Raw genomic sequence first — 72,089 nt, 5'->3', positions numbered from 1 at the left:
TATCGAAGCCTGGAAATCTGTATCTGCGGCAGGTTGAAGAGCTGCAGCTGAAGACCGTATCTTAACATCCTCACTTCTTACCTTTACACTCTCGCTCCCCACAATAATTACGATGAGGACAAGGTCTGAGCGTGCTCACTGCTCACTGCTCCCTTTCCCTTTGCTTAATTGTCAATCGAGTAGGGCATAATAAAGAGACTTGCAGGGAAAGATTACCTCCCTGACACATACTATTTACAGGGATAAATACCGGTTATCCTTATGTGGCCTTCGAAGGGCTGCTTTCAAAGGAATGCGGAACACCAAACAGGGGGAGTGAGTTTAAGCCTCCCTCGTGGGGCTACCTTGATCTTGATTCCAGAAAGCTGAAGAATTAGAAGTGATTACTAGAGAGTAATTCTGGGCTCACCCAGCCTCACACAAGTGCTGTAATTAACTGCTATCACCCTTTTTTTTTTCCCCTTTAATATATGCTTTCCCTGCCTTTTCCCCCTTTAATGTCCTTCTAATTGAGGCAAAGTGCTGATATCTTAAGTGCACAGTTGGATAGGCTTTGACAAATGCACACCCCAGAGAACCAGCCTTCCCTACTCTTGGTTTTCCTTTCACCATTTTCAAAAATCAGCATCATTCCACCCTCTGCTCTTAAAAGTCAATTCTTCGCTAAATTCCAGAAGGAATGTAGTCGCCACACATGTGAATTGGTGGTTCCTGAAGGAGCTAAATGCTATTTGAGACCAGCCTTTGTCTGCTTTAAACAAGGCAAGAAAAGAAAGGGGGCGGGGATCTTGACCAGCAGCCCAGGGGATGGGCATCATGGTCCAAACATCAGGTTAGACATATAGCAATTCCGTAAGACTGGACTTAAAATCCCAGCAGACCCCGGCAGCCTTTGAGCTTCTGAGATGGCTAAATTGAATGAAGCAAGGCCAATTCTGGGCCAGGCTGCTGGCTGAGATTGGGGGGGGGGGGGGAGCGGGCGGGGGGGGGGGGGAGTTGTTCCTCACTGTTCTGCATTGACATTAAAACATCAGTTACAGCAGACCCAGAAACTGTCCTTGTGCCCTTGACATTTCCTGCCTCCCCTTCAGCTCCTTTGTATGTGAGGCTGCTCTCTGTGCCCACAGCTCCCCACCCTTGGTTCACTGCACCTCAGGGGCGCTTCCTTCTGTGTCGGGATACCCCTGGATAAAAGCAGAATTATAAACACTCATCCTTAGAAGTGTTCAAGGGGATATATATACATCCCAAGGAGGGCAAAATGTTCTCCACTTCATTCAGCAGTCGATGTTCGAGATGCTAAGTACAAAACTAAACGGTGAAGGAATACAAAGAGTAGTGAAAAGGAGCTGGGTCCCGGGGAGTTCCTTTTATGCTGGCTGTTTTTAAAGCAAATAGTTTTGTACCAGCAAGTTCTCTGTTACATTATCATACCATAGTGGAGCTGTGGACCTAGACAGCCTGGTTGTTGGAGTTCAAGATAGATAGATAGATAGATAGATAGATAGATAGATAGATAGATATAGATATAGATATAGATATAGATATAGATATAGATATAGATATAGATATAGATATAGATATATACACACACACATATATATGTATGTATATGTATATATATGTGTGTGTGTATATGTGTGTATATGTGTGTATATATGTATGTGTATATATATACGTATATGTATATATGTGTGTATATATACATATACATATATATTTATTCCATTTGTTTACATCTCAAATGATATCCTACTTCCAAGTTACCCCTACACAAACCCCTCCATCCCACATCCACCCTCTCCCCCCTCCCCTTTGCCTCTATGAGGGTGCTTACCTCTCCCACCCCACTGCTCCAGCATCCCTTTATGCTCAGGCATCAAACCTCCAAAGGACCAAGGGGGTCCCCTCCCATTTCTGTCAGACAAGGCCATTAGGGTTCAAGTCTTAACTCTGCCACCTATCTAGTAAGAGATTCATAATAATTCAACTGCTGCTCTGTGCTTCCATACCTACCCACTGCAAAATGAAGGCAATGAGAGGACTTAGTTCAGCAGCACTTTCTAAAGAGTTAGATAGTAAAAACTATACACATAGGTGAGCCAGTAGACCTATGCTCTAAGCTGCCAGTTCCATGGCTACAGTGTAAAAACTGAACCAGACAACAAAATTAAAAGGTGTGACTATGCCCCAGTAACTCTCAATTACAAAGCACCACATCTATAATCCTGACTCTTGGGAGGCAGAAGCAGGAGGATGGAGAGTTGAGGCCAGCATGAGGTATATAATGAGACTCTGGTTCAAAAGGCAAAACCAAGGAGCTTGAGAGATGGCTTGGTGGTAAGAGTCCTGAGTTCAAATCCCCAGCACCCATGTAAGAAGCCAGGCATGCCAGTGGCCCCAGCACTGTGGAACAGAGACAGGAGGATCCTGGAACTTCTTGATCAACCATTAAAATTCTGAGCTTCTAGTTTAGTGAGAGACTCTGTCTTAGGACAATAAAGTGGAAAGGAAAAAAGGAAGATATCAGCTGTCATATCATGCTCTCTCTCTCTCTCCCTCTCTCTCTCTCTCTCTCTCTCTCTCTCTCTCTCTCTCTCTCTCTCTCTCTCTCTTAAAAAGAAGAAAGCAAACAGTGGTGGTTTGAATAGGAATGGCCTCATAGGCTCACGTATCTGTATGCTTGGTCATCAGAGAGTGGCAGGACTTGAGAAGGATTAGGAGGTGTGGTCTTGCTGGAGTAGGTGTGGTTTTGTTGAAAAATGTGTGTCACTGAGGGTGGGCTTTGGGGTTGTAAAAGCCCAAGCAGTCCTGGAGTCACTCCCTTCCCACTGCCTGTAGCTCTGGATGCAGAGCTCTCAGCTACTGCCCCAGCAACACGACTGCCTGCAGACGACCATGCTCCCCATCGTGATAACGGGCTAAACCTCTGAAGCTATAGGCAAGCCCCAATTAAATATTTTTTATAAGGGTCACGGTGGTCATGGTGTCTCTCCACAACAATAGAGCACTGACTAAGACACAAACTTAATTATAGGCCTATACGTTTGTATTTCTTATAACTTTCACAGATCAAAAAAAGACTGCTCTTTTGATCTTTTTCTTCTGCCTCTTACAAGTGTAAACAATTATTTCGGCTTTCAGGCTGTTTCAAACTGTAAACAACTGTTTCAGCTTTCAGTCTGTTTAAAAACAAACAGCAGTGAAATTTGGCCCTTGGGCCATGGCTTGTAAACTGAAAAGCTTTGAGTGTTAACGCAGGTAGAATTCTTAGGCCCTCATCCTGCATATCGTAAGCCCTACCTCTGAGCTATTGTACATCATTATTATTTAGTGGAAAGTGATGGGGGCCACTCTCTTGAGGGGTCTGATGACTGTTCTTCCCAGCAAGTCAGCCTTATGAGCGTCTAGTTTTGAGACTAACAGTCGGAGGTCCTCAGAGACTCAATGATCTCAGTGCCTTCCTCTAAGAAAGAGATAGTGAACACTCTCATCAGATATGGATCCGACATAGAGAGTGCCTGATTGTATAGATATGATCATTTGGGGAATGATTTTTTTTAAAGCCATCGCTGTCCATTTTTGCACATTAAATCCCACAAAGAGATTTATTTACAACATTAAATCATTTCTTTGTGCTGCCTGGCTACATTTTTAACTATTAAAATATTCATCACACACTCTAAGAACCTAATGCCAAGTGTTTTATGACCTTTTAAAGGATGGCTTCTTTAAAAGAAGAAAAAAAAAATCACCTTCAAATGTGGATGCCAGGTTCCAACTAGGGCGAAGGAAGAGCAGATATCAAGGGGATGAACAAGAGACCATTGCCCTGGAAGACAGCACCAGACATAGGCTGAATAAGCAGAAATATATGTAATCGGCAAAGACAAGCAGTGGGTTTTGGAAGTGGGGGGTGGGAAATTAGGGGAAATCTGCTCCTTAGCACGGGAAGCATTCTAGCACCTGCAGCAATGGATTTTAACAGTAACGTCTATGAATATTTTTAGTTGTCAGCAGCCTGGCAGAGATAAGGTTGCATTGGCCTCTAATGGGAGAAGTCAGAGTTTTTGACAAATTTCCTGTGATAGTGTGGCTTGTTACTCAATTGACGAGGAGACAAAATCTAAAGTCATCTTGGAGATGGCCCTCTCTGGGCAAGCCTCTGGAAAATTCTTTATCACGTTAGTTGATATGGGAAGACCAGTCGTGATTTTTTTGAGGGCCCTGAAATGTTTAAGTGGAGAAGGGCACTGAGTAGCAAGTGTGCACTCATGACTCTCTTCTAACTGTGCCTGTGATGTGGCCAGCTGCATCAACTCCTGTTGCCTCAGTTTCCCCCAACTCAATGGACCTGATGGTCCGGTGGATTAAGCCTAGAACTATGAGCTAAAATAAACTGTTTCCCCCTTAAATTGCTTTTGACAGTATATTTTATCACAAGAATGGGAAAAGAAACAAAGACAATACCCTACCAAATGCAGCACAGCCAGCCACCCCCTCCCCCCTAACCAAGAAGCACCTGGCTCAAAATGGTCAGTGAGAATGGCTAGGAAAACGCCCACCCATGTCTGTTTTCATTTTGCTTCTCCTTGAAATGAACTCTTTCCAGTTTGAGCGAAAGAAAAGCAACATGCAAGGAAGAATTTCAATACTTAAGTTTCTGCCAAGGACCACACCTCCTCTTGAACTCAGTGTCCACCCACTTTTTCAAAATCCTCTCAGTGGGAGAAAAAAAAAACCTGCAAGATTGGTGTTCATTTAAATTGCACAAACTAATTCAATTACCCTGAAGGAAACTGCCACCAGATCACCAGACTGCAGAGCAACAGATGCTAATTTTGTCACTCAATTTACTAACGAGGTAACTTGACAAATGGTTAAGATCTCCTCTACTGTGCTAAAAAAACCAAACCATTCAAGGGAGTACATACCTGCTGTCTGTCACTTTAGATATGATTCCTTCTTGTGCTCCACCAAAGGGAAGCTGCTCAATTTAGGCCAACAGAAGGTGGAAGAAAAGGAAAATGAATGGTCCTCCCTTTATGACGATGCACTAAACAAGCAGAGCAAGGCTTCCAGATCAACACATGGAGAGGCAAAGTGACTCTGATTCATCATAGGGTACCTGAAAATCATAACCACACTCATTAGCGTTGTATATTTAACACCATTTTAAATATTGATGTCAGTTTTAAGCTTCAATTTTAAAACCGAATTCTGTTTAAATGAAACCATATTTGTAGAGTGCTCTACAGCGCCATTTAGGCCCCGTCTATATTTGTAGAGAGCATTATAACTTATCAAGTGCATCTGCATCTATCATCTCTCTCAAGCCCTGAAATAATTCTGAGAAGAGATAGCCAGTATTGTTACTCTCCACTTATACACTTTCTTAGTGCAACATATGGGCCTTTGGAGCATCACAGAAGACACAGGCGATGATCAGATGTCTTCAAAAGCTGGACTAAAAGGGAATGGGACACCAACCACTGGCTCATTTTTTTCTATCACTTAATAAACATCCCAGTATTTGGCAACTTAAAGGAACAGACATTGTATGGATTCCCACCATTTGATGAGAATATGGGTGAACTCTCTGGAGCACTAACCCTGCTCTGGTGACATCTGTAGCCTAGGATCCCAGGGCGTGTTCTGTGGCCTTGTGGAAGTAGGTGGGTGGAAGTGTCAAGATAGGTCCATTTCAATCATCTGCTAATGACGTCAGTAGGACAGCTGTAGAGTCAGGGTCCCTGGGAATCCTTTGTTCTACCCTACATAGGGGCTTTTCCAGCAAGGTTTAAAACAATCTTACATTTATATTTGCATCTACATTTGGAAAACATGTTTTCTGTGTGCCATTGAACTCATGTGGAGGTGACAGGACAGCGTGTAAGAATCAGTTCATGCCTATCACCTGGATCCTGGGGATCAAACTCAGGTTGACAGGCTTAGTGGCCAGTCCCTTTACCCACTGAGCCATCTCGCTGGCCTCAGAGTTTCATAATGGCAACTCTGAGCACTAAAAGTAAATACTCCAGCAGACATGAGTGAGAGAGCATGACAGTCGTTCATGCCCAAGCCTGAACCCTGGTACAGGGCCAATCCCACCATACTACATTGGTGGCAGCAATCATAGAGCCCATTCAGGTTTAAGAGGTATAGCTACAACAAGAAAGATGTCAAAGAATTCATGGCCATCCTTAATCTGTCATGTCATTGTGAGAATCTCCACCATCTTAAATAGTTAAGATGACAGCCCAGTGACAGTGGATCCTTCTATGACATGGGAGCAATTCTCTCAAAGAAACTGTAGCAAGTTCTCTTATCTACAAGGGATTTATCCCAAGACCCCAGTAAATACCTAAAATTGTGGGTAGAACTGAACTACTTAGATATAATGGTTTTTCTTATATATCATATATATTGTGATGTAGATGTGAAATGGCCCCACTGTAAGTTCATGTGTTTGAATACTTGGTCCTCACCTCAGCTGCTGGTTCTATTTGGGAGAATTTATGGAATCTTTAGGGTATAGGGCTAAGTCAGAGGAAATGGGTAATAGGATATAAAATTTGAGGGTTACATACCATCCCTGCTTTTGGCTAGAGTTCTTTCTGCCTACTGTTAAAAGTCATGTAAAAGTCAGCTATCATAAACCTGTCTCCACACACATAGATCCTCCAGCCACCATGCTTTCCCAAACATAATGGACTATAATTCCTCTGAATCATGATCCCAAATAAATCTTTCCTCTCTAAAATTACTTCTGACAGGCATTTGGTCACATATATATAAATAACTAATACAGAAAAATGGTACCAGGAGTGGGGTTGTTGCTATGACCCACCTGACCATATGGTACATATGACTTTGGAATTTGTTTGCTTCTGGCTATTATAAATAAGGCTGCTATGAACATAGTGGAGCAAGGAATGTGGAAGATTTGGAGTTGTGAACAAAGAAAAATAAAATAATTGTTAAAAGTCCCAAACTGGGCTGGTGAGATGGCTCAGCGGGTAAGAGCACTGACTGCTCTTTCAAAGGTCCTGAGTTCAAATCCCAGCAATCACACTGTGGCTCACAACCACCTGTAATGAGATCTGACTCCCTCTTCTGGAGTGTCTGAAGACAGCTACAGTGTACTTACATATAATTATAAATAATTTTTAAAAATCTTTAAAAAAAAGTTTAAAAGAAAAAAAAAAGTCCCAAGCTGTTATAAATAGAGGTTAGTAGGCCATTCTGAAAAGTTGATCAAGGCTGGATTAAAAAATGATGGGCTGAATTGTTAGGTGACAGCAATTTCAAGACAGCATAATATTCAGCCCGTGACATGCTTGTTGCTCACTGAAATTTAAGCAGATTAGTAGTGAGAAACTGAGCAGAAAAAAATATAGAAGTATACACAGAAAGGAGCATGGGCAAGTCTGAATCTATGGACAAGGCTTGTCTAGACAAACAGTGTTACTTTGCACTGGGACATTAGGAAAAATGTCTCGAAAGCAAGATCCTCCCAACATGGATTAGGATCAAAAAATGCAAACCTATCTGGAAAATTGCCATTTAAATGAAGAGTGTGTGATAAAAGAGTCATTAGAGTGGACGAGGAAGTTCTAGAGTGGGACTGCCTAAGGAAATGTTTTCCCAGGTTCAAGTGCATAGCTACTCAAAAGAAGGCTGTTGTAACCATGGCCCATTGACCCAAGGTTACCTCTTGAACTGATAGAACTTGGTAGCATCATCTACATAGTGCTGGCTTCCCAGGCATGTATAATGCAATTGATAGGTTCCTGTAAGCTTGCACATTTGCTTTAGAAAAAAAATCAACAAGGCTGGACAGTGTATAGGAAGAAAGGCCCCAGAGATATCACCTGAGAAGTCAGTATGAGAAACTATGAGGATGAAACCTAAGTCACAATGGAGAATTTTGGAGATACCAAGAATGTGGTGCATCTACCAAGGAAAACAACAGGCCACAAGGCTATAGAGGTAGGGATAGTCAAGCTCATCAGACACTGGGTGATATCATTGTGATGCCTAGATGTCACACATGGAGCTGCAGAGTTGGATTTTTTGCTTTCCTAATTTTCAGCCTTGCTTTGGTCCAATCTTTTCCTTACTATCCTGCTGTCCCTATTTGGATCTGATATGCTTACTCTGTGTCTTAAATATAGAAAGTATGTAACTTGGATTTTTATTTTAAAGAAACTCAGAGTTAAGAGATCATGTTGAAGCTCAGAAAGAACTTTCAGACTTTTGAGAAGTGTAGCTGGGGACTTTCAAGTTGGACTAAATTCATTTTAGATTATGAAACTGTAGGGACCAAGGGCAAAATCTTATGATTTGAGTATGATATGTCACCATAGGCTCCTGTGGCTTGAAGAGTTGATCCCCACCTGGTGACACTGTTTTAAGGGTTTGTGGGACCATTAGGAAATGGAGCCTTGCTATAGAAATTGGGTCTCTATGGTGCAGACCATAAGGGCTACAGCCTAGCCTGACTTTCATCCCGAGCTCTCTGCATCCTTGTTGGTACCAAGTAAAAACAAGCCATTGCATGCTCAGTGGCTATAGACCAAGCTGCTCCCGCCACCATGCTTTCCCCACATACTGTTCTTCCTGAACTGTGAGTCAAAATAAGTTCTCCCTCCCCCCCCTTAAGTTGCTTCTGTTTGTTACTTGGCCCACATCAACATAAGAATCACTAAAACAACATACCTCCTACAAAGTTTATTAGTAGAAGATTAATAACAATGAATAATACTGAAATACAACAATATACTATAACAGAAAATGTGTAAATATTTTACGTATCAAATTTCCCATTTAATATTTTCAGTTAAGGGTAGGTAGGGAAACCATGGACAGAAAAACAAAAGGTAAGGGGGATACTGTAATTATGTAAAGGAAACTACAAACCAGAAAGTGTCCACACAGGTTTCAGAACCAGTGTGTGCACCTATTTTCTCTTATTTTACTACTATCTCCAATTCTGTTCATTCCTTGGCTTCAAATTCTATTCCATTCCATTGAGATCTATTCTCCTAGTCACAAAGTCTAAAGATCCACTTTGTACCTTCAGTAGAGAGCCCACCTCACAGGAACTTCAGAGTCAACAGATCTAAGATGGAGTTTGCCATTCTTCCCTCCAACCTTGCCTCTCTCCTCATCTCTGTTACTAAACAAGTGACATAGTCAACTACTGTTTTTCCAGTCAGCACCCATCTGAGCACCATCCTTGCTTTCTGTACCTTCACCATCTACATTAAATTGACAACCATGTTTGATGGATTGCCATGGCTAACCTCCCACCCATTTCAGCGCACCCTCACCGACCTTGTCCACTCTTAGACTTCAACCCTCGCCTTCCTTTTTCTCCTACCTCCTATCTCACTTCCCCATAATCCAGAATGACCTTTCTAAAACCCAGATAAGATTATGTCACTTATCATTTTATTTGGAAGACATGCTGTTGAGGATAAAATCTGAACTCTTCAGGCAGATTTATAAATTGTGTTCTTGTGTGATTTGATTTGAAAACACCAAATGCTCTCTCACCACCCCCCATGTTTCTCTCACAGCCCTTCCAATATAATGTCCACTTTATTTATTCTTCCAGTTAAGATTGCTAAGGCTCTTGCTAATTACGAATGTTATCTAAGAAAAGTCAACCCAATTAACATCTTATCAGCCATTAACTTTTTTCCTCGGCAACATTCATCATAGCATCTTTGTGGCTATTTGATTCTTCGGGGATGAGTCATAGGAAATAAGTTTTGAAAAAAAAGGATGCATATGTCACTGTCTGGAGCCATTTCCAATGCATGGTAATCAAAGTAATTTATAGATGAATGTGAAATAGGCAAATACAGGGAGAGAATTCATATTTTGAAATTCCTTGCCCCATTTTTGTTATCATTAATGGAGTCAGGAAACTAATGATACCAGTCAAAAATAAATAAATAAAGGAAGTGCCCAGTGGGCAGAACAGTTAAAACCAAACATCAGAATCACCTGACCATCTTCACTTGTTAGGCTCAGATAGCTAAAAAGCTCATCAAATCTCCCCCTTAAAAAAATAAATAAATTCTGGGGGATGACATAAATAAACTGATAGTGGTGATTTAAATGGCCACCATAGGCTCATATGTTTGAACCTATATGTTTGGACCTGGTCCCCAGTTGGTGGAACTGTTTGGGAGGGATTAGGAGTGTGATCTTGTTGGAGGAGATACATCATTGGGTAAGCTTTGATATTTAAAAAAGGCTCCCGCCATTCCCAGTGTGTCTTTCTACCTCCAGTTTGTAGAAGAAGATGTGAGCTTTCAACTGTTCCTGTCATCATGGACTCTAACCCTATGAAACCAGAAGTTCAATCAAAGATGTTCCTTTATAAGTTGTCCTGGTCATTGTGTTTTGTCTCAGCAATAGAAACATAACTAAGACAATAGGTATCAGTAAATAGAACAGTTTAAGCCAAAATGTCAAAATCATCTCACCACCTTCATTTGATAAGATCAGATAGCTGGGAAAACAACCAATTGTCTTCCCCAAAAAATAAATTCTAAGGGATTGCATAAATGAATTGATCACATATAAATCTGCAGTTCCCATCATCTCTGGAAATAAAGGAGTCATCAGGAAAGACTTGAAAATTGTCTCTATTTATAGCTCAGCTTCTCCAATGTAATATTATTTATCACTGTGGTAGGATTTGACCTTTAATAGAACTTAACATTTGAAACTCAAGTTCTCTGTCTATGCCTCATCTGTCTTCCATTCATTTACCCAAGTTTCTATCATGTTGCTTAGTAGTTAGGCACTGACATGTGGGCAGGACCATCGGAAAACCTACGTCTCAGCCTGTGCCTGTGCTACTGGCTACAAAAGCTTCTAGATCATATCTCTTACTAACATGCCTGCAACATTTTCCATTTTCTCTCCTAGATATTTCTTACATCCCTACATCTTAACTTTCATGTTCATATTGCTTCTATAGGTCAAGTCATATACTTACAAAGTCTAGATTTGGTAATGATAATTACTGAAATTTTTCATCACTTTGATATTATACTCTCTGGAACTATAATCCCCAAAATGTTACTATCAGTCTAGGTACCTCTTTTACAGGATAGGAAACTGAGGCTTCAAGTCAAATAATTTGTGAAAGCTTCATAATTAACCACTATTTTTTTGAAGATCTCATGCACAATCAGAAAATTAAGGTGATTGGGACCAATCAGTCATAATTACCTTGCACACTAATAATATACTGACGAATAAAACAATACAATGCTGAAGCTCTGCTTCAAAGACGATGCAGTGAAGAAATGAACAGACTGTAGACATAACAAGAGTGCCCAAGGACTGGCATCTGCTGTAAAGTGGAGACAGGTACCTGAATACTGGCTAGATTATTCATTGCACCTTTGTAATATGTCTGAAACTTACTATATGAAAAGCATGGTAGTGTCGTCTTTTTGTACCATAACAACCTGATGAGCACTGCTAATCAGCATTTGGAGATCATTCTGAAAATGTTTTATTATACATCCAGGTTTATGCAGGCACGACACGAGAAGGACAGACCTTCCAGCTTTAAATACAAAGGTCTCACTTTTGTCACCCACGTGTATGTTTTTTTCTAACATCGCACACTTATCTTCGTGGAGAAACAATTACCCAGGCACTGTATTCCACTGTATGGTGTTATCTTTTAATTAACCCCTGTAGCCTCTCTCACTTAACCTAGTTTGAGAAGTGACAGCCACTTGAGTTTTCTAAATAATGTATGCCACTGCTCTTTTATTGGGTTTATTCAGTCAAGAACAATAGTTCGTGCTGTGGGGTGCAGCCCTCCAAAGATGGTTAGACCTTGGATCAGTGGTGATACTTGTCCAGGCCATTGATGCTGCAGCTAACTGTCCCTCCGTGACCTGAGCACTTAGCATTGTTCCCTGTATAAAACACAGACTCCGCCAACACATGCTCTGCTCAGGATATTTCTGGGTGGAAGACATTTTGCATTTGCATTGTAAAACCTCCCATCAGCTTGCAGCAATCAGGGGTTGCAACGTGGAGAGGAGTTGGATGCTTACATCTCTGCCGAAGGTTGAGATGTGCCATATTCTACTTAGAATTTTATCAGGATGCAATCAAAGCTCTCTAAGCATGCATGTCCTGAGACCCGGCAGTGCCAGACCTCAGAATCCATCATAAGGACATGACTGGAAAGATACACAAAAACATTTTATATAGTATGCAAGGATACTCAAGGCAGTGGGATTTAAAAACACTCTTTGGTAGTTGCAGCCTAACTTCAGATGATATTGGCTCAACAAAATCATCAGACACATATATATACGTGTGTGTGTGTGTGTGTGTGTGTGTGTGTGTGTACCTACATACATACATACACACACACACACACATAATGAAATACCACTGAATACAGTAGCCACATAAAGATTCTTGAAAGAAAATAACACCTAAAGCCTACTCTGTCTAAATGTGTTTCAAGAGTTCAGAGAAAAGGCAAGTGAAATAACCTTAGGGGAGCACCATTCTAATAAAGAAAAGCCTTTCAGTATTAATTATTGAGCAGACAGAATGGAGAAAGTATCAGGAAAGAAGTGAAGGCAAGAGCAAAGAGTTATTCTGCCGGTGTCTGCAATAGCCCATCTGGAGTCTGGGAGTGACGGGTGAGATGGTCCCCTAAACCAGGGAAAGGTGATAGCACATTTGTCACCCATCTTTTCATTGTGCCAGCTACTTGAGCTATGTGTGTCAGGTATTATGTACCCTTCAAGTTGGTCTTCCTACACAATAACCTTGGGGAGTTCAATGTCACACCAGAGTCACACAGCTGGCAGCCTACAGACTGAGATGCCTGTTAGCACTGGCTTTAGCAATTCTCCATTACAAAGAGGGACCAAGAAGGAAGAAAGAAAAGAAAGAAAGAAAGAAAGAAAGAAAGAAAGGAAGGAAGGAAGGAAGGAAGGAAGGAAGGAAGGAAGGAAGGAAGGAAGGAAGAAAGAAAGAAAGAAAGAAAGAAAGAAAGAAAGAAAGAAAGAAAGAAAGAAAGAAAGAAAGAAAGAAAGGAAGGAAGGAAGAAAGGAAGAAAGGAAGAAAGGAAGAAAGGAAGAAAGGAAGAAAGGAAGGAAGAAAGGAAGAAAGGAAGAAAGGAAGAAAGGAAGAAAGGAAGAAAGGAAGAAAGGAAGAAAGGAAGGAAGAAAGGAAGAAAGGAAGAAAGGAAGAAAGGAAGAAAGAAAGAAAGAAAGAAAGAAAGAAAGAAAGAAAGAAAGAAAGAAAGAAAGAAAGAAAGAAAGGAAGGAAGGAAGGAAGAAAGGAAGAAAGGAAGAAAGGAAGAAAGGAAGAAAGGAAGAAAGGAAGAAAGGAAGAAAGGAAGAAAGGAAGAAAGGAAGAAAGGAAGAAAGGAAGAAAGGAAGAAAGGAAGAAAGGAAGAAAGGAAGAAAGGAAGAAAGGAAGAAAGGAAGAAAGAAAGAAAGAAAGAAAGAAAGAAAGAAAGAAAGAAAGAAAGAAAGAAAGAAAGGAAGAGGTAGTATTGCTTCTGTGTTATTGACCTAGCATAGACCTTAGCAGTGTCGGGGCAAAGTTCTTGGAAGAAGGAGGTAAAGCCAAGCTGTGTAGGCCACACTGAGGGGACATCTTTAGGAAGTGTGAACAGTGTGATAGTGAATGATTCAGGCTAGATGTTTATAATGAGCAGTTCAGCTCCAGGCCGATCTTAGCTTCCGTTCCTGCTGCTATCAGATTAATTGCACTTTGTTGCTTTTTCTAAATACACTTCAAATCAGGAAACCTGCAGCTTAGCAGTCAGTCATTAAAGGAAGCCCAGGATCTACAACTGAGTTCTCCGAAGCTCATCTTCCAAGTGAAACAAAAGCCTAGAGCCTCCTTTATCTGTATAATAAACAGAGCATTAATAAGAAGCAACTAAGATATTGTTTTAGGGCAAAAAATGTGCCTATATTGAAATTTTCAAATAAATTAAGGCAAAGAGACAAAAATGACTTCAAGAGCTTGGATAAATGTGCATTTTTAAATAATGCACTTACAGAATCATGATAAATATAGATGCAGATTTTATTTAAAGAGAAGTCAGAATTAAAGAAAAGTTTATATTACCTGATACATTTAAAATGCTGAACTGCTAAAAACTCATACTATGTCCCCACATACCACAGAAGCTCTGTATGAATGTGAGTATGTGTATCTAGTCTACATTTTCCATTGTTCCCTATGACCTCATACCATTACATGCAGCTAATATCAAATATGGTTTCACAGCTAATCAATAAAGCACAGTTTACATCAAATGACCAGAGAGTTGTCAATTTTTAAAAATCCCAGCCTCTCTTGTGGCTTGCTGACTTCAAAGACACGCATTAAGATTATTAAGCAAGTAATGATTGATTTATTACATAACATTAAGAAATGTTTTCTTTGAAGCTCAAATTAAAAGGTCATGCACGCCCAGATTTTTCTTCAGGTTGATAGTTAAAAATGTAGACTAGCTAATACTGCTGGCTGTGAAGGACACATAAAGGGGATTTGAAATGATGCTCCTTTCTGGGCAATATTTTTAATGAAATGTTTAACATTCTAGTGTGAATTAATAAGGCAGTTTTCACTACTTTCAAACAATGGGTGAACAATTAAGAGCCAATCCTGAGAACAAATTAGTGTTGCTGGTATTTCAAATGGCCACTGCTCTAACAGGGAGACGTTATTTAACAGCAATGAAAATAACCATTTCCATCAAGCAATGGGATGCGGCAGACACATTCAGGGGACGGAACGTGGCAGCTGCTATTCCTAGAGATAAAGTTGACATTTTATGACGAAAGCAACGGGACCAGCTGTACCCTGGATATGCTTCACGCCATGTCAAGAAGCCACCCAAAACACAAGCCAGGGTGCTGAACGGTCGGTCCCCATAAAGCCAGTGAGCAGTGTATTTTCTCATGCTGCTTTCAAAACATGGCAGAAGAAGTTGGTGTGTTGTTTCTAAAGAGTCAGAGTCTGATGGAAGGAATGAACTCGCCTCCTGAAGGTGAGAAAACCATGCATTAAGCACCTGGCCACCAGCCTCCATTTGGAGCTTCAAGTCCAAGCCAGCACTGCCCAAACGCCTGTGTGCCCTAAAGGATCAGGGCCTCTATCCTCCACTAAGCTGGCCCAACAAACAGTACTAAATTGCCTCAAAAGTTCCTGTGCCAAAATGCAGATGTAAGTACTACAAGTGGCCAATGGGAATACACTTTATTTCAGTCCCCAAGAGTCATAGAAAGTGAAGATTGTTGCTTATATGTTGTCGGTTTTATGTTTCTTTCAATGCCTTCTCCGAGGTCATTGCTTTTCATGCAATGTCTTAGGATTATTATCGCTGTGATGAAACACTATGACCAAAAGCAATTTGGGGAAGAAAGGGTTTATTTGTCTTCCATACCCTGAAGCACAGTCCACTGATGAAGGCTGAGGCAGGAACTGATGCAGAGACCATGAGGGGGATGCTTACTGGCTTGCTCATCAAGGCTTGCTCAGCCTGCTTTCTTTTACAACCCAGGACCACCAGCCTAGGGATGCCCCACCTACAATGGGCCGGACCCTCCCCCATCAATCACTAATTAAGAAAATGCCCCACAGCCTGATCTTACAGGGGCATCTTCTTAATTGAGATTCCCTCCTCTCAGGTGACTTTAGCTTATGTCAAGTTGACAAAACTAGCAAGCACAGCCAGCTTCTCTGTGCTCTCATCTTTCCTTCCCAGGTCGCAAAGTTGTTTTGCTTGCTATTTGAGAAAACTTCTGTAATTTAATCCTCTACCTTCCAGCTCCCCCATAGAACAGTCTATATGGCCAAATTGATGCGATGAAATGATAGGTTCAAAGAATAATTCATTATACTATCAAGATCTTGGCATGCCAATTGCTGCAAAGACTATTTTGAGCTGTCAGTTCTAAAGCACATATTTTTTCATTGACGGACATGCCAAGCGCTTGATGGAATAATGAATTGTTCCCATTGACATCACTGTCGCATACAACCCTTGGGCTCGGGACAGCATTTTTCAGGCTTGATGAATAACAGGGCTGCTCTTTCCTCTGTGAGCGAAGGATAAAGTCAGGCTCAGGGAGTTGCTGAAGAAGACAGTGGGGGTGGGGAGAAGAATGGGAAGTGCCTCGGAGACCATCCAAGGTCAGACTCCACTGTGCTACATTGTGTAACATGTCATCGTTTAAAATATCCAGATACATACTTAGATATGGACTGTCCAAAACAATTCCATCCAAGCATTCTGCCTTCTGGCTTGGAAATGTGGTGGGTTTGAGTGGTTTTTTTGTTTATTTGTCTGCTTGTTTGTTTGTTTGTTTGTTTGGGGGGGATATTTTTGCTTTGTTTCTCTGACTTGGAAGATATTTGCTAAACCTTAGGAGTCTAAGTGTTCTGGCTCAGAAAAAAGAGAAGCCACCCAAACCAAAGCCTGGGGAGCATTGTTCTCACAACTCCCACAAAACTGCATCCAAGCTGCACTCTGCTCCCAAGACATCATCATCACCCATGCATCCCCGGAAGAGTACATCTCTATCATATCAGGCTAAGCAATGGCCTGTGAGGACTCGACGTTCCCACAAAGCCAACTCATCGGGACCATCAATAGCATCCATGGCAATGACAAAAGTCACAGTTCACAGAGACAGGCATTGATGCACATGGGAACTCAGCATTTGAGTGAAGAACATTCCCCTTGCGTTTCTAAGGTAGACTGTCATGTTGATGGGTTGCCAGCTTCTACTTAAGACAGCAGTTTTCATGCCGGGCAGTGGTGGTGCACGCCTTTAATCCCAGCACTTGGGAGGCAGAGGCAGGTAGATTTCTGAGTTTGAGGCCAGCCTGGTCTACAGAGTGAGTTCCAGGACAGCCAGGGCTATACAGAGAAATCCTGTCTTGAAAAACCAAGAAAATAAAAATTAAAAAAAAGACAGCAGTTTTCAATCTGTGGGTCATGATCCCTTTGGGGTCCCATATCAGATATCCTGCATATCAGATATATGCAATTCATAACCATAGCAAATATAGTTATGAAGTAACAAGGAAATAGTTTTATGCTTTAGGGGACATCACAAGATGAGGAACTGCATTAAAGGCTTAGCACTCTTAAGGGCTTTCTTTGCCAATGTACCTGAGTCACTAAAACCACACTATTAAGACGCCAAAGCTGTTTCAGAAGGTCTCACCATCACCCTCTATTTACTTCTGTTTACAAAAATAAGAATAAAAATGGAAAACAACAACAGCAGCAACAAAAAGTTTTGGCCTTCTCTTTCCCCTCTCTTGATGCTCATTCCTGCTTGCCGTTGAAAACTTTGGATTCTGCCAGGATTCCTTTACGTCTCACTTCACTTCTAAATATTCCAGTTGATCAATGATCCCTTCATTGCCCCCCAAGATTAAGAGTCTATGTCTACATGTCCTGTCTATATCTATGCCTATGTCTATGTGAGCTAGTGAGATGGCTCAGTGGTTAGGAGCATTTGCTGTTCTCGCATAGGACCAGAGTTTGCCTCCTGGCACTCACAATGCCAGTTCACAACCATTCGTAACTCTAGTTCAGGCATCTGATGTCCTCTTCTGGCCTCCAAGGGTTGCTTCTTGATGCTCAAAACTTGGGCAAGCACACAAACAAACGCATGAAAATAAATAATTAAAAAAAAATAAAGTATACATTTTATTTAAAGTTTTTGGGATCTTTCTCAGAAGAAAAATCCTCCCACCAGGGCTACCTGATGACTGTTTTAGATAACTGGGCTGTGAGTTTACATATATGTGGATTCCTTGCATATATTTACTACTTATTGCTTAATCATAAGCTCAATAATCCTAAGTATAGGGCCGGGCGTGGTGGCGCACGCCTTTAATCCCAGCACTTGGGAGGCAGAGGCAGGCGGATTTCTGAGTTCGAGGCCAGCCTGGTCTACAAAGTGAGTTCCAGCACAGCCAGGGCTACACAGAGAAACCCTGTCTCGAAAAAAAAAAAAAATAATAATCCTAAGTATAATCAAATACCTATTTTTACACTTTGCTTTTGTTTGTTTGGTTGGTTGGTTGGTTGGTTGGTTGGTAGATTGGTTGTTTGAGACTTTCATGTAGTAAAAGTTAGCCTTGAAGTCTTGATTTGAAATTCACAACTTTAGTTCCCAAATGCAGGCAGTCACCGTCTCAAGGCTCTATCCCCTACTCTCGAGTACTTTTCATGGACATGTTGGTTTCCTACTTCCAAGGCACTCAGTTTATCATTCCATAGCCTCACTTCCAGGACTATCTAATGTCTGTCTTCCTTAATCACTCACCATTGTCTTCCAAACAAAATGGTGCATGCTGAAAATGACCCAACCCATTCGGACAGCAACCCTGTGAGGTGACTCTCTTCACAGCACCCACACTCAGGTGAGAGCTTGAGGCCCTATGAGCCTGCGGGGTCCTAAGTAGGGACCAGCTATAAGCAACAGCACTGAGGTGAGTCTTGCACTGCCCCATTCTCTGTGGCTCCCCAAGCTCTACCAAGATCCTCAGATTTCTACCAAGTGTCACCATGTGTCCTCTACGGGCTACCCTGGGGGGATGTCTAGACACCTCAGTGAGTAGAAGAGGCATTAGCCACAGGCTCATTGGATTCTCTGAACTACAATCTAAAGTCTAAAATCTACTCCCATCTTTAGTAGTGAAGGGACAGAGAGACAGTTCCAGCTGTCACCCTTGGCAGTCTGAGGAGTTCTGTTTAGAATTCAGGTAAACCCATTGACACAGAAAAAGATTTCAGTATTGGCTCAAATGAAACAAGTTGGGTCTCAGTGGTCTCTCATTGTGTCCTTCACACACCAGTGTTAAAGACAAAGGGATTCGGGAAGATAAGATATACCAACCTTCCAGTTTGTTGGTTTCCACAAGAGAATCATAAATAACTGTTTTTGGTATTAGCCAACACTAGTTTGGTGGCTTTAAATTTACATGCCCCCAAAGTTTCCATGAAACCTTTTTTTTCCCCCTTTTCTCTTTCCTTCTGACATTTTCCCCCTTTTCTCTTTCCTTCTGGTGAAGCTGTGGATGAAATTATAATACAATAAAGTAAAACCAGGAACCACTGGGGTTATGATGAAGACATGATAGACATTGGGTGTAGTGACTCTGGCCATAATTGTGAAATGTCCTGGTTCTGTCCTGGCTAGTGGCCATGAATCCCAGCCTGGAGCTCTGAGCTCCTATATCTCCTCTCTTAAATAAGCACAGCTGCCTGGACTCTGTATTTGAGGCTATCCCTGTAACTCCAGTCCAGACAATAATCCCTTCTGGTGAGCAGCTTTGGAATTTGATCTCTGGATTTTTGTGGTGGAAATGTTTCTAATCCCCACAGCACATCTCCTAAATTACTTTGGGGAAATCTCTTGAATGGGACATTATACAGTAGTTTTGGGGGTCACTGAGGATGGATATCGGGGGTCTCTTGAGGTCCACTAAGGGAAATCGATTTCTTCCTGCTCAAAAGAATGGAATCTACCTCTGACACTGGGCAGAGACATAAAGGCCTTAAGAGCCGATGCTTATGGAGTCTACCTCGAACCATGCTCAAAAGGCAGCTAGCTGTTTTGTTCACGTTTCCTGTCTCCCCGTCACTTTCCACCACCGTCAGTACCCTTTTGGAGGATCCCCAGGTGAGAGGGTTTGTTTAGTTCCAATTGCACCAATGTGGGTAGCAGCAGAAGGAGAGAGGGGGCAGGTACTGTCTCTTGCACAGCTGTGGAGGGTGGGAACCTCTTCCTAGGTGTTATCTTATTCCTTTGCTCTCTAGATTTATTATTTGCACCAAAAGCATCCACTATAAAACTTTTCTTTCCCATACCCTGTTATTTGAATTGCAAAAACAAGGCAATCCTGGACCATAGTATCAAGTAAACGGTAAATATGATAGGGTTACAAAGTGACTTCTGCCCGGAATTGATTTGCATAGAGAAGCCTGACAGGACAGAGCAAAGATCAGAGGCGCTCCATCATCGAGTCTTCTAGTCTTACAGGAAAGCAGATGTCATGAGATCCTCATAAACCGGAGGAGGACACCCTCCACCCTGCCTCCAGGAGCCCATCCATAAACACTTCTCGAAGTGTCTTGAGTCAATTCCCTCCCTGAATGCTGTAGAATATTACCTGGAGTTTTGAAAAATGATACGTAGACGAAGATATTTTCCCAGGACATTTACATTTTTCTATCATTGTGGAAGTGCTCTAACTGTGAATTAGAACTGGCTTTCCGCTTTCAGTCACTTCCCACCTGCCTCACCAGTTTGCGGGGTTTTCAGGGGTGGAGCTGGGCCTTCTCTTCCCTTTCCCTCCTCAGCTGCCTTTCAAATGCTAATGCTGGCCTTTGGCTGCCTTGCCTTGGGTCTGTTCAATGCAGCCCTTGTCCGCTCTCATTCTGGTCTGTCATCTGCCTTATTTACATGTCTATACCACTTTAACTTTGGGTTTGCTTCTGGGACTTGCAAGAGTCACCTTTAACTTCATCTCCTATGAGCCAATTGTCTTCCAGTGGACATTCATCAAACCGGCCTAATTTCTCTGGCTAACGCTGCACACAGCTTAGATCTCTGCCCAAAACTATGCACGATTCAAATTCTTTTCAGCACCCTAGCAATTTAGTTTGCAGATTTCTCAATATGCTACAATTTCCTTTTGCCCATACTGGTCCTGCCACAGAATCACCTGATGTCACTGCGGCTATATCAATCAGGATTGATTACTATACGTTACAATCAGGATGACACTAAACGTGGAGGAGACAGCCCAGGTCCCGCACCCTTGGTTTCAGTGAGTGTGGTTTGGCAATAACACTCCAGGGCTGGTGATGCTGCTATCAGTGCTGTTGGTGGTGGTTGTTTGTTTGTTTGTTTATTTGGACTCCCCAGTTCATAACCTGAACATACAAATGGTCTAGAGGATACTTGACAAGTGGCTTATAATTGACCTCATACAAGAAGGGTGCATAGACTTTGCAGAAGGACTTTGGCAATCTCTTTGTCAAGTGAAAAACACACCCAGCAGAAGCCACACAGTACATCCTACAGTCTCCATATCAACCAGGTCTTGGCCCAGCTATTTATCCACACTCCATTAACAGGGACCAGCTAACACACCTGAGTTAGTTCAACCAGCAACATGCAACAGAGGGCTGAGTGACAGCTCAGTCAGTAAAACATTTGGCTTGCAAGCATGAAGACCTGCATTTGATCCTAGGACTCCACAGAAAAACTGAACACACGTGGCCTTGCACTTGTAATCCCTGCACTGGAAAGATAGAAACAAGGAGATGCCCAGGGCTCACTGACCACCCAGCCTCACCTAACGGATGCACTCCAGGTTCAATGAGATACCTTGTCTCAAAGGGGGTGGGGAATAACCGGGGAAGAACATCTGAAGTGCTCTCTGGCTTCCACACACATGTGCACACCCCCACACACACATACACACACATACACATACAAATATGTATATGCATATACTAAGGTACAACTGACTGGAGGAACTGCACACCAAAGGCACTGCCTACTGTCCTCTTCCCCAGAAGGAGATCGTGTCACCTGTCCAAGGGGATTCTCACAGCACCATATTCATGTACCTTTAAAAAAATTGATCACATGAAGTGCAGTGTATAGTACGTCTTCCCGTTTACAATTCAGCATACGACTAGTACGTCACAGGTGCTGAGAAGCCCAGGATGATGTCTATCTAACTTGACTTGGGGGTGATACTTTCCAGGTAACCCTCTGGTTAACGAATTATCCTATTGACACCCAGTGGAAGGTACCTTGGCATAGGCTGGCTTGACCTCCCTCTCAGACTGTTGTCAGGGGCTTGTCAATATCTCCTAAGCCAGCAGCCCCATGCCACTCTAAATGAGAATCACCTGGGGACGTTTAACAAACAACACAGCTAGCCTGCACCCTAGACCTTCTGCTTGGGTAGGCCCGGGAAGAGGCGCTGAGTGCAGAACAGAAATGGTCTGCAGGTGCTCTGTCTCTAAAGACCAATAAATCCGTGTGTGAGAAGAGCGTAATAATAGCAGGTGCCGAGTGATCCTGTGTAGCAGCAACAAACAAGCATGGATCTACTTCCTTTTTGCCTCCTTAAAGCCATCCGTCCTATATACATTATCACTAGTTTACAAGTAAGGAAAGCAAGGCTCCAGGGATAGTGAGAGGGCTCAGTGGTTAGGAACATTCATACTGTTCTTGGGGAGAATCCTCTTTTCCCAGAGTCTTACAGCTCGCAATCATCTGTAACTCCAGCTCCAGGAGGTCTGATGCCCCCTTCTGGCCTCTACAGGCACTGCACTCATACACCCCCTTTCCCAGCCACCTCCATGCCCTGCAACTGTCAGCTGTCAACTTGATTCTGTCTGGGCTCATCTGAGGGAATCTCAGATGTGGCATTTGTCCAGATTGGATCGCCCTGTAGTCATGCCTAGAAGAGATTTTTCTGGATTAATGATTGATAGGAAGGGCCGCTGCAGGCAGCATCGACTGGACGTAGGTGTGTGTAGCCTGGGCTGTGTAAGGAAGCAGGTTAGCCATGAGTCATTGAGTGAGCCAGCTAGAACAGTCCCTCCATGGTTCATGTCTCTGAGTTCCCGTCAAAAGTCTCTGCCTTGATTAATCTCCATGCTGAGTTGCGATATAAAACATAAGCCAAATAAAGTCTATCTTCCCCAAGTTGCTTCTGGTCATGATTTGTTAGCACAGCCACAGAAATCAAACTAGTAAACATATGATTAGAAGTAATTTTTAATTGGTAACTAATTTGCTCTATATCCTGACCGCAGTTTCCCCTCCCTCCTCTCCTCCCAGTCCTCCCCTCACCCATTTCCCCTCGTCTCAGCATCCACTTCTCCCCACTTTCTCTTCAGAATAGGGGAGGCCTCACATGGATAGCAACCAGCCATGGCATATCAAGTTGGAGTAAGGCTAGACACACCTTCTCCTATTGATGCTGGAGTAAGCAACCCAGTAGGAGGAAGGATCTCAAAGGCAGGCAACAGAGTCAAAGACAGCCCCTATTCCTGCTGTTAGGAGTCCCTCGTGTAGAGCAAGCTACCCCACAAGCATGTGTATAGAAGGGCCCAGTCCCATGCATGCTCCCTGGCTTGGGGTTCAGTCTCTGTGAGCCCCTATGGGCCTAGGTTAGTTGATTCTGTGGGTTTTCTTGTGGTGTCCTTGACTCCTCTGGCTCCTACAATCCTCCCTCCCCCTCCTCTGCAGGATTCCCCAAACCCTGTAAGGTGGGACCACAATGGTCACAAAGTGTCTCAGGTCTTCTAGAAACCTGCGGCCTTCTGCCTTCTGTTCGGTGATCCATGGTCCCAAAGGACATGTCTTTCAGTCCCCAATCTGGAGCACAGAGTTGTGCGGACTAAATGAAGCAAACACTTTGTAAAGGTTCCTTGTCAACTTGATTTAGGATCTAGGACCTCTCCAGAAACACATGTGTGGCTATGTCTACTGGGGCATTTCCAGAAAGGTTTAGCTGCAGAAGGATTTGGCCTGAATGTGAGTAAAATCCCAAACTGAATAAAAGGAAGGAAGCCGCCTGAGTATTTGGTAGTGAGAATTTTGGTTTCTTTAAAAAAAAAAAAAAACCGGAAGTGTTATAGGAATATGTTTTTGTTTTAATTCCAGGTGTAGGATATGGGACTAGTTTAAATTATGCACAGAAGCTGACTATAACTTTCCTCATGCTGTAGCAGGGGCATGATTTTGCCAGCTGCAGATCGTTTCAGCAGGTATATGACATTTGGACTTTTAGAGACTCTTGAAAGGGCGTATAAACGCTAGATCAGCCCCTCTCAGGGCAGCTGCTTGTGGTGCCAGCTGCTGGCTGCCGTAGTTCTGCTTTGTTGCAGTCTGTCAAGTGATCATGTACAAAGAGAGAAGAAGAAATTGGATATCCTGACAGCAAAGACCAAACCTGCCCTGAGCAACTCTACGTCCCTAATGAGCAGGAAGTGGTCTAATGATATCGACCCCGCCCCCTTTCCTCTCTAGCCTTCCTTCTATCCTACCTAGCATTTGGGGGTGTTGGAAGAGTGAAATAGGGTTGGAGAAGGGTGGAAGAAAAAAGAACCCACAAAGTCGCCAAAAAAGCTGGTTGCAGTATCTCTCCTTCCCACTGGGGACACAATGTGACAGAAGCCACCTCATGTTCCTATCTTCCTTGCTGTGGTGCAATGTAGCCTCAGACTGTCATGCAAAACAGTTTCTTAACTTGTTTATGTCAGGAATCTTATCCCATCAAGGAGACAAACAACTAGCACACACCTGAAAGGCCCTGCACCGGGTCATACCCACTTGGACTCAACCTTAGCGCACCACCTACACCAACCGGTGTTCCTTAATGTTCTGTAATTCTTAGGTTTCTTACCATCGGTGAACTCATCCATGTAAGAGTTCTGTTCAAATAAAATAATAACAATGATAACTTTGAAGACCAACATAAGAAAGAATTTAGCTTCTAAGTGAGACGGACTCACGTGTTGACATGCTACATACAGAATTTCAGGAGAGCTCAGATACCAGTCAAACCCCCAAGCTCTCCAGAATGTATCCTCCTCACCAATAGCTTCTGAGGCTAGAATTATTTGGGGGGGGGGGGGGGGACACCAAGCACTTGCCCCTTCACAAGATAAGGTGATAGTGCCCCTCAGCCACAAAGGTGTTCTACATACATTCCCAGCCATCCTGAAAGCTGTCCCCAAGTTCTCTCACTAGAAGAATGAAATCTTCCCCAACAGTGGGAGCCTGGCCTTCCTCCCAGAGTCAGAAGCCAAAAGTGTAGGATGACGTTTCCCAGCCTTTACAGGCCTTAAACACCATTTGGAAGGGCTTGACTGCCACCTTGTGGCCACTAAGTACACATGCCCACAGTGAGCAAGATCAAACAGAGCAAGCAAATGCTCAATTCAGCTGGGGTTTTTAGGCTAAGAATAATGACCTCATCTTTGGACGTGCCTAGAGGGAAGTGGCCCTTGAGTGTTCTGGTGACATCTCATGCTTGAGGGAGGTTGAAATGTTTTGTTTTTAGTGGTGGTTTTTGAGACAAGGGTCTCTTGTAGCTCAGACTGGCCACAACGTCAGTATCTGAAGCTGACCGTAAAGTTGAGCACAATGTCTGAACGCTGGAATTATAGGTGTGCATCACTACACCTGAGACAAACTCTTTACCAACAGAATTACATCCCTAGCCTAACCCCCGGAAGTTGTTTTAAATGATTGGCTTCACTCCAGGACAATTGTGACGGTCACCATCATTAGCATGCCTAGATACAGAATAACAATAGAAACACCCCTATGTCTCTGATGGTGTTTCTAGGCAGGTCTCACTGACCTAAGAAGACCATTCCACACTGCCCACTTGGGCCCTGGGCTGAGGAGAAAGAAGAGAGCAAGCTGAGTCCAGTCCTCATTCTGTGGGCTTCCGAACTGCGGGCGCAATGTGACTGCTGCCTCAGACCCCTACTGCCATGACTCTTCCACCATGATGGACTGGATCCTTGAACTCTAGGCCAAAATTAATCTTTGCCATTTCCTTCCTTAAGTTGCCTTTGTTGACACCGTAATGAGGAAAGTGACTAAACTGCAGCAATCACGCCTGAGCTGACTGACAGGCTTCCAGTCGAAAAACATTTTTTCTATTTTCCCTGTGTTCAAAGAAAACTGCTTGGTAATTGTAAGAAGCCTAAGAACATCTTTCCCTATGCTCTGTGGCCTCCATTAACTTTCCCCTCCCTCCCTCCATACCTACACTTAAGCATCCCTAGTAAAATCTCTTCACAAAAGAACCCCCTCCATCCACCTCTCTGTGGCCGGCTGGGTGGCTTTGGGTACATTTCTTACCCTCTCTGTTTAAACTTATAGGAGAATTATCTTTTTGACTTTAGAAATATTGTAGGAATTGGGAGTTAACTGATAATACTCAACAGAATGCAAGTATAGCCACCAACATTGAAATAATTACTCTCTAAAATAAGAACTGTCCTTACCCTTAACAATCTATAGTTTGAAGTTCATGGTGTTATCTGTGTTACTTTTTAAAAATAAGAAAGAAAGAGAGAGAGAGAGAGAGAGAGAGAGAGAGAGAGAGAGAGAGAGAGAGAGAAAGGAAGAAAGAAAGAAAGAAAGAAAGAAAGAAAGAAAGAAAGAAAGAAAGAAAGAAAGAAAGAAAAGAAAGAAAGAAAGAAAGAAAGAAAGAAAGAAAGAAAGAAAGAAAGAAAGAAAGAAAGAAAGAAAGAAAGGGAAGAAAGAAAAGGAAGGAAAGGAAGGGAAGGAAGGAAAGGAAGGGAAGAAAAAGACAAAATCTGCATGCAATGAAGACTCTAAAATCAAACTTCTAGTTGGCCAGAAGCTGATGGGAGAATGGAACCAGCCCAAGCACTGCCCTCTCCTGGCTGTGGATATTGTGCACTGTGTCTTGCCTTCTCCCTGCAGACAGGCTCTCAGCCTCCAGGTTGTAGGGGATGCTGGTGAATTCTAGCAGCCTGTTCTCCTGCAAACTGCCCCCATCTGGAGAGAGTTGCCCTGGTCAAAGTTCCCTATTACCCCTTCTATGGCTCCAACATGGATGGTTGTACCTCCCATATCCATTGGGACTTCTCTGAAAGATCATATGTACCACAGTACTCCTAAAGATGTCTCTCTACTAAACTCCAGGTGATGTTTTCCCCTGCCCAGACCCTGGCCTTTTGTGGACCTCATCTTTCTTCAACTATACTGATTATGAGAATCCTCCCACAATAAACCATCAGATTGCACCCCTTCTTTCTAGAATCTGTTATCCCGAGAACTCAGCCTAAGACATCTGTCTGCTACCTGCTCTCAGTATAACAACATGAGTTACACTGTCCAAGGGAAAGCCAGGTCTTTACTCCTTTGTATAGATCCATTCAGTGATCTATGCCTCATCAGAATGAAAAGACAAGAGCCTTGCCATCTACATGTGGCGTTATCCTTTAAGGAACTTCTAACTCTCCTCTATCACGTCAACTACAATGGCTGGTCCTCAAACTCAACACATAGGCTCTGCCTGGAGACATTCACATTTGCCCTTCTGCGGTTTGGGTATGTTCTTTGTCAAACCATCTTCCTCCTCCATCCCTCATTCCTTGTAGTCTTCTAGACTCAACTGTCACCTCCTCCATGAGAACCCTATACTTAAGCCTGCAGGTCTCCACTTAAATCTAGACCCCACAACTTTTCCTTACCCTGGCTTTCTCCTCGGCAGTACCAGGGTCTGGAACACTGTGTTTTCCCATATCCATGTTGCTCAGTGCCCATCTTAACTACCAAAAGTTCCTTGAAACTAAGCTGTCTTCCCAGAGGCCACCGAGAGTAACTGGTACACAGCAGCAGCTGGCTCTGCATCCTGCATCGACTGCAGGAGCAATCAAAGAAGTGGTGTTGGATTACAATGCCTGAAACCTTCAGGGCATCACTTAAATGTGTCTCACTTACTTTAGCTTTGGCTGTCCTAGAACTCACTCTGTAGACCAGGCTGGCCTCAAACTCACAGTGAGTTTCCTGCTTCTGCTTCCTGAGTGTTGCAATCAAAAGCATTCATCACCACCACCACACTTCTAATGTTTTATTTTTGTTGTATGTGCATTAGTGTTTTGCTTGTATGTATGTCTGTGTGAGGATGTTGGGCCCCCTGGAACTGGAATTACAGATAGCTGTGAGCTGCTCTGTGGGTACTAGGAATTGAACCTAAGTCCCCTGGAAGAGCATCCTGTGCTTTAACCACTGAGCTACCTCTCCAGCCCCGGGCTTTCTCGTGAAAGCAGAAGCCATTGTCCTATTATTTTGGTTAAGTTTGTGCAGGGCCACATTTGTGGAAGTATCAGATAATACAACTGCTAAATAATTGTGAGGTATAATTTTTGATTACACTGAACCCTTCATCAGTGAGCTAATTTTTTAATTATGTGCAAGCCACCAGATTATTTTTAAAGCAGGAATGTGACATTCAAAGACAGAAAATCCTGAAAATGTTCAGATATTTAAATGAAATATAGAAAACTTTATTCCAAAGCTAAACCCAAAATGTACAATGAAATGCATCTCCTTACAGACTTAATAAAAAAAAAAAAAAGGGCCATATCTACATTTTAGATTTTACAACAATTTGAAGATCTTCTGCTCCCACCAGAAGTCTGATAAAAAAGTTAATTCCATTAATTAAAATTTTAAATGACTGTCTTTATATAAAGTATATTCTAATTGCAAAATATTCAAATACAGTTTCAGTATGAAAGTGTCCTCAGTTTTTGGAGTCCTCGGTAGTCTGTGAACGCATAGGTCCCTGTGCAGCTTAAAATGAGGTAAAAGGATGGTTTTGCAGACACAGTCTCCAGTGTTTGTCCTCGATGTCTGGGGCAGCATGATCTTTCCACTCCCCTTCCTGTGGGACATCCCCTTCTTCCCCTGCCTACCTAGTACTCTGCACCTGAAACAGCAGCTAACCTGTCGTTTAACAATTCCTCGTGTTACAATTTTTTCCAAAGAATTCTTTGACCCAAAGGGAAGTCCTGCCTAGAGAGGGTCACTATTTCCTTGAAAGGTATTTTAATAAATAAAGTCTACAAGTGTTTTAACAGGCCCTGAAAGGAAAAGAGAGCAAACCTCCGAGGAGCTGTTAGTGACCAATATTTTATTTTGTAGGTCGCTTCTCTAAAATTTAAAAAATGAAGTCCTTGGCTGCGATTTGCTAAGTGCATTGTAAAAAATTAAAAGTAGCTTCTAAATGAGATGCCGCAAATGTTAATAAGACACAAGCGTCACGCTGTACAGCGGAACAAACCCATGGTTTCTGACTGTTGAGCTATGTGCTTAGCAGTAAGAAAGAAAGTCAGTCCAGGGGAAGCCTGCTGCTAGGCATCCTGTTTGCTCAGTGCCACTTTCTTGGGGCTTTTGTTTTGACTGGATAATTCACAGGTCTACTGTGTTTTTAATGGCCTTACTTTAAAAAAACAAAAAACAAATAAACAGAGAAAGTGTCTTCTCTTCATGTGGCTACTTGGCAGTGTTTTACAAAGACTAGGGTTACTTCCATCCTGCCAGAGGTAGATACACACAGCTGTGTGTGCTCACAAACACTGGCCTGATGGAAACTAAGACTTCATGCCAAGTCAGCATGAAGGTTCTTCATGGCTGAAGCGTCAATGGAGATGGTACTACAGAATATTCTGATGGGCTCTTATCAACACTGCCATTACATATGGGGAGAACATGATTGAAATGAGATATAGAAACAAAATTAATAAATACAACAGCATGATCTTTGTCAGGCGCTTGATGCACGGAATCTGGAGTTGACTAATCACTGGTCTATAATGTAGTCCTATAGCTTGGTCCTGAGAATCACAGAGTTAGACATGTGTGTGTGTGTGTGTGTGTGTGTGTGTGTGTGTGTGTTGCTAGGGATTAAACTCAGAGGCCCATGCATGCAAGGCCAGCATTCTACACTAAGCCATGTGCCCAGACCCTACAACCATATTTATGAACAAACAATGGCAAATAACAACAGTTCTGAGTTTATCCAAATCGATGGACAACAAGCCGTGACGCTCTGGAATCACGGTCACATTCCAGTTAACAAACACACATATCGAGTCTGAAGCCACCGATGTGGACAACTTTGGTATCCCTACAGGAGAGCTCTGCCACACCAATGGGCATCTGCCCACCTTTGAACTATAAAAGTAACCTTTTTCAGTGCAAAAATACCTTTGATAAATAGCAAAGACACAATAAACACGTGGAAGACTTAGAGTCTACTGGAGGTGTGCTTTCATATACAAAAAGTAACTCTGTAGACAGGCATGGTGGGGCACACCTGTAAGGTGAGCGCTCAGTTAGTTGGCTCAGGCAAGAGGATCACTAGTTCAAGGTCAGCCTGAGCTATATTCAGAAGTGAAACGTCATGTTTCATCTTACGGTAGGATATGACGGGCTGTTCTGCTCCTCTGATTGTGAGTCTATGGCTGTGAGAGGGTTTCAACACTCTTGTCAACAACCTCAACACTTCTATAGCTCATCGTGTTTCTTCTTAAATGGCCACTGTGGGTGCTGCAGTACATGCTCGGCAGCCTGAAGGACAAGGTACATGAATTCTTCTACATCAAAAGAGTAGTTGGTAAACTTCGGGTGTTCTCCCAGAGTTGGATGGTGACCCTGCAGAAACAAACCAGAACAAAATCCCAGTCACCGAAGGGTGTGTCTTTTCCTTTTATTATTATTATTTATTTATTTATTTATTATATGTAAGTACACTGTAGCTGTCTTCAGACACACCAGAAGAGGGCATCAGGTCTCATTATGGGTGGTTGTGAGCCACCATGTGGTTGCTGGGATTTGAACTTCGGACCTTCGGAAGAGCAGTCAGGTGCTCTTACTCACTGAGCCATCTCACCAGCCCTGGGTGTGTCTTTTTCTATAGACATAAAATCATTTTCCTTTGGCTAACACAACTGTTTCAACTTATGCTGCACAACATGGGCTGGCAAGCTTTTGCCACAGAGCTCCCAATGATAGTTTCAGCTCTGCCAACCATCTGCTCTCAGTCATAGATGCCCTGCCAAGGAGATGCATAAGCAAGCCCAGACAATATGCAGGCAAATGTGGCGGTACCCAATAAAACTTTATTTACAAAAACAATTGGTGGGCCAGATCTGTACCATTAGAGCTACTGTTTGCCGATGGCTGCTGTATGTAAACTGATGTAAGCTGTTTTAACAACATTGAGATTTTTCTCTAACTTGCAAATAAAAAATACACCTTAGTATTCAAGAGACGAACAGAGGCTCAGCGATGGCTTGCATTTTAATAACTGGACTCCAAACCATATGGTGAATGTTACCTTATCCTGAGGAAACACTTTGCTGGGCTTCCGCCAGGTGACGTAGTGAATGCCTCTGAGCCTGGCCAGGTCTAAGTAGCAGCGCTCATCTTCACAGTTGTACCTAAGGACACAAGGGTGTCACACATGACGTGAGGCCTTTGACCAGGAGGTTCCCTAGTGCGTAACGTTCTAGGGGGGAAAACATCCACTTCCCAAATGTGGTCTCACTAAAGGTTTTGTAAATAACAAACAGGAGAGAAAGGATTTTACACACATTCTCAGGGCGGACTGTGGTCATGCTGGGCTAGCATGCATAAGGCCCTGGGTTTGAGTACAGCGCAAAAAAAAATAGTTTAAATTAATACCCTCAATACCTTGCCTTGATTTTTAAAGAGTCAGAGTAAGACTGAGGAGTGGGCACCTTATTCAATAGGTCCTACTGCCTGTGAATTGGAGACTGTCTCGTAAGATATTATCTTTACATACATGGAAAGAATATGTTACCTCTCTGTATCCAAGGAGGTAATACATTACAGGTTAAGCAGTTGCTTAAGGAAACAAGCAGATAGCCCACCCCAGGTCTGCTGGGCTGCCATATCTCATCCACACTCCACCCCCTTTTTCCTTTCTTCCATGCTCCCCTCTCTAGTACAAATGAATTAAGACAGAATTCACAATTCCCTTCTACCTCACAAGCAGCTTGAAAATGTTTTGCCAAATATTGGAAGTCTGTACCAATGCTTCCTTGGCTAGTCTCCTTACGGATTCATCCCTCTTCACCATCTCTGCCTCAGACATGCTGGGTAAGCAATCCTTTGGAGATAGATAGGGCCTTTGCTATCCCTGCCAGCACCACCCTGCTCTCCTTCAGCATAGGAATTACACTGACTGCAGGGAGGGAGGTGCTCACCGTTGAGAGGCAGTGGTGAACTCTGAGCTGGGAAACCACAGAATCCCATCCTGCATTGAGGCTGTGAGGATGGAGGGAGCCTCTGCTTCCTAAGGGGACTGAGTGGCAGACCTCAGACCTTTTAGCTCGAGGTTGCTTTTCTTTCCAGATACCACCATGATGTCGCTTGACAGTAGTATATATTAGGCTTTCTAATGCCCAGGCTGAACCTCTTAGCTCAGATCCTGGCTCCTCATCTCTCCATGGAAAGCTGCCACCCATACTCACAGCTCGAACACAGCAGCCCAGTCCGGAAGGAAAAGTAAGTGGGTAAGGCCAGCTCCATGCATGCCAATAAATATGTCCGTGTTGTGCGTGATCCTGAGCTGATCTAAAAACCCGAGTTCTCTGCAATACGAGGACAACACAAGAAAGGTGGGATGAAGGGAGTTAGTCCATGATCCACAGAGACAGTATTTATACACTTGTCACACTCCACATCTGCACTGCCATGAAAACTTCAAGGCACTATAGTATTTAATAACCCCTTCCTTGATAATGTAACAAGCTCTCGAAGCACAAACTATTATTTCTGTTTTTCAAGGGAATGTATAATAAGAATATCATGACACATGATATCAACACAATTACAAAAAGAGATATAATCCAAATAAAAGGTGCCATTCAAATACAGGCAGATAATACTGCAGGGCAAAGCTAGCAAGATAGTAGGATATATTCCAAGCCGCAAACTACTTCCTCCTGTGCCAGTGGAAGAGGCCTCCACAGCAGTGTACCTTGAAAAACAGAGAATCTTTGCATTGTCGGAGCACGGCTGCCTGTGTAAGGTGAAGCCGGTGGAGTATAAGAGCAGACCCTACCGTGCAGTGACTGTCCGACAGTTTCACATTTCTCCAACCTCAGCACAAGAGACACACTGTCCACCATACCAGGATCCCAGCCATGAAGCCCAGAGGCCTACTTATGGATTCGTCCCGTTAGGAACTGGGAACTGATGAGTGAGTGGTAGCAGGCCCAAGCTTATGTAAATGCAGGACGTGTATCTGTGGCAGGTACCCCTCTGCAGTGCGTGCATGTGTGCATGCATGTGTGCGTGCATGTGTGTGTGTGTGTGTATGTGTGTGCATGCATGTGTGCATGTGTGTGCATGCATGTGCATGTGTGTGCATGCATGCGTGTGTGTGCATGTGTGTGTGCATGTGTGTGCATGTGTGTATGTGTGTGTGTGCATGTGTGTGCATGTGTATGTGCGTATGTATGTAAAATATAGGAAACAACTATCAACAGTCATAAATTGGATCACAGGTGGATGAGGGATAGAGAAAATTTCACTTTTTCTTTGTGTTATTTTGTGGGAGCTTTCTTTTTGAAATTTTAAAATTAGATTTATTCATTTTATTTGATGTACATGTTTGGCCTGCATGTGTGTCCGTGTACCATACATGCGTTTGGTGCCCCCAGAGGTCAGAAAAGGGCATGGGAGCCTTTGGAAGTATAACAAACAGCTGCTTCACCACCATGTGGATGCTGGGAACCAAGCCTGGGTGCTCTGCAAGAGCAACACGTGCTCTTAATCTTTGACCATCTTTCCGGCCCCTCTGCTCCTCCTTATAGTGAGAAACATTTTCTACATGGTGCATCTACTGCTACACAGAGCCACTGCAGTGTGACTGTCCTCAAACCAACAGGACTACCCGTCTGTGAGAGGCATATTCTTTCCTTCTTGTATTGTTTTCTTTTCAGAGACAGGTCTTATCTATGTTACCCAGGCTGTCCTGGAACTCGCTCTGTAGGCCTGACTGAGCTTGAACCCCCAGATATCTGCCTCCCGAGTGCTGGGATTGAAGGTGTGCACCACCACTGCCTGGCAGCACGCTCTCTTTCCAAGCCTTTTGGTTCCACCGGAATTTAAAAAGAAATGTAAATACCTTGTAAGTTTTTTCTTTTTTAAATCCAAATTTTATTATTAAATACAAAGCTGAAACCCATTAGCTACAGGGTAAATTAAGCCATACATATATATATGTGTGTGTGTGTGTGTGTATATATTTTTCCATGGATATATATATATATATACTTGTATATGAGGATATGTATGTATGTGTTTATGCACATTAAAATTTAATAATAGTAGCAAACTTTTAAAAATTCAGAAATTTCAAACAAAACTCTGGATTCCTTATTTCTCCAGAACAAGGAGACCTCAGAAAGCTCACCAGCTCCCCTGCACTTGAGGCCTCTGTCATCCCTGTCTTGTTTAATGACTGAGTGTCACCGCTTGGTCTACAATGGGCAGTAGTATGCCCACTCCCCACCAGTGAGTGGTTCAGTTTAGGGATGAGAGGACCTGCCTGGGTCCCGGCTTACCTGTACTTGTAATCAACCACTTGGACTTCAAATGCGGATACTGTTTTCAGTGCATTTACCAGCTGGGAAAAAGAGAACACGCAGAATGACTCTTCCTTCTTTGCTGCTTTCCTTTAAGAATCCTAAAGTCCATTGTTTAAATTAAAATTTGTCCTGGAGCCAGCCACATCTGTTTTGTGTGTGTATGCATGTGCGTGTGAGTGTGTGTGAGTGTGTGTGTGTGTGTGTGTGTGTGTGCGTGTGCGTGTGCGTGTGCGCGCACACAGCATGCGCGTGCAAGTTACCAGTGTTCATGCATACAGAAGCCAGAGAACATCAGGAGTCTTTCTCTATCACTTTACATTTTGATGGGATTTTTTGTGGTGTGTATGTATGTGTGTCGTGTGTGTGTGTGTGCGTGCACGTGTTGTACATGTCAGTGTGACTATGTGGACATGTACATGTGTAAATGTATTTGGAGGCCCAAGGTCAATACTAGGTGTCTTTCCTCCATGGTTCTTAATCTTTTCTGAGGCAAAGCCTCTCCCTGAGCCCAGAAGCTCCAATTTACTTAGACTGGCTGGTCAGTGAGCTTTGGAGAGTCACCCTGCTGCCCACCTCACCTCCCGGTCCCTATGGTGGAAAAGGGCACCACCCTTGGCTTTGTACATGGGTTCTGGGAATCCAGACTCAGGTCCGCATGCCCGCACAGTAGGTCCTTTGTTACTGAGCCATTTTTCTAGTCCCTTCTTTTTAATGTTCTGAGTCAGGCTCTCTCACTGACCCCAAAGCTCACTGTTTTGGGTAGACTGTCTGGCCAAGGAGCTCCTAGGATCTGCATGTTGCTGGTTCCCAATACTGGGGTTAGATCCTCATGCAGTCATGCCTGGCTTCTAAGTCAGTGCTGGAGATTTGAACTTAGATCCTCGTGCTTTCACAACATGCCCCCTTACCCACTGAGCCATCTCCCCAACTCCTAACGTTTCTTAATTTTTTTGCAGATAAAAATTTGCATGCATCACATATCGTTTATGTCTATCATTTTAGACTTATTTAAATTCAAATGCTGACCGACTGTATCTCTTGACTTCCTCACCCTATTTCTTATCATTTCAGAGCACCCGGTGCTTTGAGGATGAGGGGACACAATGTTCCTGACGCTATGCTGACATGGCTCTTTCCACCCATTGTCTCATTTCAAAGAAACCACTAGGACACTGGGAACCATCCTTTGAAAATATTAAAGTCTTGGCAGAAAAGAAGTCTATTTCCCTGTAATTTCTAAAAATCTCTTTGGCTCTGATTCTGGCAGGCAGAAAGTAAGAGAGCAGGAACAGCGAGCTGTCAAAGCAGCACTGTGGTTCTGAGAGCCCCTGACATTGACGGCTTGCATCTCTGCCAGACAACCTCACAACATCAGCAGTGCCAGTGGCTACAAAATGCCTCGATCTAGACTTGGTTCAATCCCTGGCAAAGACAGAGAGAGAAGGGGAGAGGAAGGGAGAGAACCACACCCTGTACTTCTGACCACGCCATCTCTAACCTTAAGCAGGGCATCCGAATCATTGGATGCAGTCTAATCGCTGCCCCCAGTTTATACGCATGTGTGCACAACTGGACAACACACGGGCAGTCACAAGATGGAAGTGTTTCTCTACAGTCACGTTTCCCCCCCCAAGAGAGAACTAATTAGGTAGCAGGACCCTTCTTCATTTAACAAGGGAGACTCCCATCAGAGAAATCACGTGTGCCTGCAAGTCCCAGAATATGTCCTTTCTCTAACTTCTAGCCACACAGCAGTATCTCAACAAACCTTGTACCAGGCTAAGTTTGCAGTAACTATCATTTGACCAGACCTCCTGGGAGCCAGGTCGTACTCCTGAGGCTGAGGCAGCAGGATTGGGAATTCTAGGCCAGCCAGGCCTACATAATGAGCTTAAGGTGAGATAAGATATATATATATATATATATATATATATATATATATATATATATATATCTGAGTCTTATTCTCTGTTCACTGGTCAAAATGTAGTCAAAGTACCATTGCCCTTGTGCATACCCTTTGGAACCCATATCCTGCTTAAAGGACAAGCAGCATGCTCTTGGGCTTGCCATTAGGAGTAGCGTTTGTACCGTCTGCCCATGGATTCTGAAAGTATCAGGCCTGCACCATAGCAGGTGCTGGCACTGGGCCTTTCCCTGAACTTTCTTCCCCATAGTTTAAGGCTACCCCCTGGCCTGCCCGTTCCTGATAGCCTGGGCTCATAGGCACACTCAACCTCCTCTTGCATCCATCTGCTGTGAGAGGGCTAACAGTGAAGAACAGTCTCACGGTCGAGGCTCCCATGATTACCTGCCCAGTATGAGGCTGGATGCAATGTATAATTTTGTGCAGCTGAAATGAATTGAATGCCCAGGAGCAGTTTCTGAGACATTCATCCACTCAAGCAGACAGAACCCCTTTCAAGGTATGTGTTGCCAGATGCTACGGAAATACCAGGCAACACCAATCATCTCTCAAAAGGCGTGTTTGCATGTTGTTATTAGTTTGTCTGGAGGGGGAATTTTTACCCTTCTGTTGCAGTCCAGACAAGACTCACAGTTTTGTTTGGCTTTGATTTTGCCCATATTAGAGCTGATGTAGGTGAACAGGTACAGTAGAGCAGATCTGGATGGGCTGGGAGTTTGGAGAAGCTAAAAGCCAGTTTTCAGTAGGCTCAGGACATTATGTATCTCTAGAAACTAATAGCTTAAAAACTTCTACTGCAATACAAAACATACACACACACACACAGAGAGAGAGAGAGAGAGAGAGAGAGAGAGAGAGAGAGAGAGAGAGAGAGAGAGAGAGAGCATTAGCCAAGGAAGGCAAAGTCACTATTAAAAGTTCATACCAAAGCACTAACCTCATTTTGGTTCAGGATTTTCCGGTATTCTGTGCTGCGTGCAAGAATGGTAACTCGAACTTTGCCATCCTGTGATCAAAATGAAAAGTTGGAATAATATTGGATATGCTCAGACAATAAAAAAAAAAAAAAAGACAACCCAAATCTCAAATGCAATTTCCCAGAGAGGCGAAACTCACTAAGCAGACACGGACACTAGTAGCCTGAGTCCTTAACCATTGTCCATTATCCCAGGAAATAAAAATAGATATCTACTTTACAAGAAAATACATCTATACAGTGAATTAATACTCAACTGTACACAGGGACAAAACATTTCATATTGCAGTATTGAGGGAAATGGATTAACATTATGTTAACATAAGGCAGGCACATGCTCTCTCTCAGATGCAGAAGCTAAAGGAGCTGATCTCATAGGGGCCCACAAGAAAATACTGGAGAATACTATATATCCAGTAGATAGTGGACACTGGGAAGGAAAGAACCCAGATACACATTATGGATATAGGAGAATTGGGGTTTGCTGTCAAAATCACTGTAGTGTTAATAGGCTTGACAATAATATACTATTTCTAACAAAGCTAAGAGGAAAAATTTAGAATGCTCCCACAACAAAGACAAGATTGATGCTTGAAGTAACAAAAGTGCTTGGATAATTATACTGTGTCATGTGTCAAACTATAACACTGCACCCTAGAAATGTGTGCAGTTATTATAATCTATTGTGATATGTGATATCACAATATATTGTGATATGTGACATAATATGCTGATTATGAATACATATAAGTATTCCACTTTAGCCATGGAAGACAAAATCTATTCATTATACTACTACTTTTTTGTTGGTTGGTGGGTATATTGTTTTTAGCAGGGATTACATGAATTAAATGGGAGAAAATAGGGAGATATGGGTAAAGAAATAGACAACGGACAAGGAGAATAAAGGGTATTCTTACAGTACCCTTTAGCTTATCTGCAGTGGCTACTGACTCCTGAATTCAGAGGACTACAGACTCAGGAACGTTATCATAGCAAGCACTGCCTCCTGCTTGCTTGTTTATCTACAAAGGTGGCATTAGACATGAATATCCAAGCCTATCTCAGACCCCATAGCACATCCATTACCTTGGTTCCCTCTTGAGTGATGTTCAGCCTATGCAGCACATGCTGGGAGAAGGCTCTGAATAATCCTGTGTTCTGACAGCCAGAGATCTAAAACAAAAGCACCAGTTCACATGCCAGCAAACACTCCCGCACTGGGACTTCAGGCGATCGTGATGTAAGGATATCTTAGATGCTTACCAGAGGCGTGTTATAGAACAGCCCGTACCGCATGCGGGGCAGCAACGAAAACACGGCTTCTTTAAAACACACCTAAGAAGGAAGACAGTTTAGAAGATAGCACAGTAAGGTGAGTGCCTTTCATAGGTCACCACCAGAAGGTACGCACCCTTCATAGGACAGCAAGGTGTGTGCCCTTTATAGGATAGACAACACCATAGTAAGGTGAGCCCTTCATAGGACATCACAGTAAGTGATGCACCCTTCAAGCCAAAAGAGCAGTCCTCATTTTACAAAGTAAACCTTTCTAAGGTTTTAAGGTTTCTTTATAAAAATTCTAGCCACAAAAATCAAAAAACAAGCAAGCAAGCAAGCAAGCAAGCAAACAAACAACAAAAACCACCAAGAAGTCAGAAGTGATGGTAACAGCCAAAAGAAACTCAAATTCAATCTTTACTATGTGAGTTAGTCACTTGCACTTGGCAGTCACTTAAAGACATTTCACCAGGTTTCCAGTACCTTTTTGGAATCATAGGTTTTCAAATGTATGACATCATAGTCAGTAAATGCTTTCCAGGTATCGGAGAAGAGGTCGCCATACCCATAAGAGCTCTGAAGGTAGAAACAACAAGTTAGTGCCACAAGAGGATGCTTAAGAGTAACCATACATATGACACCACTTCTACACATGATAATATGATCACTGAGCCAAGTCCATCACAATAAGTACATTGCATTTGGAAGGAAATTTCAAAGCGAGACAATGGCTTGAAAGCTTAAACATCAAATATATATCCTCCCTGTTGAATAATGAATCATGTGACAATACCTCATTCAAGTTAATAATGTCACTAATAACATCACATTATACAACAATCTATAATACTAACAATATCTGGGATGCTGCCAGTCCCAGGTATTGTTCTAAGCACTATAGACTATTAATTCATCAAACAACCCTGCAGTTCTAATGAGCTAGCTGATGTCCTTATCCTAAATTTATACACCCGGAAGCTGTATATAAATTCAAATACTTTGTCTAAATTGTGGACCTAATGCGTCACAGGACTGGGGTCTCAGACTTCATGCCTATATACTCCATGACAGCTGCTTCTCAGTGGGAACCTGTCCTAATGTATTTATCAATTTGTCTCCTCCCTGGAGGGTAGAAGGTAATTACGAACTCTGCCAGGTAAAGGGAGGGGTGTGGTCCATTTTTAAATGATGGGACTCAGACTGAAGAATCCAGCCCAGAGACAGAAAAAGCACAAGCCATGGGGATACACTCAAAATCTGTAGCTTCTTGTCCATTATGGTGTCTTTTTATGATTATAGTTTTTTTTTTTTAAGTTTTGAAATGTTTAGGCTTTTCCTACTGTAGATATTTTAAGGGTATGGAGAACTGTCAGATTTGGTGACACAGAAAGGCTTTGCTTTAGTGTTTCTCCAGCAATGGTACAATAAAGACCCTCAACACTGTGTACAGTGACACGGTCCTATTGCACAATAATAAATAAAGAGTAATTATAAGAAGTAATTTTAAACAATTTCTTGAGATAAAATACTCTAGGTAATATAAGGTGCCTCCTGAAAGGAAATGTTGTTAATAATAAAATAGATTTTGACTGGACCCTTCTCAGGAAACTTGGGAATTATTCAACAATAGCCACTTCTAGAAACTTCATCTCTATATCCTCCAGATTCAAATTATCCAGCAGTGGAAGAAGGAACAAACATCTTCCCACGTCACACTGAGGAATCCTTGGGTATTTTTCGAAGTGACAAGCAAACATACAAACAAACAAAACCCTCCTCCTGTCAGGTCTCAAATTTGAACACACCCAGAGCCTCAGACACACAAACACCACTTGTAGGACTTAGCCCACAGGTGTAGAGAAGGTGAGGGTGTGGAGAGGAGGTCATGGTCAACCTCGGGACCCGAGGGTTCCCTCACACTAAGAGAAAATGTTCAGAGAAGTAGCTGTGTCTTTACTGAATGCATACAGACCTTTTCTCTGCAATACTACAGTATGACGTGTTTGCCTGTACGGGGCGATTTCAGAGCACCTAGCAGGTTATGCATGGCTACGTGCAGTTCTATACCACTTAACACAGAGGACTTGAGCATCTATGGATTCAGGTGTCCAGAGTGGATCTTGGGACTAGTCTCCTATGGACCCAGGGAGAACACTGCATGTAGAAAAGATGCTGATAGCATCCAGTACATAGCTCAGAACCAGAGAGAAAAGAAATGTGGGGTGAAGGAAGAGGAACAGGGGAGTGGGAGGAGGTGAAGGGAGAGGAATATGGGGGGCGGTGAAGGGAGAGGAACCTAGGGGAGGGGGTGAAGGGAGAGGAACATGGGGGAGGGGATAAAGGGAGAGGAACACATGAAGGAAATCCAACAGATGAGAAAAAGCTAGCTCCATTCAAAAAACGGACAAGGAAAGATGCCCTTATACTAAGAAAGCATAGTTTATATAAAGATATAAATAAATCTTTATACAAATGATATGCATAGAGAGCCTTGTACAAACCCTGATAAAACTTTGTTTAAGGCTGCATTTTCATTTATTCCCTTGGGGGATAATACAATCGGAGAGAGAAGAAGAGACTTAAAGGAAAAAAAAAAAAAAAAACCTTTCAAACTTCTGCATTGTTGACCTTATGAGAATCAGTCATCAGCTCTATAATTAAAAAGGAAAAGAAAAGGGCTAGTGAGATGGCTCAGCAGTTAAGAGCACTGGCTGCTCTTCCCGTGGTCCTGAGTTCAATTCCCAGCAACCACAACCATCTCACAACCATCTCTAATGGGATCTGATGCTATCTCTGGCCTGCAGATGTATATGCAGCAGATCACTCAGACATTAAACAAATAAAACTAAAAAAAAAAAAACCCAAAAACACAAAAAAACAATATTTTTAAAAATATGGCAAAGATGTTCTAAATCTTCAACACCAGAAAAAAAGTGGCTTTCTATGATTTTGGAGGCTGATGGCTTTGTGGAGGTGCTCAGTACCCAACGGGACGGCACTGAGCTTGTGAAATGGCATCTTAAAAGCCTGTGTCTAACTGTGGCAATGGTCCTCAACCTTCCTAATGATGCAAACTTTTAAGTGTTCCTCATGTTGTGGTGACCCCAACCATAAAAGTATTTTCATCACAACTTCATAACTGTAATTCTGCTACTGTTATAAATATCTGTGTTTCCCGATGATCTAGGTGACTCCTGTTGACCATCCAAGGCAGTCTTGGCCCATAGGTTGAGAACCACCGACTTAAGGCTTTGCTAACAGAAATTCAACTGTGGACAATAGAATCACACAGTACTGTTCCCCGGCAACCTACAGGCTTCTAAGCACTGAATTCTGGAGCAGCTAAGCATTGCTGTTCATATGAGAACTTGATTGGGAAGCTAGCAAGGACATCTCTGACCAAGAGGAAAGGCTATAAGGGAGGAGTCAGAGGACCAGCAAAGGACAGCGATAACACGGGGGCAGCCAAGCACACTGCTCAGACACATGAACGCTGCTTATCCATACCAGAATGATGGTCAGACTCCTGCAATTTATGTGTCCAGTTGACAAGGGCCTTCATGGACTTTCCCCAGCGGGCACACAGCAGGCAGGACAGATAGAAGCTAACTCGCTTTAACTCGGTCCACTCAAGAACGAGGTACACAGGCATGCGAGATGGTATGGAGAAGCTTCTAGAAAGCACTTGAAAAGTGTCTCTCTACCTCACAAGCTCTTCAGAGGACTATATAAGGGGTGCCTTCCCAGTCCACAGCAAGAATCCTTGACTCCACCCATCAGTGTGTTACCTTAGAACCTGCTGTGTCTTGTCTGTAAAACACACTAATAAAAATCCTGATCCAAATTCCCCATTGAAAGAGTGTGTTTTTAGTAAGGGCTTTAAAAAAAAAAAAAAGTCTTGCAGAATTGCTGAGAGATGTTTTGCAGAGAGGTGGCCCGCTTAAGCAAAAGAAAAGAAAAAGAAAGAAAGAAAGAAAGAAAGGCAGGAAGGAAGGAAGGAAGAAAGAAAGAAGAAAGAAAGAAAGGCAGGAAGGAAGGAAGGAAGGAAGAAAGAAAGAAAGAAAGAAAGAAAGAAAGAAAGAAAGAAAGAAAGAAAGAAAGAAAGAAAGAGAGAGAGAGAGAAAGAAAGAAAGGAAGGAAGGAAGAAAGGAAGGAAAAGAAAGAAAGGAGGAAATGAAGGAAGTGAGAAGGATGCTGCCCCCTTTGCTCACAGAAACACAGCCAAAATATGAAGCTAAACTGTCAGACTGGACTCAGGCCAGAAATGGAAGCATACGTAGAGCCAGAGATAAAGAAAGCAAGCACATGCCAAGAACGCAGAACCAGTGTTCCAAGGAGTTTAAATCATGCCAGAGTTCTGGGAGACGGCCGTGGTCAACCCACAACCGTCCACAGAGCTATAGTATGAGCTTACTGTCTATGAAGTATGGACCACAAATGCTTTCTCCTTGTCTGTCAAACTTTATGAATTAGCTGGTGTGCTGTACTCGCTGGAAATGCAGATGGTGCATGCCACCCATTTCCAGACAGCGTTGCTTCTGCTTTAGATATGATTCACCCTAGATAGTGAGCTTAAAAAAACAGACCACTTAGCTTGAAGCCGGCTATAACCGGAAAGCTGCTATTAAGCAAAGGATTGGGGCTGAGGTGTAGCTCTGTGGGGGAGTGCTTAGCTCGCACGAGGCTCTGGGTTGCACTTCGGAGCGGGAGCAGTAAATTCAAAGGGCAAAGTCAACTGAATCGCTACCACTTTGTGTCACAGAGGCCTCTTGTCTCAGAGGAACACTGAGGCAGACACTGGAGCTCTGTGTTTGGGAACTCAATCTGTGCCCAAGGGGAGGAAATCCTCCACTAGTTCACTCCAAACAAAGTTCAAAGCATATAGGATCACACTTATCTATGGGAAAGGACATGGCTCAGCTGGCAGGGTGTTTGCTCAGCATGCATGAAGCCCTGGGTTTAATCTCCAGCACCAGAGCTGATGCAAGAGGAGTAGAGGGGCATCCTTGGCTACACAGTCAATTCAGGTCAGCCTGGGCTACCTGAGACATTGCCCAAACAAAATCAAAACTAAACCAAAATAAAGATCATACATCCGTTCATACCTGACAGGGTGCATGTATATATGTCAGGGGGCCCAAAGAAACACATGTAGGAGAGAGAAATCCGGCCTACATAGGGACCACAAGCCTCTTCCGGTCAGAAAAGCACCAGGGCAGCTAGGGCGCAGGGTCGGCTGACACTCACCAGCTACCCACAACACCCACCACAGGATCTTAAGACTTCTGGTGAGTGGAACACAGCTTCTGCTCCAATCCAATTGCGCGCGGGACCTGAGACTGCATTAGTTAGGGAAGCAGAAACCGGCCTGAGTAGGGCCACAGGCCTCATCCGGCCGGATCAGCACAGGGGAAGCTTGAGCGCAGGGTCTCCTGACACCCGCCAGCTACCCACGACCCCCGCCACAGGATTTTGAGACTGCTAGTGAGTGGAACACAGCTTCTGCTCCAGTCCAATCACGCGGGACCTGAGACTGCTTTGGTTGGGGAGGCAGAAATCCGGCCTACATAGGGCCACAAGCCTCTTCCGGTCAGAAAAGCACCAGGGCAGCTAGGGCGCAGGGTCGGCTGACACTCGCCAGCTACCCACAACACCCGCCACAGGATCTTAAGACTTCTGGTGAGTGGAACACAGCTTCTGCTCCAATCCAATTGCACGCGGGACCAGAGACTGCATTAGTTAGGGAAGCAGAAAACCGGCCTGAGTAGGACCACAGGCCTCTTCCGGCTGGACCAGCACCGGGGTACCGCCAGCTTCCCACGACCCCCGCCGCAGGATTTTGAGACTGCTGGTGAGTGGAACATAGCTTCTGCTCCAATCTTTAAACAGTGACAACGATAACAACTAACCCCAGAGATTACCAGATGGCGAAAGGTAAACGTAATAATCTTACTAACAGAAACCAAGACCACTCACCATCATCAGAACCCAGCACCCCCACTTCGCCCAGTCCAGGGCACCCCAACACACCGGAAAAGCTAGACATGGATCTAAAAGCATATCTCATGATGATGGTAGAGGACATCAAGAAGGACTTTAATAACTCACTTATAGAATTACAGGAGAACATGGCTAAAGAGTTACAAGTCCTTAAAGAAAAACAGGATAACACAATCAAACAGGTAGAAGTCCTTAAAGAAAAACAGGATAACACAATCAAACAGGTAGAAGTCCTTAAAGAAAAACAGGAAAACACATCCAAACAGATGATGGAAATGAACAAAACCATACTAGACCTAAAAAGGGAAGTAGACACAATAAAGAAAACCCAAAATGAGGCAACACTGGAGATAGAAACCCTAGGAAAGAAATCTGGAACCATAGATACGAGCATCAGCAACAGAATACAAGAGATGGAAGAGAGAATCTCAGGTGCAGAAGATTCCATAGAGAACATCGGCACAACAATCAAGGAAAATGTAAAATGCAAAAAGATCCTAACTCAAAACATCCAAGAAATACAGGACACAATGAGAAGACCAAACCTACGGATAATAGGAGTGGATGAGAATGAAGATTTTCAACTCAAAGGACCAGCAAACATCTTCAACAAAATTATAGAAGAAAACTTCCCAAATCTAAAGAAAGAGATGCCCATGAACATACAAGAAGCCTACAGAACTCCAAATAGACTGGACCAGAAAAGAAATACCTCCCGACACATAATAATCAGAACAACAGATGCTCTAAATAAAGATAGAATACTAAAAGCAGTAAGAGAAAAAGGCCAAGTAACATATAAAGGCAAGCCTATCAGAATTACACCAGATTTTTCACCAGAGACTATGAAAGCCAGAAGATCCTGGACGGATGTTATACAGACACTAAAAGAACACAAATTCCAGCCCAGGCTACTATACCCAGCCAAACTCTCAATTAACATAGATGGAGAAACCAAAGTATTCCACGACAAAACCAAATTCACACATTATCTCTCCACGAATCCAGCCCTTCAAAGGATAATAACAGAAAAAAACCAATACAAGGACAGGAACCACGCCCTAGAAACAACAAGAAGGTAATTCCTCAACAAACCTAAAAGAAGACAGCCACAAGAACAGAATGCCAACTTTAACAACAAAAATAACAGGAAACAACAATTACTTTTCCTTAATATCTCTTAATATCAATGGACTCAACTCCCCGATAAAAAGACATAGACTAACAAACTGGCTACACAAACAAGACCCAACATTTTGCTGCTTACAGGAAACTCATCTCAGAGAAAAAGATAGACACTACCTCAGAATGAAAGGCTGGAAAACAATTTTCCAAGCAAATGGTATGAAGAAACAAGCTGGAGTAGCCATTCTAATATCTGATAAGATTGACTTCCAACCCAAAGTCATTAAAAAAGACAGGGAGGGACACTTCATACTCATCAAAGGTAAAATCCTCCAAGAGGAAATATCAATCCTGAATATCTATGCTCCAAATACAAAGGCAGCCACATTCATTAAAGAAACTTTAGTAAATCTCAAAGCACACATTGCACCTCATACAATAATAGTGGGAGACTTCAACACACCACTTTCACCAATGGACAGATCATGGAAACAGAAACTAAACAGGGACACAGAGAAACTAAGAGAAATTATGAATCAAATGGATCTGGCAGATATCTACAGAACATTCTATCCTAAAACAAAAGGATATACCTTCTTCTCAGCACCTCATGGCACCTTCTCCAAAATTGACCACATAATTGGTCACAAAACAGGCCTCAACAGATACAAAAATATTGAAATTGTCCCATGCATCCTATCAGATCACCATGGACTAAAGCTGATCTTCAATAACAAAATAAATAATAGAAAGCCAACCTTCACGTGGAAACTGAACAACACTCTTCTCAATGATACCTTGGTTAAGGAAGGAATAAAGAAAGAAATTAAGGACTTTTTAGAGTTCAATGAAAATGAAGCCACAACATACCCAAACTTATGGGACGCAATGAAAGCATTTCTAAGAGGAAAACTCATAGCTCTGAGTGCCTCCAAAAGGAAACTAGAGAGAGCACACATTAGCAGCTTGACAACACACCTAAAAGCACTAGAACAAAAGGAAGCAAATTCACCCAAGAGGAGTAGACGGCAGGAAATAATCAAACTCAGGGGTGAAATCAACCAAGTGGAAACAAGAAAAACTATTCAAAGAATCAACCAATCAAGGAGCTGGTTCTTTGAGAAAATCAACAAGATAGATAAACCCTTAGCCAGACTCACTAGAGGGCACAGGGAAAGCATCCTAATTAACAAAATCAGAAATGAAAAAGGAGACATAACAACAGATCCTGAAGACATCCAAAACACCATCAGATCCTTCTACCAAAGGCTATACTCAACAAAACTGGAGAACCTGGATGAAATGGAGAAGTTCCTAGACAGATACCAGGTACCAAAGTTGAATCAAGATCAGGTTAATGATCTAAACAGCCCTATATCCCCCAAAGAAATAGAAGCAGTCATTAATAGTCTCCCAACTAAAAAAAGCCCAGGACCAGATGGGTTTAGTGCAGAGTTCTATCAGACCTTCAAAGAAGATCTAATCCCAGTTCTTCACAAACTATTCCACAAAATAGAAACAGAAGGTACTCTACCCAACTCATTCTATGAAGCTACAATTACTCTGATACCTAAACCACAAAAAGACCCAACAAAGATAGAAAACTTCAGACCAATATCCCTTATGAATATTGATGCAAAAATCCTCAATAAAGTTCTTGCTAACCAAATCCAAGAACACATCAAAACAATCATCCATCCTGACCAAGTAGGTTTCATCCCAGGGATGCAGGGATGGTTCAATATACGGAAATCCATCAACGTAATCCAGTATATAAACAAATTCAAAGACAAAAACCACATGGTCATCTCGTTAGATGCGGAAAAAGCATTTGACAAGATCCAACACCCATTCATGATAAAAGTCTTGGAAAGATCAGGAATTCAAGTCCCATACCTAAACATGATAAAAGCAATCTACAGCAAACCAGTAGCCAACATCAAAGTAAATGGTGAGAAACTTGAAGCAATCCCTCTAAAATCAGGGACTAGACAAGGCTGTCCACTTTCTCCATACCTATTCAACATTGTACTTGAAGTCCTAGCCAGAGCAATTCGACATCAAAAGGAGATCAAAGGGATACAAATTGGAAAAGATGAAGTCAAAATATCACTTTTTGCAGATGATATGATAGTATATATAAGTGACCCTAAAAATTCCACCAGAGAACTCCTAAGCCTGATAAACAGCTTCGGTGAAGTAGCTGGATATAAAATTAACTCAAACAAATCAATGGCCTTTCTCTACACAAAGAATAAACAGGCTGAGAAAGAAATTAGGGAAACAACACCCTTCTCAATAGTCACAAATAATATAAAATATCTTGGCGTGACTCTAACTAAGGAAGTGAAAGATCTGTATAATAAAAACTTCAAGTCTCTGAAGAAAGAAATTATAGAAGATCTCAGAAGATGGAAAGATCTCCCATGCTCATGGATTGGCAGGATCAACATTGTAAAAATGGCTATCTTGCCAAAAGCAATCTACAGATTCAATGCAATCCCCATCAAAATTCCAAATCAATTCTTCAACAAATTAGAAAGTGCAATCTGCAAATTCATCTGGAATAACAAAAAACCTAGGATAGCAAAAAATCTTCTCAAGGATAAAAGAACCTCTGGTGGAATCACCATGCCGGACCTAAAGCTCTACTACAGAGCAATTGTGATAAAAACTGCATGGTACTGGTATAGTGACAGACAAATAGACCAATGGAATAGAATTGAAGACCCAGTAATGAACCCACACACCTACGGTCACTTGATCTTCGACAAGGGAGCTAAAAACATCCAGTGGAAGAAAGACAGCATTTTCAACAAATGGTGCTGGCACAACTGGTTGTTAACATGTAGAAGAATGCTAATTGATCCATTCCTATCTCCTTGTACTAAGGTCAAGTCTAAGTGGATCAAGGAACTTCACATAAAACCAGAGACACTGAAACTTATAGAGGAGAAAGTGGGGAAAAGCCTTGAAGATATGGGCACAGGGGAAAAATTCCTGAATAGAACAGTAATGGCTTGTGCTGTAAGATCGAGAATTGACAAGTGGGACCTCATGAAACTACAAAGCTTCTGCAAGGCTAAAGACACCATCAATAAGACAAAAAAACCACCAACAGATTGGGAAAGGATCTTCACCTATCCTAAATCAGATAAGGGACTAATATCCAATATATATAAAGAACTCAAGAAGGTGGACTCCAGAAAGTCAAATAACCCCATTAAAAAATGGGGCTCAGAACTGAACAAAGAATTCTCACCTGAGGAATACCGAATGGCAGAGAAACACCTGAAAAAATGTTCAACATCCTTAATCATCAGGGAAATGCAAATCAAAACAACCCTGAGATTCCACCTCACACCAGTCAGAATGGCTAAGATCAAAAATTCAGGTGACAGCAGATGCTGGCGAGGATGTGGAGAAAGAGGAACACTCCTCCATTGTTGGTGGGATTGCAAGCTTGTACAACCACTCTGGAAATCAGTCTGGCGGTTCCTCAGAAAATTGGACATAGTACTACCGGAGGATCCAGCAATACCTCTCCTGGGCATATATCCAGAAGATGTCCCAACCGGTAAAAAGGACACATGCTCCACTATGTTCATAGCAGCCCTATTTATAATAGCCAGAAGCTGGAAAGAACCCAGATGTCCCTCAACAGAGGAATGGATACAGAAATTATGGTACATTTACACAATGGAGTACTACTCAGCTATTAAAAAGAATGAATTTATGAAATTCCTAGCCAAATGGATGGACCTGGAGGGCATCATCTTGAGTGAAGTAACACAATCACAAAAGAACTCACACAATATGTATTCACTGATAAGTGGATATTAGCCCAAAACTTAGGATACCCAAGATATAAGATACAATTTGCTAAACGCATGAAACTCAAGAAGAATGAAGACCAAAGTGTAGACACTGTGCACCTTCTTAGAATTGGGAACAAAACACCCAGGGAAGGAGTTACAGAGACAAAGTTCGTAGCTGTGATGAAAGGATGGACCATATAGGGACTGCCGTATCCAGGGATCCATCCCATAATCAGCTTCTAAACGCTGACACCATTGCATACACTAGCAAGATTTTGCTGAAAGGACCCAAATATAGCTGTCTCTTGTGAGACGATGCCGGGGCCTAGCAAACACAGGAGTGGATGTTCACAGTCAGCTATTGGATGTATCACAGGGCTCCCAATGGAGAAGCTAGAGAAAGTACCCAAGGAGCTAAAGGGATCTGCAACCCTATTGTTGGAACAACATGATGTACTAACCAGAACCCCGGAGCTCTTGTCTCTAGCTGCATATGTATCGAAAGATGGCCTAGTCGGCCACCAATGGAAAGAGAGGCCCATTGGACTTGCAAACTTTATATGCCCCAATATAGGGGAATGCCAGGGCCAAAAGAATGGGAATGGGTGGGTAGGGAAGTGGGGGGCGCTATGGGGGACTTTTGGGATAGCATTGGAAATGTAATTGAGGAAAATATGTAATAAAAATATTAAAAAAAAAAAAAGAAACACATGTGAACGCATCGATACATGTGTGAGTGTATGTGTGCCTTGGCAAACACTCATCTTAGAAAACTCTGCTTCACAAAGCCAGAGGCACACAGTGAGACAGAGCTGTCGCCAGAGGAGAGAGTGGGTGCTTACTTACGGTGTCCCACATCACAATGTACACGTCCGTGCTGAAAGAATTGTTAACGTGCTGAGTGAGGTAGAGATTCAGGAAGTCACAGAAGTGGTGGTACATATTAATACCTGGTGTTGGGAGAGAAAGAACATGTTAAAAAAGAGAAGACGCACAACCCGATGCCTTCTAAATTCCACTCGACCTGCATACAGTTAGTTGGACTTCTAGCCAAAATCACCAAGAAAACACGTTTCTCCTAAATATGGGCTAGGAGCGGGTACCGGTCAACTTGAAGAAGTATTGAGTTTAAATATCTTACTGCTGAGCTGGTTATTTGGAAATCAGGGATTTGTCCTCTCCTGCGCATCAAGACGCAAGAGACCATTATGTTCTGGCAGGGGTCGGGTGGGGGGCACATAGGTCTATTTAGCACAGCACGGGGAACTATCAGGACATGATGGCTAACAATTTTTTCTGATTATTCAGTTTGATTGTTTGTTTGTTTGTTTGTTTGTTTGTTCTTTAAATCAACCAAATGACACCTGTGCACAGAGGCACCGACAACAATCACAACTACTAACATTATGGTAGTTTTAAATTCTTGTCCCCTTTTGCCCTATTTAATCATTCCTTATATTATTCTTCTTAAAAGATTTTTGTGTATGGATGTTTGGCCAACAAGTGTGACTATGCACCACATGCACGCCTGGCACCCTTGAAGGCCAGAAGAGAGTATTGGGTCACCTGAAACTGGAGTCACAGACTATTATAAACTGTCATGTGGGTACTAGGAATCTAACCCAGATTCTCTGAAAGAGCAGACAGTGCTCTTAATGGCTGAGCTATCTGTCCAGCCCCGGTTTACACTGATTTGGGGGAAATATTGGTCAACTATTAGTTAAAAGAGGTGAGTCTCTCATGTTCTAGTTGACAGAGCATGAACGCCGGTGTTAGAAGAACCTGGTTGAAGTCCAGCTTAGTTTAGGGAGTCCCTAACATTTACTCTGGAATACAGTATGCATACCGCTGTCTGGCTGCACAAGGATTTAAAACAAGGAAGTAAACACAGGCTTCAAGCTGTAGAAGTAGGGTGGGTAAGTTCTGCTACGATGTACCTTGTCCCGAGGTCAGTTAAGAAGCAAAGGGGAATTGGCTGATGGTGTCATTCAGAAGCAAGGGGTCAGTACCAATACAGGGAAGCAATGGCACCTGTCTGTCTCAGCCTATGCGCTTCTATTTTACATTCTTTACTGCACACAATCTGCATACGTACTTTGTTGCATATGATCTGCATGTGTTTCATAGTTCACACATACCTCTTTCATGGGAAGGGTTTGTTTTTTTTTGCCACTTTTTCATTTGCGTATTTTTTTTAAAAAAATGAGTCAGAACAATGAACAAGGCATTTCAAGTTTGCTTTTATTTCAAAAAGCTAAACCTGTCTGATTTCTGAATCTAATATTTTGTAACCTGAGAATTATAACTTTGGATGGCAGAGCACATTAAAACCATGATCAATAAATATGGTAATTCCCAAGTAGTCATGACAGAGGGCTCTCTGTAGTTCACTGTAGGCCAAGCCACTCACTCATCTTGATAAGGACATAGCTCTATAAGCCCCATCTCTCATAATGAGAGGGATAAGAGAGCAAGTCTCTCTCCTCTCCGGGGGCCATTAGTTGCCAGGGTTAAAGTTATGCTTGCAGGCCAAGATCTAGAGCTGAAAGGCATGATGGGAAAACAATTCTAATTTTTTTTTTCAAGAATATACTGTAGTGGTAACTTCCAAAAGAGTTTTAAGTTTGTTTGGTTACAGAAAGTTGGCCATGGAAATGATGGGCATTGTATTCACACACACACACACACACACACACACACACACACACAGAGTAATGAAACCTAAATGTAATCAAAGTGATTTAGACAGGGTAAATTTAGTTACAAAAGGTATATGCACACAACTTTCTTTCATCTTGACTTTGATGGAACTATTTTACATAAATATGACTGGTTCTTGTAGAATTTGAAAGGGATAAGAATATGGAAGTCCCTCTTTCTCCACATCCTCGCCAGCATCAGCTGTCACCTGAGTTTCTGATCTTAGCCATTCTGACTGGTGTGAGCTGGAGTCTCAAGATTGTTTTGATTTACATTTCCCTGATGACTAAGGATGCTGAACATTTCTTTAGGTGCTTCTCAGCCATCTGAGATTCCTCAGTTGAGAATTCTCTGTTTAGCGTTGTATCCCATTTTTTTAATAGGGTTATTTGGTTCTCTGGAGTCTAATTTCTTGAGTTCTTTTTAAATATTGAATATTAGCCCTCTATTGGATGTAGGGTTGGTAAATATCTTTTCCCAATCTGTTGGCTGCCATTTTGTTCTATTGACAGTGTCCTTTGCCTTACAGAAACTTTCCAGTTTCATGAGATTCCATTTGTCTATTGTTGATCAGAGAGCATTAGCCAATGATGCTCTGTTCAGGAAATTTTCCCCTTTGTCTATGTGTTCGAGGCTCTTCCCCATTTTCTTTTTTATTAGTTTCAGCGTATCTAGTTTTATGTGGAGGTCCTTGATCTCCTTTGTACAAGGAGATAAGAATGGATCAATTTGCATTCTTCTACATGCAGACCTCCAGTTACACCAGCACCATTTGTTAAAAATGCTTTCTTTTTTCCACTATATGTTCTTAGCTTCTTTGTCAAAGATCAAGTGACCATAGGTATGTGGGTTTATTTCTGAGTCTTCAATTCTGTTCCTCTGATCTACCTGCCTGTCCCTGTACCAATATCATATGGTTTTTTTTATCACTATTGCTCTGTAGTACAGCTTGAGGTCAGGGATGGTGATTCCCCCAGAAATTCTTCTACTGTTGAGAATTGTTTTCATTATCCTGGGTTTTCGCTATTCCAGATGAAGTTGAGAGTTTCTCTTTCTATATCTATGAGGAATTGAGTTGGAATTGATTACCTCACTCAGGATGATATTTTCTAGTTTCATCCATTTGCCAGCAAATTTCATGAAGTTGTCATTTTTAATAGCTGAGTAGTATTCCATTGTATAAATGTACATAATGGAATTTTCTGTATCCATTTTCTGTATAAATTCTTCTGTTGAGAGACATCTGGATTGTTTCCAGCTTCTGGCTATTATAAATAAGGCTGCTATGAACATGGTGGAACATGTGTCCTTGATATATGTTGGAGCATCTTTTGGGTATATGTCCAATAGTGGTATAGCTGGGTCTTCAGGTAGCACTATTTCCAATTTTCTGAGGAACCGCCAGATTGATTTCCAAAGTGGTTGTCCCAGCTTGCAATCCCACCAGCAATGAGGAAGTACATGGTATGTACTCACTGATAAGTGGATTAGTCCAAAAGCTCAGAACTCCCAGGATACAACTCATAGACCATAGGAAGCTTAACAAGAAGAAAGGCCAAAGTATGGATGCTTCAATCTCACTTAGAAGGGGGAAGAAAATAATCATTGGAGGCAAAGGGAGGGAAGGGCCTGAGTGGGGAGAGAAGGAGGAGGGAAAAGGTGGGATGGGATCAAGTATGGGAAGAGACAGGAGAGAAAGAAATCCAGAAGGCCAGGAGAATGAATAGAAATATGCAGGGGGGGGGGGGGGGAACCACTAGAAAGTCCCAGACGCCAGGGATTCAAGAGGCTTCCAGGACCTAGTGAGGATGACATTAGCCAAAATATCCAACAGCAGGTAGATAGAACCTGAAGAGACCACCTCCAGGTAGATAGATATGGCCCCCAGTTGAGGGATGGGGCCATCCACCTGTCTCAAAATCTTTAACCCAGAATTGTTTCTGTCTAAAGGAAACACAGGGACAAAAAAATGGAGCAGAGACTGAAGGAAAGGCTGTCCAGAGACTGCCTACCTTGGCATCTATCCCATCTGCAGACACCAAACCCTGCCATAATAATAATAATAATAAATACAGAAGTTATAGCCAGTTCTTCCTCCACCTTAGAAGAGGAAGCAAAAAAGACAGTCAGTGCTTTTTGCACCGCTTTCAACACATTCACAGAAAACTACTGCAAGCATGTCAGCATGTCAAGAAACAGATGTGGGGCAGAGGAGACAGCTCAGTGGCTGAGAGTACTGCCTGTTATTGCTGAGGACCTGGGTCAGTTCATGCAAATGGTAGCTCACTATCGGAAACTGTGGCTCTGGAGGATCCAGCGCCCTCTTCCATGGGCACTGCATGAATGTGGAGCACAGACATACATGCAGACAAAAGATGCACACACATAAAATAAAAACAAAAGGAATCTTTAAAAAACAGACACATCAATCAATACACAAGTAAAATACAAAGTCACTTCTCACCTGCATCTAATTTCATGAAATACGTTGGTTTTTCAACAACGATGTCACATTTTCCATCTTCTATAGGCCTGAAATTGAGCTGCGTGTAGCCTTGTAGCTCAGCAAACCTGGAATTGTGAATTGTGAGATAATTTAAAAGTGATTCTTCCAAACGTTCTGTTGCAACACCATAACCTGGGACCTGTTCATGAAGCAGATTTTATTTCTAGTACAAGACAGTCCCACAGAGCACCTTTCTTAATTTGCTAACATTATTGGCTCTAAACCCCAGTTTAATGTTGAGACAGGAGCAAAAATGATTTCAAATTTCAGGCTAACATGTCAGATCAGTCAGTTCAATTGGGAAGCTGTCACAAAATGAAAAACCAAACCAAACCAAAAAAAACCTGATGTATTAATAGAGATTCAGCAATCCTGTCATTTGGGGGCTTAAAGGAAAAGATGGGGCCATAGGAACTTGCCCATAGACTTCTTGGATTGTGAGAAAGATCATATTCGAAAATGACCTAGAGCCTCATAAAGGCAGAAGACAGAAAAGCTTCCCTGGGACTAGGGCACATCTGTGGAAGCCAGACAAATGACAGACACCAGCACGTGAATGTCTATGGCTCTGAGTAAAGGTCACCACAGCCATCTGTGAGATCACAGGCCATGTGGAATATATCAAACAGAATCGTTCACAGCACAGTGTAAAAGCACCATGGCAGTTTGGAACACACATTCCTCAATCTCCCTTCTCCTTCCCTCCTTCTCTTCATCTATCCCTCCCTCCCTCCCTCCCTCCCTCTGGTTCTTTCAAATGAGCTCTCCTGACATCTCACACATGTCAGAGGTTAGTGCTAGGATGTCTTCCTCAATCACATTCCACCTTACTGTTTGTAGACAGGGTCTCTCTCTGAACCTGGACCTTGCAGGCTCAGTCAGACTGACTGGACAGTGAGCCATCAAGGCATGCGCCACTGTGTTAGGATTACTTTATGTGATTAATATTGAGAATTGGAACTCAGGTCCTCCTGTTTCAGGTGCAAGCACTGCGCCATCACCTCAGCTACACAACTTCTCCCTTTCAAAAGTGAGATAAATATAATAGCCCACATCTGTAATCCCAGCACTCAGGAAGCTGAGGCAGGGGGATCATAAATTCTTGGTCATCCTGGGATTATATAGCAAGATCTTGTTTCAAAAACAAAAACAAGAACCTTTTTTTAAGAAGAAAGAAAAGAAGTGGAGATTAATGCCTCTGTCCCCCCGAATATGGTCACAACTCAATGGCTTACTTCTAACCAACAGGACACAATATTGTATCACTGCTGAAGTCAGGTTACACAGCACTACAGAATATACACACTCATGCTTGGAGGAAGCCTATGGCCGCCATGCTGTGTGTGAGTGGCACTAGCAAGAGACCCATATGGTGATAACCGAATCCTCTGGTCCATAGTCAGACAGACACCGAGGCTCAGAGATCAGCCCAAGCTTGGCCTAGAGAGAGCGATAGCCCCACCCAACCCCACAGCCTGACTGCAGCCTCTTGAGGCCCTGCCTGCTGAGCTGTTCTCACTCTGACATCAGAACAGGCTACGCTACTAAATGTCATTTGCTCTACTTCAGAATAATTTGTAACAGCAATAAATAATGAATATAAACTATGCCCTACGGCATATTTTAGATTAATGTGTTACCCAGCGATAAACAATACAGTTAGGCCCTGAGGAGCTATAATAGAGAATCAGACACCAACATGAACTAGGAATGAAAGTGTCTTGTAGAACAGAAGGCATGTCTCGCTGTAACAACCAGTGAAGGCCCTGGATAAACCACATAGCAAACTGACTACTACCATATAAGGGAAGATTAGATTATTATTGCTAATATTCTGCTCATCATGAATGACCTGAGAAATTAACTTTACATAAGAGTAGCCCATGTAATTATAATGAAAGTGTATGGGCTCCCATGGATTTTGCATCCTAAATAGGATGGTGGTCACATGTCCCTAGACATGGGATATACATTTTCTAAAGTACAAATTTGGAAAAAAAATAAGTGTATAAGCATGGGAGAAACCCACAGGCGTGTGGTTAATAAGACTCTAATGATGACTGTTCCCTGGCTTGGGTACCGGTGCTATGGTTAAATGAAACATTTATCATTCCAGGAAGCTGGAGCAGAGAATGGACCAATGGAAAGTCCTGCATGTTGTTTAAATTTCCATGAGCCTCAAATGGTCTTACAATAAAGTTTTAAAGTTCAAAATCTCATCAATGATGTTAAGAGTTTGGGTAGCTTCAGAGAGAAGGTGAGGTGAGGCCAGTGGGCGTGCCTAGGGTGTTAGCAATGCTCGGAACAAAAGTTCCATGGGTGGGTTCATTTTCTCATTAACCACACTCCATACCTGCGGGAGGGGTAGCACATTTACAAAACGTGCTTCCCAAAACACATACAGAAATTGGGAGTTCATAATACATCAAGTCAAATGCCTGTTCTTTCATTTACGAACAGCAGATTCTAATACCCTCTTTGTAAGATTTTCATAGACCAATATTCCATTCCAATTAAACTGAGGAGTCCATCTCCACCCACCACTCCTCAGAAGCTTGCACACATCAGGAAACTTTATATCCATTCTACAGTCCCACCCAAAATCAATGAGCATGGGGGTTGGAGAGATGGCTCAGCGGTTACAAGCACTGACTGCTCTTCCAGAGGTCCTGAGTTCAATTCTTAGCAACTACATGGTGGCTCACAACCATCTGTAATGGGATTCTATGGCCTTTTCTCATTTGTCTGAAGACAGCTACAGTGTGCTAATATACATAAAATAAATTTTAAAAAAAAATAAAATCTATAAACACCAAAACAAACACAACTACTTTAGAGACATATTTTTAGGAAACAAAATCACGTTACCAAGACTGCAGGGGGCTTTTGCGCTGCCCTTCAGACACCAGTGCGTGACCGTCAAGTTTACAGTATCCTCCAATTTCACCACCCTGAAGAAAATCTTCCTTGAATCTGGTGAATTAAAAAGAAAGAAAAAAGAAAGAGCTGGAAAATGTTCTCATGACTCAAGTTGCTGGTTTGAAACTAATTTCCTAACAATATTTTCAACAGATGTTTTTTTAAAGATGTATTTATTTTCTTTTCATGTGTACAGGTGTTTTGCCTCCATGGATGTCTGTGTTCCATGTGCCTGCCTGGTGCCCCTGGAGACCAGAAGAGGACATCAGATGGGGGTACCCTGGAACTGGAGTCACGGATGGCTGTGAACTGCCATGTAGGTGCTGGGAACCAAACCCAGCTCTTCTGCAAGAACATCTAGTACTCTTAGTGGCTGAGCCAGGTCTCCAGCCACTGGATTTATTTTATTTCATCTTGCTTTATTTTGAGTCAGGGTCTCATGTAACCCAAGGTAATTTTAAACTCTCTCTGCAGCAAAAGACTCATGAACTTCTTTATCCTCCTGCCTCCACCTTCTGGATGCCAGGATTGCAAGCACGTATCACCCACCATGCCTGGTTTGTAAGAGACAGGCACACTACAGCAGAACCACACCCCCCAAGCCCCTCTTTGGAATTTAACTTACAAACACATGCTGCATAATTTACCTTAAACATCTCTTCTAAGGAACCCAATATATCCATGCCCCAAATCAACAATATGATCATCAGGTGAAGGACCCGGGTCACCCATTCCTCACCCACTCCGTAACCCTTCAACTATTTTACTACAAGACAAACCCAAGACAGAGCCCTGCACCTGGGCGCATTTCAGAGTGCCATCAGCTTTAACAGGGACCACATGTAAGTACCTGTCGTGGTTTCTCTTGATGTTTCTTAAGTCCAGGTATAGACCAGTAGCTCTACAATACTGAAGGTAACGAGAGCAAACCAGACTTGAGTCGCTCTGAAATACAAGCGAGAGGAGGAGAAGAGTCAGCTGGGAACCGGATCAGCACTGGGGCCTCACTGTGCTGGCCGCGCTGACAGCAGCGGTGTGACCCTAAGCAGAGCGAGGTCTCTACTGCTCCTGGGCTGTTTTCTCCTTTCCAAGATCTGTCAAGGGTCCTTCTGCATGTCTCCAGGCATGTAGCTTACTAAGAAGATTTCCCAAATCCTCTAATTTATCACTTTAAATATACATCTTACATACACACATGTATATACACACACAGACACACACACACAAATATTTGAGGCTAGCCTGAGCTACATAGTGAGATCCTGTTTTTTCTATATACTACTGTATATATATATATATATATATATATATACACACATATGTATATACATTATGTATATTTGAAGTGACATGTATACATGTATGCATATATGCATATATATGACAGGATCTCATTATGTAGCTCGGCCTAACCTCAAACTCTGAATTTTCCTCCTGCTTCAGCCTCCAAGTCCTGGGAACACAGACAAGTATCACCAAACACTGCTTCATTCAGAAAAAAAAAAAAAAAAAGCTTTAAATGAACATGTTTATATGCATGTATGCAAGTGCCTCTTCACACCTGCAGAGATCAGAGGACAACTTGCAAGAGTCAGTTCATTCCTTCTACTACACATATGCCAGGGACTGAACTCAGGTTATCAGGCTTGGAAGCAAGTGCCTTTACCCACAAAGCCATCTCATCCACCCTCAGGTTTTACATGATACACTGCAGTCTCCACCTCCCACCAAAAAAGAAAAGAAAAGGAAAATTTCTAAGAACCATTTCTACCCCTAACTACAGAAGGAGGAGGAGGGGGAGGGGGAGGGGAGGGGGAGGAGGGGGAGGGGAGCAGGAGGAGGAGGAGGGGAGGGGGAGGGGAGCAGGAGGAGGAGGAGGGGAGGGGGAGGGGAGGAGGAGGAGGGGAGGGGGAGGGGAGGGGAAGGAGGAGGAGGGGAGGGGAGGGGGAGGGGAGGAGGAGGGGAGGGGGAGGGGAGGAGGAGGAGGAGGGGAGGAGGAGGAAGAGGGGAGGGGGAGGAGGAGGGGAGGGGGAGGGGAGGAGGAGGAAGAGGGGAGGGGGAGGGGAGGAGGAGGGGGAGGGGAGGAGGAGGGGGAGGGGAGGAGGAGGAAGAGGGGAGGAGGAGGAGGAGGGGAGGGGGAGGGGAGGAGGAGGAAGAGGGGAGGGGGAAGGGAGGAGGAGGGGGAGGGGAGGAGGAGGGGGAGGGGAGGAGGAGGAGGAGGGGAGGGGGAGGGGAGGAGGAGGAAGAGGGGAGGAGGAGGAAGAGGGGAGGAGGAGGAGGAGGGGAGGGGGAAGGGAGGAGGAGGGGAGGGGGAGGGGAGGAGGGGAGGAGGAGGAGGAGGAGGAGGAGGAGGAGGAGGAGGAGGAGGAGAAGGAGAAGGAGAAGGAGAAGGAGAAGGAGAAGGAGAAGGAGAAGGAGAAGGAGAAGGAGAAGGAGAAGGAGAAGGAGAAGGAGAAGGAGAAGGAGAAGGAGAAGGAGAAGGAGAAGGAGAAGGAGAAGGAGAAGGAGAAGGAGAAGGAGAAGGAGAAGAAGAAGAAGAAGAAGAAGAAGAAGAAGAAGAAGAAGAAGAAGAAGAAGAAGAAGAAGAAGAAGAAGAAGAAGAAAAGCCTTCTCTAAGGAGGAGCCAAAGGAAGCAAGGAAGGCTGCACGGGTAAGAGACACCCAAAGGCAAGTCTGAGCAAACAGCTTGCTGAGACAAGTGTGAGGCGCTCCAGCAAATGAGCCCATAAACTCTGCAGGACCCCGTGTCAACAGTGAAAGCTTGAGCTGCTCTAATCGGATGAGACGTCAACAGCCACCACCTGCTTCTGCTGCAACCAAGCTAGAATGTACTGAAAAAGAAAGCACGTCAGGGCTCGGGGTTTCAGGGATTCAACCCCATTTAAGTATTTCCCCTAAAATGTCCAGTGAGTGAGGGGCTGGAATCTTAACCTGGTTAGTGTCTGGGAATCGAGTCAGTAAAAGATCACAGTGAACTGAATGCTTGCATCCCTGAAGAAAAGTTCATGTTGAAACCCTAACTCTTGCATGGTGAGATGGCTCAAGGGGTAAAGGTGCTTGCAGCCAAAGCCTGGTGACATGAAGAAAGACAGAGAAAGCCGTCATGGCGGAAGGAGAGAACTCACTCCTGTAAGTGACCTCACACGCCATGCACACACATAATCAATCAATCAATAAAACTAAATGTAAAGATTAATCGATCATCAATCCCAGCTATCAGTGTGAGGGTAGTAGGTAGTGGAACACTTTGTGGTTATGGGAGGGAGTCTTCATAACTGTTAGTACCTGCTCTGGTTTGACTATGAAATGTCCCCTACAGACTTAGTATGTGAACCACTGGTTGCCGTTTGAGAAAACTGTGGAACCTATAGGAGATGAAGACTCATGGGAGGGACAGATTGTGGGAATGATGTTTCTTAGTTTGTATGAAGGGGTGTCTCTGTATTTTCAATAGTTACTTCTGTACTGGTAGACAGCTAAATACTGGCAGGATTTTGGTATTGTCATTTCTATATCTCATCACCGGAGTTTTCTATTTTCTAAATATACTTCCTTTTGAAATTTTATTTATTTTTTTATGTATATGAGTACACTGTAGCTGTCTTCAAACACACTAGAAGAGGGCATCCGATCCCATCTCAGATGGTTATGAGCCACCACATGGTTGCTCGGAATTGAACTCAGGACCTCTGGAAGAGCAGTCAGTGCTCTTAACCGCTGAGCCACCTCTCCAACTCCTAAATATACTTCCTTACTCACCTGCCTAAAGGCAATCTAGAATTGGATCAGGGATTATCTCAATGCTGATTGGTTGTTAATAAAGAGCTAGTGTCCAATAGCTGGACAGAAAATAGGGGCAGAATTTCAGAGACAGACAGACAGACAGACAGACAGACAGACAGACAGACAGACATATGTTAGGAGAATAAGGGGGTAGGGATGATTCAAGAGCAAACACAGAGGGGACCAGATAGACCAAAGCAGAGCAGAGAAAGGTATAGAGCTAGCCACATAGCTGGTCCTGGGCAAGATAGCCAGGTTAAGTTAGATGAGCTAGTGGGGAGACTGCCAAATAAAAGGCCTAAGCTTTAAACTATTTAGAAGTCTCGTGTCATTATTTATACTGCTGGCAGTCTGAGAGAGTCCTATTATAATAAGTCACTCTGAATACATCCAGAGACTTGATAGCACTATTCACCCCAACCCCCCCTACCCGCTCTGCTTCCTGAAAGCTGAAGCCACATGGTCACATGCTTCTGAGTCCATGCCTTCCTGGCTGTGATAGATTGAATCCCTGCAAACTGTGAGCCAAAATAAATGTAGCTGCTTCTTGTCAGTTACTTTGTGGACTACAGCAGGAAGACTCACTAACACAGGACCATTCTAAAGGAGACCACAGAGAGATCTTCCTTTTTTTCTACCCCATACTGACCCAAGGACAGCCAGCTGTCTGTAATCTGGAGGAAGGGTCTCCCCAGAACCCAGCTGTGCTGGCACCTTGAACTTGGATCTCTAGTCTCTAATCTCTACTCTACTTTGTCATAGCATCTCAAAGAACTAAGGGAAGGAGTCACATCCTGATGGCAAGTTACACAGCAAGGCACATGATGTCCAGGAAAGCCCTCTAGAAAGTACCATGAGACAGCTATGCATGGTGGAGTCACACACACACACACACACACACACACACACACACACACACAGAGTCTTCCAACAGGAGAAGCTAGACTGAAGTCAAATGAGCTAAAACAACTATCACAGCTGCCTGTGGCTCCTAACTGTAGCCTTCATCCCCTTTGGTACAACTGACAAAAGCCCCTAAGATGGTGCCCTCCAAGAGCACTACAGAGCATATACTTAGTTTGGTGGGTGTGTGGTATGCACATGTGTGGGGGTCATGTCCCCTTGCACACACCTACAGAGAAGCCAGAGGAGGACACACCATGTCCTGCTCTATCACTCTCTGTCTGTATCCTTGAAATCCTAGAGAGAAACAGGTCTCTCACTAAACCTGCAGTGAGGCTGGTACCCAGCAAGCTCCAGCAGTCCTCTGCATTCCACAATACTGGGTTACAAACCTTTGAATGGCCACATCCAGGTTTGTTGGTTTGTTGGTTTGTTTGTTTGTTTGTTTGTTGTGTGTATACTGGGAATTTCAACTCAGGCCCTCAGCCAGGTCCTGTGTTGAGAATTTTTATACACAGAACTGCATGCTGCAAAGTTAGCATGGCTTTAAGGCTAAAGAATGAGACTTGTGCCACAGGCTGAAGACCAAGGGGCAGGATCTAAACTCTGTAGGCAAAGACCTATTTTCATATCTACTACTTAAAAACTACTCCCCTGGCAGTGTATGTGTCCTACCCACTGGACACACACACACACATGCACACATTCATGCAGGCATACACACACATACACACACACACACACACACACACATACACACACACACACACACACACCACATACACTGATGTGTTTATAAAAAGATAAAGAGAGGAGGGGATATGTTCTATGGAGGTGTGGTGAGGTATGGGGGAAGGGGGTGCCTCAGCAGGCCCATGCCAAGGCATCCCTTCCCCAGAGGGACCAGCCACACAAAGGTATAATGTAGAACAGAGTTTATTAAGGACATGGGAGAGGAGTTAAGAGAGTAGTAGAGGCAGAGAAAGAGCGAGCAGAGAAGTAGAGGCTGGCCATGAGCGCATGGAGAGAGGGGGGAGAAGGGAATGGGGGAGGGAATCAGGGAAATAGCAAGGGAGGAGCAAGAGACCAAGGGGCAAGAGAGAGAGGAGGGGGCAAGCAGCCCCTTTTATAGTGGGTCAGGCCTACCTGGCTGTTGTCAGGTAACTGTGGGTAGGAGCTTAGACAGAATTTGCACGCATATGTGCACACGCACACCTTTCAATTCTAAGTATTGTATAATTTCATGAGATGGCTGTGTAACCTGGGGAAAGTTGGTGATTTCTGAGGGCCCTATTTTTCATTCTTGAAAAATACATCAATCGGTCTGCCCTGCTGTACTAACCACGCCACTCAAACTGAACTGCACACACGAGTAAACAAATACAGATCAGTAATGGTGCAGCCACAGCACCCGTCCCAAACAAACAGACAAAGACTCTATAAAGATGCAATTTCTCTTCTTTGCCATGTGTTGGGGGTGGGGGGTGGGGTCCTAAATCTAAAATGGTTTAAGTGCCTCAAAATATCACTATCTGATACATCTGTGAAGAGGAGGGCGGGCCTTCCAGAGGAAACAAAATGACCTATTTGAGAACAATGCCTTTCAGATTATTGAAACAATAGTCCCCAAGGAACTGGCATTTCCTCAGGAATTTCATGTCTAGAGAAGGAAAGGGCTGAAGCCAGGTGCCAGCCCATGGCGGGTGGGGGGATGGAGTGGAATGGGGGAATGTGGTAGTGTGGGGCTGGGGTGGGATGGGAGATGGGGGTAGAGATTGGGGGATGAATGTGGTAGTGTGGGATGGGGCTGGAGTTGGGGGTAGTAACTTCTCTCCTAGGAAGACATTTCCCATAGTTTTCACAACTTGTTAGATGACCCTGCAGGAAAGTCTGAGGCCAACAGAAAGGTGGGTGTATGACTACACAGGACCACCCCCGACTGGGACTGCTGTGTGACACATACCTATTGCCCTCTACCTAAACCTCAAGCTCACTGAGCACCCTGACGATAGGTTGTGTGTAGTGTTTGTGGGGGCGGGGGGGGGGGGGCGGTGTGTGTGTGAAGTGTTATTCTTGAGTCCTAATGTAAGCACACAGAATAACCCTTCTTTCTCTACTTTTTTTTTTTACTAGTACTTGTCTGTTTTCATTCTGCAGATGATAAGTGGGACACGCCTAGCTTATTAGAGCTGTTCAGGGCCCAGGCTCTGACTGTAACAACTCCACATGGAGTCTCTACCTGTTAGTCTAGTACCAAAGATGAAGAAGCAGAAAGACTATAGGTCCGGGGTCAGGCTGGGCTACAGAGAGACTCTGCATTATTAAGCCATCTTGTCTTCATGTTACAAGATAAACAATAAAACAATAGTAAACAGTAAGACTCAGCAAGCTTATTCAGGCAGCTGGACACTCACTGCTCTCTCTGGCTGGCAGAATGTTCTTATCTCTTCCAGTCGCTCTCGCGCATATCCAAAGTCAGCTTGTTTCCAGAACATGTCCTGGGCTGACTCCAGAGTGTCTGTCCTATTTGCAAAGAAAGAGATTTTGTAACTTTTTCCCTTTTCTTTTAAATTCTATTTTATGTATATAAGCATTTTGCTAGCATGTTTGTATGTGCCGCCATATGAATGCCTGGTGCCTACAGACATCAGAAGGCATCAGATCCCCTGGAACTGGAATCATTGATGTCTGTGAACCACCATGTAGGACTCAACCCAGGACCTTTACAAAGAGCAACAAGTGCTCTTAACTGCTAAGCCATCTTTCCACTCCACCCCAGCCTCACCTACTTTCTTTTTTTCTGGCCTTGGATTTTCTATTGATTTAAGTTGCTAGAACTTTTTTTTTTTTGGGGGGGGGGGAGGGTGAGACAGGGTTTCTCTGTGTAGCCCTGGCTGTCCTGGAACTCACTCTGTAGACCAGGCTGGCCTCAAACTCAGAAATTCGCCTGCCTCTACCTCCCAAGTGCTGGGATTAAAGGCATGCGCCACCATGCCTGGAGAAGTTTTACTTTTTAAAGTATGCCATTATGGTCCCCCCCACACACACACCCACACCCACAAATTATCACTATGTACATAAAACTCCAAATGAGTTCTTCACATACTATTCCTTTATAATAAAAAGGCACAACAGAAATATATGAAGTTAGGTTCATTTGGACCTGAAGACAATAAAGTATTATTCACTCTGTTCTCTTTACCCAACAAATCATGTATGTGCTAGAATATTCGACTTTCCTTGAGCATGGATGGCTATTCTTTCAGAATCTATAAAAAACTACCGATACTATTATCTTCTTAGCATATATGGGGGTTGGGTGGGGGTGGGGTTCTATAATCGATGATGTTTCTCCCCCAGACAGAAGAAATAACAGATACTCCTTTCATTGTGAGATGGGTTGAATTCATGACCTGGACGAGCAAATTAGCATCTACAGGTCTTACTGTCTACTGAGAGTCTAGCTGGGCATTAGGGCACAATCAAGATGTACTTCAAAGAACTCAGAAGTGAGGAAGGGGTTCCATAAGGAGACTTACCATCCCAAGTCGACATAGCTGCAAACGGGGGAACCGAATCTAAACTCTGGTGTGCAGGATTTCTCATAACCCCAGCAGTAGTTTAGATTTTCTAAGTGTTTCTAGAACATGAAATGTGTACATTTAGAATAGACTCATTTCTTCGGATGGTTAAAGGAGACTCTCTGACTGTCCATGACAGGACATTCACATGTATGTTTAACAGTATATATCTAACATCACATGTATGTTTAACAGTATATATCTAACAGTATATATCCATGTCTCATAACATTCTGAGAGGGGCAGGCTCAAGAGTCTCCACAATTGTGTTTATTCACTCCTTCATGCCTGCTCCATAATCAAAGTCCAGGCTTCAGCTGGCCTGCCAGGACAACCTGAATTAGGGTTTCCTGAGGTATATCTTAAGGTAACGTCTTCTGTCATTCTCAGGAAGCAAACTGATTCTATAATCAGTAACTAGGAGAAAAAACAAACAAACAAACAAACAAACAAAAAACATGTTCTTTGGAATTTCTGTTACTAAAAGAATTCCACGGAAAGGACAGCTGGGTGACTTCAGTCATCAATCAAGACGAGCAGAAACAGTGCAAGGTCAGAGCTCTCCAGCCTGGAGGCCAGGGCCCTTTTGCAAGGCCCAGGAGCTATGCTGGTCAGATTCCATATGCTTCCGGTGCCAGCACCATGGGAAAGGAAGCGTCTTACAATGGCCCTGCTTTGATCTCTGAGGCCTCCGGAGACTTCTTTATGGGCTCTGTTTGAGGCCTTTCCAAGCTCACAGTCTCACTCAATTAGAGCCAAGGCTAGGTGTGACTACGGAAAGGAAGGGCCAAGGAGCCTCCTAAGGGCAGAAAGGAAGGTGTGACCTTCTTCACTTTGAGAAAATGTTCTTTTCCTCCTGAAGTCTCATACACTTCTGGTTGTTCAGAATCTACCCATTGATTGCTTAAGCTGACCAGTTAAATTTCTCAGGGGTTTTAATGATAGGTTTCCTTCTTGTGAGTGGGCTATCGTTTAAGCCAATTTTGGTCCCTTCAGAATATTCCATGAAAAGAAAACAGTGATAGACTCCTGGTGAAGGCAGAAGTCCAGCTTTAGCTATGGCTAATGAAGCAGAATTTTGAACGAGCCAACCTAAGCTGTAACCCTGAATGAATGAGAACAGGGTATGAACGTACTTAAGACAATGCCATCAGGAAACACATTCTTGTATGAAGGAGAGAACACACACATGACAATGCCATCATTGTCTCTGTGTGCTAACCTCAAAAATTAACTTTAAAAATACGAGGATGCGAGTAATAAAACGAACTAAACAAAGTAGCATGCTAAACACTAGAGAAAGGGTGTGAATCAAATGAGACCTACCTTATATGGACAGTGGGAATCCTCCCTGCACACAGAGGCAACATGCCTGTTATTGTGCAAGAAGAAGGGAATGTGCTCCGCAGGGAGGCGGAGGCTGGAGTAGTCATACAGGGCCTTGCCAGGCGCATCGTCAGCCTCAGAATGAGCCTCGTCCTGGCCACTCAGTGGGACTTCATGAAGCAATATTCCAAAGACAAGCAGCATTAACATAGCAACCTGCAGACCTACAGAGCCAATCGAAAACATCTTCACTAAGAATGACTCTTTTAAACTGGGCACTGGTGCATGCCTTTAATCCCAGCATGCAGGAGGCAGAAACAGGAAGCTCACTTTGAGTATGAGACCAGCCTGGTCTACAGAATGAGTTCCAGGACAGCCAGAGCTACACAGAGAGACCCTGTCTTGACAAAAGAAAGCCCCTTTAGACAGGAGTGGTGGCATACATCTAATCCCAGCACTTGGACAGAGGCAGAAGGATATCTGTGAGTTCAAAGCCAGCCAGGTCTGCATCTCCCTTTAGGACATGGAGTTTGAAGGTTGTTGGGAGTGAATATATCTGAAATACATTGGATGCACTGTGAAATTCACAAAGAATAAAACAGTAGCTTAAAACCCCCTTTAGGGTTGGGCATGAGACCCAGTGGTAGTTGCTGCCTAGCATGCATGAGGCCCTGTGCTCAGTCCATAGTTTGGTGCAGTAAATAAATAAGCCCCCTTTAAAAGCTAAATTGCTAAGTATGACTACTACATATTTTGCTATGTTACCAAATCATGTTCCTTTGTTCACCCAATATTTATTGATCACTTGCTATGTGCCAAGCACTGTACTAGGAACAAGGTATACACGTGTGGGAAATATATTCCACCCTGAATATTTGCACATTTCAGAGTTGATTATTCAGAGAGACCAGAGAACTTTTCAGGTCCAGGGATGGCCCCAAAATGCTGTTGTCTTATAAAATTTAAAAGAGGAAAAAGAAAGAAAGAAAGAAAGAAAGAAAGAAAGAAAGAAAGAAAGAAAGAAAGAAAGAAAGAAGAAAGGAAGGAAGGAAGAAATTTGCATCTGTGACCATAAATAAACAGTAAGTGCAGACACAGGTCTTCCTATCTCATATCATCCCTTTGTGTGCCCAAGAAAGTAGACCAAAGATATCTGTGTCTTCGTAGATAGCAGGACAACTCCAGGTAGCAGCACGCATTCTCTGGCGTCAGTCAGCCCTAGCCTGAACCATCTCCCACACCACGAGGTGGGGGGGTGGGGGCACCTATTAAAGTTGTTCACAAGGTTCAGCTGCCCTGTGCCCCTCAGGGTCTTACATTTATTAGGCACTCGGTCAGGTCTGTATGTTTTTGTTTTTTTTTTCCTGTCAACTGTTTATTGTCAGTTCCCCTCACAGGCTAGCATCCTCAGAGCATCAGAAGGAAAGAATTCATTTAAAATTTCCCTATCAGGACTGAACAAAGCATTGACATTATGAGAAATGACAGTGATTAAGAATTTACTGGATTCCTGCTCACACCGTCCACCCCCCAGGAAAGGATACATTTCTTGTGCGGGTCAGTTTCTCTTATCCATCCCTGACACACTCACACCGCTCTGCCGCCTTTACCCATCACAAGTTTTCCCTAAGTGTCTCTTCTAAAAGATAACTGAACACACCCTGGGCATTCCATAGTAAAGTGGGGCCCTTATAAGACTGGAAGGACCACACAACTTTCAAAATCAGCCTTCACTGATGTTTACAAATACAATGCTCTGTTCAAGTTCCAGGCCTATGGGGTCATAAGGTTAAAACAGTGATGATCATGGGAACAAATCCTTTGCCCAGTAAGTAATTAAAGGGGTTCCTTGCTTTGGAGGCCCTGAAGGCTATGTTGCTATCCCTTGTAAATCCAAGGGGCCTTGATCTAACAGTAAATTACTAGCAATTTTATAAAATTAAAAAATGCACGGTGGGTTAGTGAGCAGGGGGAGGGAGGATAGGATAGGGAGGTTTTCAGAGGGGAAATGAGGAAAGGGGATAAAACTTGAAATGTAAATAAAGAAAATATCTAATAAAAAAAAATACATACTGAGTGCCAGGCAGTGGTGAGTTCCATGACAGCCAGGGATACACAGAGAAACCCTGCCTCTGGGGAAAAAAATGCATATTGATAAAAACAATAACTGCTTAATAATGAAAATACTGACCTTTTTAGTCCTCAGAATTCCCTCCGGAAGCTGCTGATGCTTTGAATAGCCTAAAACCTGCGAAAAATAAAGTACATTACCTTAAGAGCATGCCACAAGAGACTAGTTACTATTTTAATATAAAGGAACAACGAAGAGAGAAAATGACCAGAAAATCCCTAGTCAGAAGCCCAGAGACGAAGATGCTTGATTCTCCTCAGTGAATGAACTCTACTAAGTCTCTCAAAGCAAAGTCAGAGCCCAGGGGCCCCTGGACATAGTAACCCACGGAGCAGACACTAGTGGTGAGCAGGAAGGAGGTAGCCCACTTCACACCACATCACTCAATCCAGAACAACAGGATAATTAGCAGAGAAAACATTCCTAGGACCAAAGCCTGTTCCTGGTTCTCATTGCAGTAATCCTGTTCTCTGATTCCCAGGGCTGCCTGGACCAGTGCCAACCTCAGGATCACAGCAGGCCACCCAGCCCTTGGACTCACCCTCGAGGTAGCGGCTAGGAGCACTAGGTCCTAAATTTCGGGTATCCAAATCCACGGCTCTGCAATGCGTTCTGCCGGTTAACAAAACTTGACCATTCATGGAAAAAAGTAACCCTTGGCCGTGGGGAAAATCTAAAGAAGCAGATCAGACAGTTGGCTTTTGCAAGGGAGGGCATGTACCCACTTGCATATGCTGGGTGATGGTTCCCTGTGGTGCATGAAAGTACAACTTCGGGGCCTGGCAGAAAGCCTTCCCGGAGTTGAGTTCTCTGGCAAAACTTGGCAGGGATGAAAGCTTTAGTAGGTTAGGCTATCGCGTCTTTTTGCACAAAACGGTCAATCGTGCTCCACTCGTGTATGGCTTGATTGGATTTTCACGGACCTAAAAAGAGAAGAGGAAAAAAAAGGTAAAAATCTGAACGCCGTAAACCATGAGAGCTGGGGTTACTAGGACTACCGCATGAATGGCTTAGGGCATTGCTGGGCAACAGAGCCAGCAGCGGACAGATGAAAAGTTAAGTGCATCTGGGACTCAAAGACTATCAAGTCCTAAGGTAGGCAAGCAGACAGAGCTCAGACAGGGCTTGGCCGCCTGAGGCGCCGAAGTGGCAATCCTGCTGTGGCGATCCTCCGGTTGTCTGCGAACGTCAACCCCTCCCCTGTGTAGCGGAGTCAGCCCCTCGCGCCGGGCAGCAGCCAACCCTGCCCTGGGTGCTTGGGGAAGCAGCTGTCCTAGGAGGCGCTCGGCTCCCAGGTGTGCCTGGAGAAGCCACTCCGCCCCAGCATGGAGATCGAGGCAACAGGGCAGGCCTGGCTGGGCATCGCCCTTGCCTACAGCCACCGATCGACTCCTGGTAACCAGCTGAAGGCCGCGGACCGGGATCAGAGTCCCAGAATCAGGCTGCGGGCCCACGGGGGTGCAGGCTCCGGCCGGGAACAGGCGGGGAAGGCGCGGGGCCCACCTGCAGCTCGACTACCGAGCGGCGGCGGCGGCGGCAGCGGCGGCAGCTTGGGAGCAAGGAGACGTCACCGCCGGCAGCCGCGAACCGGAAACCTCCGGCGCCCAAGCCGGGCCAGGGGGCGCCCGGGAGCTGCCGCGACACCTTGGCCCCGGGCTCAAGGGCGGACCGGAATGCCCTGACCACACCCAGCGACCAGTGTCTAGAGGGCACTGTTGGACACCCATCACAGCCTGATCCACGGGGGACACCCGCCTACATCCCCTCCGGGACGTGGGACACCAGGGTGCAAGTCCCTGGCTGCTCCTCCAGGCGCTTGGCAGTCCTCCAGCACCAGAGAGTAAGCAGGCAGACTACGGGACTGTTACATATCACCCAGGGTTGTAATTTTATTGCTGTCCCATTCTGAGCAGAAGTTGCTGCCCTGATTTTCAAATGAGACTGATTGTAGTGGGACACTCTCTGGTGGGTAGTGAAAATACTGTAGATTCCAGGGAATTTTACCTGTCCATGAAGTGTCCAAGTTCAATTGCTACTCTTAATTTTTACGTTTTTGCTATTTCATGATTATTTCTATTCTGCTTGTTTAGGTGATCATGATTACGTGTATACCTATCTCCCATTCTTTTCCATTCTTGACACCTTGCAGTTCCAGCATGCCTTCTGGAAAATGGGAGAGACAACCATTAAATTATGATAAAGGGTTCAAGGGCTGACAGGTGGCTTAGAGTGTTCAAAGCACTTGCGGGAGCAAGCCTGACGACCTAAGTTGAATCCTAGGATCCTACCACGAAAGGAGAGAACCCACTCACTGACCTCGTTCTCTGACCGCCTGGATACTCACACCTTCCTATACAATATTAATAAATGAAAAAAAAAAGATCCAGCTTATATTAATGGTGTCAAAATAAACATGCTCAGATGCATTCAATTCACAAGGCTTACATGTCTTATAGATAAATTTTAAGAAGCTATTATGAGAACTGAAACCAGAACTGGTGGTACAGGCCTGCTGTTCCAGCTACTCCACAGGCTGAGTCATAAAAAAATAAAATAAAATAAGAGGAAGTTCAAGACACCCAGACAACTTAGTGACCACAGAGATGAGTGCTCGCCTAACATGTGCAAGACCCCAGGTTCAATCCCCAGTAACATACAACATACACATGGACTGGGCACTTTAGGGAAGGCCTTTCTTTAATCCGAGCTAGCACTTTGGAGGCAAAGGCAAATGGATCTCTGTAAGTTTGAGGCCAGCCTGACCTATGCCACAAGTTCCAGACCAGCTGTGTTTTATATGTGTATGTGTGTGTGTAAGTATGTGTTTGTGTATGTATGTGTTTAATATG

General features: G+C 43.4%; 1 protein-coding gene across 2 annotated transcripts; it reads right to left on the bottom strand.

Moving 5' to 3' along the window:
- Positions 1–28,122: 28,122 nt before the first annotated feature.
- On the bottom strand, positions 28,123–71,206 carry Eogt (EGF domain specific O-linked N-acetylglucosamine transferase). Of its 2 annotated transcripts, none has more exons than XM_085840243.1 (18): positions 70,744–71,206; positions 69,782–70,163; positions 69,301–69,357; positions 67,110–67,333; positions 65,742–65,842; positions 64,617–64,725; positions 58,367–58,461; positions 57,466–57,570; positions 54,556–54,662; positions 50,238–50,341; positions 38,932–39,024; positions 38,434–38,505; positions 38,257–38,343; positions 37,129–37,197; positions 34,241–34,302; positions 32,141–32,260; positions 30,982–31,084; positions 28,123–30,296 (listed from the first exon to the last, which is right to left on the bottom strand). In XM_085840243.1, the coding sequence occupies exons 4-18, from the start codon at positions 67,317–67,319 to the stop codon at positions 30,150–30,152; spliced, it is 1,584 nt and encodes a 527-aa protein (XP_085696369.1). In that variant the 5' UTR covers positions 67,320–67,333; positions 69,301–69,357; positions 69,782–70,163; positions 70,744–71,206; the 3' UTR covers positions 28,123–30,149. The 2 variants fall into 2 exon arrangements, with proteins under 2 accessions (XP_085696369.1, XP_085696370.1); XM_085840244.1 differs by having other exon boundaries at positions 69,966–70,163.
- Between the last annotated feature and the right edge of the window lie 883 nt (positions 71,207–72,089).

The sequence above is a fragment of the Mus caroli genome, unplaced genomic scaffold (genome assembly GCF_978045245.1).
Source record: "Mus caroli unplaced genomic scaffold, Mus_caroli_1 scaffold_7, whole genome shotgun sequence".
NCBI lineage: Eukaryota > Metazoa > Chordata > Mammalia > Rodentia > Muridae > Mus > Mus caroli.
This window is presented reverse-complemented; position numbering and strand designations above follow the sequence as displayed.

Coding starts and splice junctions, on each gene's coding strand:
- Eogt (XM_085840243.1), bottom strand. CDS start 67,319: ATGTTAATGCTGCTTGTCTTTGGAATATTGCTTCATGAAGTCCCACTG. Junction 65,843..67,109: donor ATTCCCACTGTCCATATAAG/GTAGGTCTCATT, acceptor TTCATGTTCTAG/AAACACTTAGAAAATCTAAA. Junction 54,663..57,465: donor AAAAGCCCCCTGCAGTCTTG/GTAACGTGATTT, acceptor TCACAATTCCAG/GTTTGCTGAGCTACAAGGCT.